The 72,089-nt window shown below is 38.1% G+C and overlaps 2 protein-coding genes across 2 annotated transcripts in view; one reads left to right on the top strand and one right to left on the bottom strand.

Annotated features, from left to right (window-relative positions):
* Window positions 1–13,436: 13,436 nt before the first annotated feature.
* On the bottom strand, window positions 13,437–56,344 carry RAB5A (RAB5A, member RAS oncogene family). The gene is made up of 6 exons (XM_044677623.1): window positions 56,086–56,344; window positions 52,513–52,768; window positions 22,736–22,887; window positions 22,041–22,163; window positions 18,663–18,756; window positions 13,437–14,971 (listed from the first exon to the last, which is right to left on the bottom strand). Exons 2-6 carry the CDS (start codon window positions 52,673–52,675, stop codon window positions 14,856–14,858), a joined length of 648 nt encoding a protein of 215 aa, XP_044533558.1. The 5' UTR covers window positions 52,676–52,768; window positions 56,086–56,344; the 3' UTR covers window positions 13,437–14,855.
* Window positions 56,345–71,715: 15,371 nt separating this feature from the next.
* Window positions 71,716–72,089, top strand: part of EFHB (EF-hand domain family member B) — a 41,381-nt gene continuing 41,007 nt past the window's right edge. The window contains exon 1 of the mRNA XM_044678888.1: window positions 71,716–72,089. This exon is cut by the window's right edge and continues 424 nt beyond it. Within this exon, the coding sequence (XP_044534823.1) occupies window positions 71,716–72,089 (374 nt within the window).

Genomic DNA, 72,089 nt, shown 5'->3' on the forward strand with positions numbered 1-72,089 from the left:
TCCGGGGCAAATATGGGAAGAAATCCAACGTGTGTTACTTTGGCATGTTTGATGGACACCATGGTTCTGTGGCAGCTGAAACCACTGCAGCAGAACTCCACAAGTTTCTTCTGGAACAACTCTCTCAACATGATGCTTCTTATAAGATGACCACCAAAGAACAAAAATTTGTCCGTTCTTTTAATACAATCTTTAAGAGGGATTATAGGACTCAAGAATACTTCTTTTCTACCCAGAAGAAAAGTAACTGTTCCTATGAGTTGATCCATAAGGCCTTTGCTAAAGCTTTCTGGAGGATGGATAGAGTTCTGAAACTTGGGAGGCAGGAAATGTCCTCTTTCTACTGGAGTGGCTGTTCAGCAGTTGCCTGTTTGCTGGAAGGTGATGAACACAGTTCTTCTACCTCTTGGGAAAGTACCAGTAGTAACTCAGAAGAATTAGATGAAACGGGAACATTACATATTGCTAATGTGGGTACGTAAGTTGCCCAGTGCTCGTCAAAAGTGGGCCTTATTTTATTCCTTAGTAACAAAGAAAATATTTAGTGAGCAAAGTAATATGTGACTAATACAATGTCCAGTTCCAATATCATTCAATACAATTCCACAAACATTTATTAAGTGACTACTTATATATTGTGCCTTGGGAGAGAAATGAAGGGGGAAAGAAAGAATGAAGTTCTGAGCAGTGACCAGAGGGAGTTGAGGAAACTCCCATTGTATCTCCTTAAATCTTCTCAGTGAAGCTTGTGAGGGAAGAGTGCTCCATTTGTGATACTGGGGAGAAAAGAATATAGCGGGAAAAGATAGGAAATCAATAAGGATGTCTGTAGCAGTGAAGGCAGTGAAAAACAAAATGTTGACTCCATGTATAATAAAATGAAGTTGAGGAAAACTTAAGGGAAAGGATAACCTCAAAAACAAGAGATCTTAACCATTTGTGTGTCATGGAATTCTTTGGAAGCCTGGTACAGGCAAATGTAAGCTTAAAATTAACATTCAAAATACTCCAACTATTATATTTAATAAGATTTATTAAATTTAACTTGAAGCAAAAGGGAAACTAAAAGGCTAGAGTCAAGAGGGAGATCACCCAAGCCACACACGGAAGAGAGAGCGAGGGAGGAGTTACAGAACTATATAAACAATAACGTAAAGATGCATGCAAACGAAAAGGGGAAAGTAATTTTGGGACGAGAAAAGAATTCTGGGAGATGAAGTCCAAGGTACAAAAGTCTCTAGTAACTACTACACAAACGACCCCTTCTCTGAGTAATGGTGTCTCTGAATAAAGCTACAAAATTCATAACAGAAGGAAAAGCTAAATTTTAGTTAGTGGTTAGATGTAATTTCCCCATTCAAGTTCACAGATACCCTGAAATCTGAAATCTGTCCATGGACCTCTGGGATGGGCCCACAGACCCATATGGAGAATCCCAGTTCAAAAATGTCTTTGGAACTTAAGATAATCAATAATTTTTTTCATTAATTAATAACACAAGGATCATTGCTACTTTTCAAGATAACTAAAACTTTATTTCTTCCTTTTAAATAGTTATGAATTTAGAAATGTTTAATGTCTTGATTTTATAAAATTTTCAGTTCCAAATATTTTCCTTTCTACTCCTCTTTCCAGAAAGCATCATTTATAAGAAGGAATTAAGAAAAAGAAAGGGGAAAAAATAGTTCAGAAAAACTAATCAATTGACCTTAATCAAATCTGCTAGTACAACAGATGGGAGGCTCTCCAACCATAGTGCCCCACTTTTGCAAAGAAAAGAAGGAAAGAGGACACTTCGCTCACATCTTCTTGAAGATCCAAACTTCCTAATTTCTTAAGGAAACTTTAAGTCCAGTGGTTTTGGCTAGCCTATTTTGATAACATACAGCTTAAGTCTACTAAGTCATGCTCACACTATTTAGGGCAAGCAACAGCAATAACTCCCAATGGAAAAAATTTCATGCAAGAGACAGTATGATGTAGTAGCTAGAAAGTTGGGGCTAGAGTAAGGAAAAAGGGGGGGGGGTCACAATCCCATTTTTTTTCACTTTTATTTTTTTAATTGAAAATTTGTATTTAATTAATTGATTTAGAATATTTTTCCATGGTTACATGATTCATGTTCTTTCCCTCCTCTCCTCCCACCTCCCTCTCGTAGCCAACAAGCAATTCCACTGGGTTTTACATATGTCACACAATCCCATTTCTAACTAGATGTTTGACCTAGGTAAAGTCATTTTACCAATAAACATTAAACACTTACTGTGCGATAGGTATTTTGATAGATACAAGGACAAAACAGTTCTTATACTCAAGGAGTTTATGTTCAAACAACATTTATAAGTATATACAAAATATAGACCAAATAAATTCAGGGAGATTTCTGGTCGGAGTGAGGAGGCACTAGCAGCTGGGGTAAGGAGGAGAGAAAGAAGAATGGGGTTCGAGTTAAATTTTCAAGTAAGCTAGAAAGATTAAAAGGTTAAGGTAAGGAGACTGTACATTCCATGATATTTTCTGCACCACTTATAGTCTTCCTGCCCCCATCTTCTTTAACAGTCATTTAAAATTTTTGAGTTCTCAATTCTCCTCCCCATTGAAAAGGCAAACATTTGATACTTATTATATGTGTGAAATAATGTAAAACCACGTTGCTGTGCCTGCCCCCCAAAGCAAGAAAATATAGAAAGAGAACAAAATATGTTTCAATCTGCCCTGAGTTCATGGGTTCTGAGGCGAATAGTATTTTTCATGGAAATACTTTGGAATGATTGTGGATCAGTGTATTATTGAGAGTAGCTAAGTCTTTTACAGTTGATCATCATATCATTTTGCTGTTACTGTAGACAATGTTCTCCCAGTTCTGCTCACTTCACTTTGTAGCAACTTTTCATCATCCCCTCACTTTTTGATTCTTTGCCCCACAAAGCTACAATATCAGCTCTTTTCGTGGTGGCAAAGAATCGGGAAACAGGGGAATACCCATTACTTGGAGAATAGCTGAACAAACTGTGGTTTGTAGTTGTGAGGGAATACTGTTATGGTATAAGAAATGATGATTAGGATCCTTTCAGAAAAACTTGGAAAGACTTACATGATGCAAAGTGAAGTGAACAGAACCAGGAGAACACTGTAAACAGTAAAAGCAATATTGTAATGATACTCAACCATGAATGACTTAGCTATTCTCAGTAATACAGTGATCAATTTTGAAGGACTGACAATGAAAAATACTATCCATCTCCGAAGACAAAACTGATGGAGTCTCAATTAAGATGGAAGCATAGTTTTAAAACCCCTTTATTGGGGGGGGGGGTAGGGTTGTGACTTTCTTTTGCAACATGGTTAATATGGACATATGTTTTGCATGACTTCACATTTATAACATATAAAGTTGATGGGGAGGGAAGGGAGGATGAAAATTTGGAACTCAGAATATTAAAAAAATTAAAATTGTTTTTACATGTCACATGGAAAAAAAATTTGAAAGGAGGAAAAAATGCTGCTCTTGTACAATTGGTCCTTTTTTGTTTTGTTTTGTTTAAGTCTCTTTGGGATATAGACCTAGTAGTATTAGTATGGGTGGGTCAAAGTAATAGTGGTGGTATTGCTAGGTCAAAGAATATGCAGTTTTATAGCCCTTATTTTCCAAAATGGTTGTTCACAATTCAACCAAAAGTTCACTAGTGTCCTAATTTTTGCACCTCACCTCCAGCATTTGTTGTTTTCCTTTTCTGTCATGTTAGTTAATCTGATAAGTCAAGTAGCACCTCAGACTTGTTTTAATTTGCATTTCTCTAGTCAATAGTGATTTAAAGCATTTTTCATATGACTACGGACAACTTTGATTTCATCTTCTGAAATCTGCCTATTCGTATCCTTTGAACATTTATCAATTGGAAAATGGCTCTTGTTTTTTATGTTTGGCTCAGTTCTCTCCATATTTGAGAAATGAAATGTTTATCAGAGAAATGTGCTATATAATTCCTCTTCCCCCCTACTTTTCAGCTTTCCTTCTAAATTTGACTGCATTGGTTTTGTTTGTGCAAAACCTTTTTCCTTTCCATGTAATCGAAATTATCCATTGTTAAGATTAAAATTCTCTGGAGATCTATTTCCTTTCTGGCCCTAAACTTATACTTTCAGTGATGTCATTTTTTTTTTTTTTTTTAACCCTTGTACTTTGGTGTATTGTCTCATAGGTGGAAGATTGGTAAGGGTGGGCAATGGGGGTCAAGTGACTTGCCCAGGGTCACACAGCTGGGAAGTGGCTGAGGCCGGCTTTGAACCTAGGACCTCCTGTCTCTAGGCCTGACTCTCACTCCACTGAGCTACCCAGCTGCCCTGTCATTTTTTTTTAATCCTTATGATTTGGCGGACTCCTCAGGCTGGATCAGAGGCTGGTTTCCCAGACACCAGGAGTCAGGTGGGACAAGAGGCAAGTGTGTTCTAGGCACCAGGGAGTCACAAGGCTTCTGGCATCACCTCAGACTGCACATGTCCCCCTTATCTTTTGTAGTTTGTTGACAGCCTTTGTTCTTAATTCAATGAAAGGATGGTATTCAGAAAATGAGCCATTTTCAAACTCAATATGAAACTTCCTTTAAAATCTAAGGCTGCTCTTCAGGTACTAAGACGAAGAAAAGGGGTGTAGCCTAGTGTTAAATTCTCATAATCCCCCCCCCCTCTGATTCATTGGGAGACATGTTAGTCTCCCCAATGAATCATTCCATATATAAAATCTATAATAGTTCAGGATTGTCTCACTAGGATACATAAGGGCCCCCCCAAAATATACATTTCATGGGGCAAGCGGGGAGGGAGAGTCTAACTACATTTGAATGTTTCTTAAAATTGATTGATAGGTATACTGATGGAGTCAGAGGCATTCCCCTTTGCTGCCACAATGGCTTTACAGTCAAAATAAAATATTGGCACATAGGGAGAACAGAAGTAGATGGGAGGGTCCAATCCCCCCAGTTCAGTTCATTATATCCTAAGGCTTACTCAAAGTCTCATGATATAGTATCTGATTTCTGGGGACATCTATTTTTTTTTTTTGCTATTAAAAAAAAGATTTTCTTTAATAATATAATTTTTTCTTTATTTTAGTAACAAATTTACATGTTTTCCAAAGTTACATGATTCATGTTGTCTCCCTCCTCTTCCCCCCCCCCCGGGGTTGACAACCACTGGGTTATACATGTATTATCACTCAAAACCTATTTCCATATTATTCATTTTTGTAAGAGATTAATCTTATAAGACCAAAACTCCAAATCATATACTCTTGGGACTTCTATTACTGTCATCTTTTTAGTCCATCTAGAATCAGAATGGTCCTCATAGCATTTTCCCTGGGAGATCTGTTCTCCTGATGCAGGTTACTGGTGATATTTTTCCCCAAAATTGCTTTAAAAAAATCTTAGTCTATTGACCTTTAGGATAACTTCACACCATTTTACCTCTCATGATTCTATCTTTTGTTTGCTCATTAAATTTTCCTTTATCTATAGATGACAGGTAAAATTTCCCATGCTCCTCTAATTTGCTTATATCACCCTTTATATCTAAATCATGTACTCAATTATCTTGTTATAGGTATGAGATGTTGGTCTGTACCTACTTTCTGCCAGGATGATTTCTAGTTTTACTGGCAATCTTTTGTAAAAAATCAGAGTTTTTGCCCCCAAAGCTTGGACCTTTGGGTTTATTGAATGCTACTATGCTTCCTATGGTCATTTAATTCTGTATATTATGTACCTAATCTAATTCACTGTATCAATCCATTTCTTATCCTGTACCAGAATGTTTTGATGATCAATGCTTTGTAATATAGTTTGAAATCTAGTCCTGGTAGACAGGATCCCTGCCCCCCCCCCCCATTGATTCCCTTGATATTTTTTACTTTTGTTCTTCCAGATAAATTTTATTTTTTTCTAAACCACTTATAATCTCAGAGAGCTGCCTAGTGCACTGGCAGTTTAAATCACTTGGGTCATACAGTATGTGTCTGTGGCAGAACTTGACCCCAGGTTTTCATGCCAGCTCTTTATTCGCATCACATATGCCATGTTGCTTCTTACAGGGTACAAGGGTACGAAAAACGTTAAGTGTGCTAATCTTAAATTCATATCGTTCTTAGGTGATATCAGTCAACTTCTGATCTAGTTCTGGGATTTGAATAAAGAATAGGCTTGGAGCAGGTAGGTGTCCTAATGGATAGAGCACCAGGCCTGGATTCAGGAGAACTTAGGTGCAAATCTGCCCTTAGACTCTGAGCTGTGCAATCCTGAGCAAGTCACTTAACCCTGCTTGCCTAGACAGAAAGTAAGATTAAAAAAAAAAAAAAAAAAAAAAAAAAAAAGGAATAGGTTTAACCTTAAGGGGGGAGCTTCAACCAAAAGTAGGCCCAGGTCCAGTTCTAGCTTGCCTAAGATCCGGACCACTTTCAAGGTCCTGTTGGAATTTAAGATTGCTTCAAGACAGAACTACTCGTTCCAAGGTCTCAATCTCAACTTGGATTTGAACAAAACTGCTAGAATTGCTCTGTAACCAATCACTAAGAGAACTGACATTGGATGACCACAATAGGAAGAGGAATTACATCCTGTTTTGGGGGAAGTCAGGGAAGACACCTGTGCCTTGTTTGAGAGGGAGACCAATTTTGGCTAAAAGATGCTGCTGCATTTAGCATCAGAAGACCTGGGTTTTTTAGTCCCAGCTCCATTGCTGGCTAGGAGACCTTCAGAAAGTCACTTAACTTGTCTTGAGTCTTAGCTTTCTCATCTATAAAATGAGAATAATATATTTACTACCTGGTTGTCATTTATCTACATAAGGTTGCTTTGATAACCATAGGAGTTCGTGAGAATGGTGTTCTATAAATCTTGTAGCACTACAAAAAAAGCCCACTCTGATGCCCCGTGTGGATTGCAGGAGAAACTAAGTTCAAAAAAATATATTAAAAACAAGACAAAAGGGGGCAGCTGGGTAGCTCAGTGGATTGAGAGCCACGCCTAGAGACTGGAGGTTCTAGGTTCAAATCTGGCCTCAGATACTTCCCAGCTGTGTGACCTTGGGCAAGTCACTTGACCCCCATTGCCTACCCTTACCACTCTTCCACCAAGGAACTAATACACAGAAGTTAAGGGTTTAAAAAAACTATTAGCAAAGACAAATATCTGGCAAGTTTGACCAAGTTGTAAAGACTTTGAGAGGAAATCATGGTGGTAGATTCTGCTTTTCGTCCAAGGACTAGTTTGCCTAGCCAAGTACAAAGAAGTTCGTCACCAATATTAGATGATAAATTAAATTGAAAAAATTGAAAAAAAATTGCATCCAAGGTATGAGCAGTAAGGTAAGGCAACTGGGGTTGTGACTTGGCCCAGGGTCACAGGAAGTATGAGTCCAAATTTGAACCCAGGACTTCCCTTCTCTAGATCTGGCTCTCAATCCATCAAGCCACCCCAAATCCATGATATCTTGATATAAAATGACTGGGTTACTGATCTGAAACATCATCAGAACCAGTTGTTTGTTTTATGTAGTCATTGACTTATTAAAACAAATGGAAAAATAAGAAAATGAGGATGAAGATGGAACATTGCAATACATGATCATAACAGTGCTGACTGACCTACTCAAAGCAGTTATACTGAAAACCAGCCAACGAGTAACTGAAAAGACAGATTTCTGTGCAAGCTGACCCAATGTAAACAAAGTCTATCAAGGAAGCCCAAAGTCTAGAATTTACTTGAGCCAGCCAAAACAGAAAGACATGGCAGCCAAAGGCAACTTGAGTTTAAAATAAAAATGTGTTCAAAATCTAACCAGTGAAGGTGGAGGAAAATTAAGAGCATTATTGACTCAAAAAAGTGATAAATGAAGGGAAAAACACATTTGCAGAAAGCCTGGCAAAAGACCCTTTGACAGTAGAGCTATCATCTTTGGATTCACATCCCAGATCCTCATGCTATACAGGGGAGTGAAAATGGCACTAATGATCGAAACGAGGAAAACAATAGTGACAGACCAGTAAATGGAATGGAGACCTGCACAGGAAGAGATAACTGAAGGCATCGTGGGATAGATATCTCAAGTTATCTGAATGAGAAGCATATGTCGAATTACAGAGGGGGAACTCACTCTCCCAAAAAGATTGAAGACATTAATGACAATTGTTCTTTTGTTGTGGAGTTGTTTTTTGCTGTTTGGCTCCTCATGACCCCAATTTGGGGTCTTCTTGGCAGAGATACTGGGCTGGTTTGCCATTTCCTTCTCCTGTTCATTTGACAGATGAGGAAACCAAGGCAAAACAGGTTAAGTGACTTGCCCAGGGTCACAGCTAGAGTCTGAGGACAATGTCTTCCTGATTCCAAGCCCAGTGTTCCATCCACTGTGGCCACTTAGCTGCCCTATGTGGCGTTCTTCCCTCCTTATGAGCATGACATATGAGGCTTCACAATGGGTATATATAGATATAAATAAAAATATAACTTCTTATAAATACATGGGACCCTGAGTTCTCAAAGACCAGCTTGTGAAACTAAAGCTTTTACCGTAGACTTATGCAAAGGGCTTTCTATAGCAGATTACAACTTAATTGCCACAAATTACTTGAAAAGTAGAAAACAGGATTTCAATATTTCCTCTTTTGATTATGAAAGTTTTTGACTTGGACCAAAATGCAGACTTTAAGGTTTTTCTCAAACAAGGCATTTCTTATATGCATTTATTAACATTATACAAGATATTTCTTGATGGATACAACACAAGGTAACTTCATTCCATGGTTGTTGACTTGTTTTCACTAATGTTAAATGTGTTGGTCACTGAGGATGTGCTGGAAGAGGGATTTCATATAGATGATAAATTCCTCCCACATACATAAACTTCCTGTTCATAGCCTGACTACAGTGAGACCACAGGGCCATAGATCTGGAGTTGAAAGGCACAAGAATCTGGTCCGGTGCCTTCATTTTACACAGGAGAGGTTGTGATTTGCCTAAGATCACACAGATAGCATCAGAAGTAGGGTCTGAACGTAGGCCTTCCAATTCGAGAGCCAATACTTCACAAATTCAGAGCTGAAAGGGACCTCAAAGGCCACATACTCCAGCCCTCATTTGATAGGTAAGTGGGTCCTAGTGCTCAGTCACAAGGTAGTGAACAACTAAGACTTTTCTTAATGAGAACCATCAACAATCAAGAATTATTCCTAATAATCCAAAGTGGGGGTGGGAGTGGGGGAGGAAAACCCAAGAAGAAAAGGAATGCTGTCAGTGCTTACCCAGTTGGATAAGAACCAGTCATCGAGCTCCTAGAACAAGTACATGTTTCTTAAGACAATGAACTGGGTTTAGAATTGAGCAGGAAGAAAAGAGGCTTGATTTCATTAAGAAAGCTGTGAGGCATACTCAATGATCCCAAGTGGGTATTTGAACAAAGACTTCCTTTTAAATGTGATCTAGATGTGAATTATGGGATACAATCCCCAAAGAGTATAAATGTGAATCACTTGCAATTTATAGTTTTAGAGTTGTTTGGTGACACTGAGGGGTTATAGGATTTGCTCATGTCCATGTAGTTAGTACCTATGCCATAATCAGGTCAAAGACCATGTTTCTATCCACTGTGGTACACTCTCGACATAGAGCAAACCATCAAAGCCCTTATTTTCTCCTAACATAAAAGAACTTTTTGCCATAGTTCTATTCCATCCAGATCTACATCCTTCAGTCTAACTTGCTACACTTACTGGGATTATTAATAGAGCCCTCAGTTTGCAAAGAATCAAGGGGAAAGGAATTATAGAAAATAGGATCTCTCTTCAAATCTTGGCTCTTTCATATACTAGCTATATTACTTTGGGTTTCAGTTTCCTTGTCAGTAAAATGATGGAATTGAAGCAGATGATCTCAAAGGCCTGTCCAAGCTTAAAATTCCAAGATCTAAGAAACGTCTGCATTAAATTTATAATATAACATACTGTTTCTACAATTTCCATGAAATTGTGGATATGACAATTTCAGGTGAGCAATGAAAAAGTATTTTCATTAATTTTACTATTAAATGTCATGTCCTAGAGCAGAGTGCCAGGCACGTGCCCCCTTCCCCTCCTCCCCCCCGCCACACACACAAGGAGAGGGAAAAAGCGTTCCCATTGGGTTGCTGGGTGGAGCAGCAGGTGAAGTAAGGAATGTCTTAAGTAGGGATAGAGAGGGGAAGAGGCACAGCTCTACCAGTCTTTTGGGGGGGGGGGGGCGGCATGTGTCCTCTGAATGCCATCTTTGGCACCTGTGCCATAGGCTCGCCATCTCTGTCCTAGGGGGGGAGGCCAAACTATTATAAAATAATTTTGGGCTAAATTTTTATATTTACTTATATAACTGACATTAAGTGCAAATACATATAGGTAGATAGAGACAGCACAATTCTTCACATTTATAGAGCTTTTTCTGGTTTTCAAAGTGCTTTCATGTACATTCATATAACAAAGGCAGTGGAGGTTAGACTTTGGGAATTCAGTTTATCACTTCCACTCCGATGATTCCTTTCATTGCAATTAAAGTAAGCTCTGCATATCACTAGTGATATTTCAGTAAGATAACAGAAATATTTAAATATTAAGATAATCCAATTTTAAAATCATTTAATGATCCTTTTGATAAGTTGACGCAAATGGAAGAAAATCTCAAAAATGAAGTGAAACATCATTGTCCTTCACTTTACAGAATTGTGAACCTGAAGTGTCAATTAAGAAATTTTAAGACAAAAATTTGAATGTATCAGATTTCAAGGCACCCTAAAAAATATTTTATTTAGTAATAGAAGTAACCATCCCGATTTTATTTTGGTGATGAATTTTCTTAAAAATACATATCTGTATAGAACATATAAATAAATAACATTTAAATGTATATGCCATAGCTGACTATGAATGACCATCAACAGGCTGTACATCTTTTAACACTTTTATTCTAGGGGCAGCCAGATGGCTCAGAGGATAGTGCCAGACCCGGACAGGGGAGGTCTTGGGTTTAAATTTGACCTCAGATACCTCCCTAGCTATGTGATCCTAGTTTGTGTTGCCAAACCTATGGCACCTGTGTCAGAGGGGGCTGATTCCTCGCCCTTCTCCAGGAGCTCCTGAGGACATTTCTAACATGATCCACCCCTCTGCCTGGCAGCCCAATGGGAGCCCTTTCTCCCTCCCCTGGCTGGGGTAAGTTGGGGGTTCACAGGTGGCAGTTTGGGCACTTGGTCTCTAAAAGGTTCGCTATCACTGTCCTAGGCAAATCATTTAACACCACTATCTAGCCCTTACTACTCTTCTGTCTTGAAACTCGATATTTAGTATTGATTCTAAGAGTTTTTTAAAAAACCAACCAAGTTTTGTTCTTAATCAAATGCTCTGTTAATTTAACCAAATATTAAATCTAGCCAAGGCATTAAAAAGTTGCCAGCCATACTAAGGAAAGGACCTCAGGAAGCTAAATTATCAACAAAAGTATAAGAAACAATCTGTTAATTGATCAATAGCAGATTCAGGTTTTAGATTTTAATCACTGATTTTTTGGTTTTGCACTGAATTAAAATGATGAAATTATTTTAGCCTTTGCTTATTAACATTTTATCTATAAAAGGATTCTATGCCAATGTATTTTCTCTTGGACCTTTATCCATATCAACATAACTGCTCAAATCAGAATTACAATACATTTAGCATTAAGTTTAGTGCTGGAAGAAACTTTGTCACCTATCTAATCTGCTGTCCTTAAAAGATGTTACAAGAGAAGTCCACTGACTTGTCTAAGATACTGCTGCTGAGTAGTAGGCAACCAGGATTTCAATCAAGATTACATAACTCAGGCTCATTGCCACAATTTACTCAAGAGGGAAAACCTCCAAACACTTTTTAAAATGACTTGTGTCACACCTTAAACTTCATAAAGTGCTTTACCTAGAATATTGTTCCATTTGATTCTGATAACTACCTTATGAAAATGAGATATTATCCCTATTTTGTATTTGAATGAAGGAAGGTTCATAAATCTAAGAGATTTGTCTAACTGTTTAGGGTTGGAGAAGGTGTGTCTAGGTTTTCCTAACTTCATTTTACTCACGTCATCATCCTACCTCTTCATGGGATGAGAATTGTATTTTAAAATGAGGATAGTTACTCTAAACACTTTTTAAAAAGTTTTTACTTCACTTTAAAATGACCTTAAAACTCAGTTTCATCAACATAAACGGATGTTTTGGTATTATTTACCTTTGAAAACATATTACAATCGTTTAACTTTTAAAACAGTATGGTTTACATAATTATTGCTGCTATAAAAATAGAATTAAAATATTTTTTTCTTTTGTAAAAACTCTAGGTAACGTACATGTAGTGTTATGCAAAAATGGGAAAGCCCATCTTCTTACAAAAGATCATACAACTCAGAGTGTAAGTGAAAGAGACCGTGTGTTAAGTGGAGGAGGAAAAATCAGCACCAATGAACCAAGTGGATTCACTGAAGAGACTGTGAAAATAACTCGTGGGCTTGGGTTTCATGGAAATCCAAAGCTGAGACAGTCTGTTATTCCAGTGCCTCAAACAATCTCTGTCCATATAGATAATTCTTGTCAATTCCTTATTGTTGCTACTACTGGACTTTGGGAGGTTTTAGATAGAAATGAAGCTACAGCTATAGCAATGTCATTGTTTAGCATCTATGCGGATGCATATAAAAGAAGGCGGGAAACGTTCAAGACATTCCATCGAAAAATGTCTTTTTTACCTAGTATATCAGCTTCAAGTATTAGTACACAAGATAGTAAAATCAAATTACTGTACCGTAATTCATCAGCATTTCGGAGAGTAGGATATTCACAGGATATCACACATTCAAGTTCAAAACAAAGCTTGATTAGCAGAAAACATTCTATAACTTCAGAAAATCTGGATAAATCTAATGGTTCAAAATCCAAGTTAAATAGTAAAATAGAAATTTCAAGTGCAAGACCTTTCTATTTGTATGGCATTGAGGAAAGTGATGAAAGTAGCACATCTGAATCATCAAATTCAGATATAACTAAAGAAATACAAAAGAGTTTCTATGATTATGCAGCAGAATATGTAAGTCATGGACTTGTAAAAGCTGCTCTGACAGCAGGATCTAGGGAGAATGTTACGGTGCTGGTGATAGTTCTCGAAGGATGTGACAATCAGCTACAAAGAAGTTAATTCCATCCTCCTTTCTCTTTTGGACTACAGAAACAAGTACCATATAAAGAAACCATATGTACTATATTTGTATAGTACTGTATAATCTTGCTTTCAATACATATTATGTGTGTGTAGGGGGGGGTGATGGGGAATGGTTTCTCACATATGTGGTACAATAAATTTGTTTTGTGATTTTAAAAAAGAATGATGAATGCAGTCCTGTTTTATACCACTTTATTAAACCTGAGCACCTCAATATAAAACTAAACACTGGTGAACTCTCATTTTCCTTGCTAAGCCCCAATTACTGCAAATTTACAACCTGCACAAGTAAGTTTCTGCTAGCAGTTCAACATTTAAATAGATTAATTTTTTCTCTGACACACTTGGTAGATTTCATATAATAAAAATAACTAAAAGAATTAGTGCAATATATGGAACAGATCAAAGTAAAATGAACTTTAGAAAACAAGGCTGCAAAGTTCGTTATTGACGGACAGCAATACTCATGTTACGGACACGGTAGCTTCATTTTATTACTGTTCTAGCCATGGAGGAATAACTCAATCCCCCTCAAATCCAAGGGGGGGAGGGGATGAAGAGGAATTAATTAGCTGTTACAGTAACTATACATTTTGCATACTTTTAAGCAACTCTTAAATATTATAGAACATATTAAACATAAATGGAGACTACAATGCAGTACTCTATTTACAGTACATTTGAAGATCCAAGTTTAAAATAATCAAGTTGAATGTACATAATTGTTAGTGCATTGACTAGATTATGTCCAAAGGGAGCAAAAAACCCCATCACAAAATAAAACAGAACCACCCCATGTAAATGGCGAGCAGTGATTAAAGAGAAATCACAGACACTTGGTTTGTTTCATTTTAGTTGAAGAGTTCTTATGTTTGAAGGAAAACACTTCTCTTTGTCAAGTTGCATTTATTAGTTTTGTCTTTATAAGAGAAAATGGGGATAAACTTGATTTTTATCACCATTTAAAAACAAGATAGGCTATAATTTAGATACCATATACCAACTAAAGTTCATTTTTTTCTCTGAAGACATGGATGGCTAAAAGTTTTTTTTTCTTTTTTGTTAATGGTTAAATTATTAAAATGTGGAATGTACAATTAAAATAGATACCGACAGAAACTATCATTTTTATGAATACTGCAGATAAAGCAGAAGTATCTTTAGGACCTGCTTCTCAAAACTATTAAAAAAAAAAAAAAGAACAATTTAAGGAGTCCCAATTCTGTGTCATAGATTATCTGCATCAACGTGGGAATTTAGAGGAACTAGCTGGTTAATTGTGGGTCCTTACAATAATTCTTCTATATTTCTAATGGCAAGAACTGATTCCCCCACCCCAACCTTCCAATGAAGCAAATATTAAGAGCTTCCACTTGTCCCTTCTATTGCTGAAACATTAGTCAAATAGTGACACATGCATGTTATTAAAAATTAAGTTCAAAACACATAAAATAATTCTGTATTAGAAACTTGACTATATTATAAGTCTCTTCTCCTTTTTGGAAGTTGTACTGGGCCAGGTTAAATGCTCCAATTCCACTGTTATTAATAATTAGGAAGCAGAAGAATATTCCAGACAGTTGAAATTGGAGGTTTAGTTACTACAACACTGACTCCTGGTTGGTTGTGTGGGTTCGGTAAGGTCTACACCTCTTCCTCTGGCAGAATTGGCTCCTGGATTCTGTGGTTCATTCTTCGGCAATTTTTTGGCTGAAAGAATAAACACCAAAGAACCATCAAAATTAAAACAACTTCAGTTTTCCTCAGCTGAAAGAAATTTGCTTTATACCTGCAACTCAATGTTTTATGGAAAAAAGCTGAGGTTTTTGTCACTTTCCCCTTCCTCTCAGGCTCAATTCCATTTGATATAGACCATAACCAATGGGCTAATGAGCAGCAGCACTGAGATGCTGATGCTGCTTTTAATACTGGGCAGGAGAGCTGTTTCTCCTGGACCAGATTCCTACTAGGAAATAGCTACCAAAACAAGAGTCAGCATGGTGTCAAAGGGAGGAGAGTCAATTTATGGGCTGGTTCTCTCTCTAAAACTTTTGAAGGATACTAACCACTAGCTGGCATAATTAAGATATAAATTACTCCTGATTTGAAGAACCTTTTTTTTTTAAATGACAACCTACAAGTGTGATATTTAGTACTTTGATGAATTATTATTATGAAGTTTCCAGTCTAATCTGAACCAACTATTTAAAAGCCCCAATTGACAAATGTGGTTATGACTTTATCATTCCAGAATTCTAACTCAATTTATTATTTCTACCATGCTGAAATGTCTTAAAAATTTAGTACAAAATATTACCTATCACTAGTAAACAATCCATGCAGCATTTACAGATTTAATGTAGAAAAAAGTGCCAATTGTGGAAATATTTAAACATTAAGAATATGCACACAAGGGAAAAAAACATGGTCATAGGAATAGTATAAAACAAGGAGAGCATAAAATCACAGATTATCATGGGGAGGGGGAAGAAGAGGTTCCTAAGAGAAAGAAAGGGCATGTTTCTCAGAAGTTGCCCACTGTAAGGCCTTATGTGACAGATAAAACAAAAGGGATTAAGAGTCACATAGTAAAGAACATATGGTGAGATATGAACTGTAGGGATACAACCCCAATCTACTTGATGCAAAAGTCCACTATGCCATGGAGAGGGAGGGGGAGAGAGGAAAGAGAAGGAAGGGGAAACACATGGATTCAGTGACTTGCCCTAAGTCTCAAGTAGTAAATGGCAAAACTAGGATTTGGACACATCTCATGAATCCAAATTTATCTCTGTTAAGTATGGTTTTTTTCCCACTATATATCATGCGCTCTTCTAATTTGGATTTATTACCAATAACTATCATCAGTACTTTGTTAGAAAAAAGGGAATGCTAAAAGAGATTCAAGATGAACCTCTTCTTTTAAATTTCATCTTTAACATCTGATTCTAAGCTCCATCACGGGGCAGAGCAGTTTAAATACTGATGCTAAGAAACTGTTCTTTTTGGTGGGGAGTCAAGTGATGGAGTAGAGGAAGCACTACCACTGAACTTTCCCAACATTCTTTTCCAAAAGACTTAAAATAACACTTCAAACTGAATTCTAGAGTAGCAGAACCAAGAAATGGTTGAGGTGAGACCTTTTTCTAGCCCAAGCCAACTTAGGAGATTGGGAGTAGCAGTCAGTGAAACTGAGGCAGAGCCTGGCTCAGAAAGCAAATGAAATAATAGGTAAACAAGGAAGCAAAATGATCGCTCTTTGCAGAGGATATGATGATACACTTAGAGAACTCTAGAGGATCAACTAAAAAACTATTTGAAACAATTAACAACTTTAACAAAATTGCAGGATATAAAGTAAATACATACATCAGAATTTCTATATATTACCAACAAACCCCAACAAAAATAGAGAAATTCCATTTAAAAGTCACTGGAGACAATATATAATACTTGGGAATTTACCTGCAAAACCAAATTCAAATATTACAGAAACATAATGACAACTACAAAACTCTTCACACAAATAATTCTACCTAACCTAAATTTGCTCATTTAGTGTTATACCAACCAAATTCTCTAAAAATTATTTTATAGAGATAGAAAAAATAAAAATGAGGGCAGCTAGATGGTTGAGTGGATTGAAAGCCAGGTATTAAGAAGGTAGGTCCAAATTCAAATCTGGCCTCATACACTTCCTAGCTGTGTGACTGGGCAAGTCACTTAACCCCAATTGCCTAGTCCTAATCACTTTCTGCCTTGGAACCAACACACTGTATTGATTCTAAGAAAAAGTAAAGGTTAAAAAAACCAACAAAAAAATTCATCTGGAAGAATAAAAGGTCAAGAATATGAAGAGAATAAATGGGAAAAAAAAGTTAAGGAAGGTGGCAGTAGCAGACCTCAAACTGTAATACAAAGTAGTAATCATTAAAACAATCTGGTATCCCCTAAGAAACAGTGGTGGATACGTGGAATAGATTAGGTACACAATACCTTTACATTTATTAGTAGTAAATAACCACAGTAATTTTGTGTTGGAGAAATTCAAAGATTCAAGTTTTGGGGGCAAGAACTTATTTCCTGACAAAAATCACCAGGAAAACTGGAAAGCTATTTGGCAGAAATTGGACACAGAACAAGAACTCACATCATATACCAAGATAAAGTCAAAATAGGTTAACATCACAAGCAAATTAGAGGATCGTGGAAAAATATACTTGTCATCCAGAGTTTGTGACCCAACAAGAGAAAGAAAACCATAGGAGTTAAATGAATTATTTTGATTACATGAAATTAAACAGGGTTTTGAATGAACAACACCAAAGCAGCCGAAATTAGAAGGAAAGCAGGAACCCGGGAGGAAAAAATTTACAGCAAGTTTCTCTGATAAAGGCCTCAATTTCTCAAATATATTGAAAATAGCCAAAATTCAGAGAAATATGAGCAATTCCTGAGTTGGATGTGAGCAGGCAGATTTCAGAAGAAACTGAAGCTACCAAAGTCATAAGAAAAATGCTCTTAATCATTACTGTTTTGAAAAATGCAAACTTAACACCTTTGGGGTACACCTATCAGATTGGCTAACATGTAAGAATAGGAAAATGACAAATGCTGAAAGGGATATAGAAAGATGGGGACACTAATAAACAGTGCAGCTGCAAACTGGTTCAACCATTCTAGAGAGCGATTTGGAACTATGCCCAAAATAGAAAATTCTATAACCTATGACTGAGCAATGCTGCTAATTGGACACAATGATCAAAGAAAAGAAAAAAGACTTGTGTACAAAATGCCAACTCTTTTTAGTGGCAAAGAAATGGAAATTGAGGGGATCAATTGGACATTCCCTAAACAATCATAAATTATTGGAAAAGTATGGTAGCTATCTATGTCTGTTTATTTCTTAAAACTCTAAGCTTCTGTCCCAATATCAATTGGCAATTGGGATTAACTGACTTGCTCGGATCATACAGCTGAGTATCTGAGGTCAAACATGAACCCAAGTACTCCCAACTTTAGGCATGGTGCTCCTATTTATTGTACTACCTAGTTGCCCCAGCCATCTTTCTTAGTTATACATTTCCATAGCAAAATTGTTTTGACCCTAAGGACAGGAACTATTACTCATTTGATAGAAGCTCACCTGAATTATATGGACTACCTAGGGAAGAAATAAAAAGTCCCTGAAATACAAACTCAAATATTTAGCAAATGTCAACAAATGGCACAATATTATTACTAAAAAAAAAATTATGTGTGAAGAAAACTGTGAAAGCAGCACAGAATAAATGGAGTCCAAGACAACAAAAAGAAAAGACAACGGTTAACATAAAGGTCAGCTTTCAGGGGGAAAAAAGAGTCCTAACTTTTGCCATTTAGAAGCAGACACTGGTCTTACCTATTGCCATGAATATTTCATTTACATTCACTGATGTTTTAGCTGATGTTTCCATGAATAATAAACTGTTGTCATCTGCATAAGACTGTGCTTCCTGTTAAAAAAGAAAATTGATTTTTCCATTATGTATAATATACATTTTCCTTTTACATCAGCCTCTATTTACCTATACCTTTTATTGGTTTAACTTGTCACAGTAGAACAGAGATTTTATTACACATTGGCAATAGTATTAGAGCTCATCTATGAAAATTAACAATATGATAAATTCTAGTATTAGTTGCAAGTATTTCCTCTAATTTTTTATTCTGAAATATATCTTACATAGTTTTGTGCCTTTAATGTCTCTTCCCTATGTCTAACTTTGGGATTTAATTTCTAATCCCAAGGAATTTGTTTTTAAAGATTAATCCATTAAAGATAAACCACTCTTATTCTATATGCTCAATTCTGCTTGAGCTATGGTGCTATAACTAGCCTATATGTGATTCTTTCTTGCATGTACAAGAGGTGGTTTTTTTTCCCTCTTGAAAACTGAATCCAGAAATCAATCCCTCAAGAGAAAGATTAAGAGGACATGAGAATGAGTCTGAAAGTTGAGAAGAAAGTAGATATAATAAGCAGGTGGGCCAAGAAAAGATGGCCAATGTTAATCAATACATCTAGAAACAGAAATCTGAGGTGAGGAAAAAGGAAGAAAGGAGTTGAAATGAAGACAAGGTAGCTGGGGGGAGGTGAGGAGAGAGAAAAATGAAGATTAGAGGAAAACACTCATAGTGGGAAGAAAATTAAGAGTCTGGAAACTCAGGAAAAGGTAACCCAACATGTTAGACCAAGTAAATCTTGGGAACACACTCTAGAAAGATGGTTGTCCAAATGTCAGTCTAGGGCAATGGAGAAGAAAAGCCAAATCATTTAAATAAAGGACTCTTTGGAGGTCATAGAAGAGAATACAGATAAGAGTCCCATCAGTCCATGGCCACAACTTTTAAGGTGAGACAGATGAGTAGGGTCTATTAGGTATAAATATCCAAATAAATACTGCCTGTGGAAGAGCAGAAGAATGGAAGCACATAAGGGGAGTTTGCAACATTTAAAACAAGATGAAGTATATTCTAAAAGCATTAAAATATCTAACCTAAACAAATGTTGATCAGCTATAAAATCTAAAATTTTCTAGAACATTTGACTCAATCAGAGTGGGCCAGCTGATTCCACAGAAAGTTGAAAGATCTGACCAACCAGACAAGAGGAACTATTAGGAACAAAGCATATTTCTTGAATATTTGCATGTAGGATCTAGAATAAATTAACATTATCTTTTACTTTTCACCATTTCATTTCTCCTTATATTTTCCTTAGTAATGATGAAGGGTTGGATAGTGTTTTCAATGAAAGAGGGACAGGCCTATATTCTTTTTGGAAGCCATGCTAGAATATATGAAACTCCTGCTGGATTTGGAAATTATAGTATCAGAGTGAAATTCTGAGGTTTGCTGGTGAAAGAAAGAGTAGGGTAAAATGAGTTAAGGCCAGATATTAATGAGCATTTTTCTTTATGGCCTTAACACCAAATACACACATAATTCTAGCTTCCCACCATTTTCCTAAATTCTAAAGTGACTACACTGCCTCTCTCCTGCCTCCCCCCCTACCCCCAAGTGTTGAGGCCTAATGCTTCATCAGTGTGGGCAACTCCCAGTATAAAAACTCTCTCTCCAGTGATACAGAACAGGAATTTAAATCTTTTGAGTTGCTGCAGAGCATGAATGGGTGGCCATGGTCACATATTGAATGTAGGAATAACGTCAGACCTGTCATATTATACACACACACAAATCACAATCTTAATTCTAGTGAGAACTTCTACTAAGTCACAAATTATATATTTGAAATCAACAAGGTGTGTTATTTAGAATTTCTGGGACTCTTTATTTTAAGAGCTATTTGGGGCTCATTTGAGCATTAAGATATATGACAAACTTCCTGTGGACATTTTAGGGGACTTTGGAAACTACATTTTCCATGATTCCTCTTGTAAAAATGGAGGCAGACAGGAAGTGTGATGATGTAAGAGAAGGGGATAAGACTCCTGGAGTCAGGAGGGGCGGTCTCTTTAGTTGCCTGAACATGCGAAGGTACGAAAGGTAAAATGGCTGAGGCGATTTTTGAATAGATTTCTTACAGGCGCATAGTTGATTTATCTCTATCAGCATGGCTTTTATTAAAATACTAATTTTCCTCATTATATCGGCCTTCATCATTTTTGTAAACAACAAAGGCATACAGATAAAAAAGTAAAATAGGCCTTCTACTCAAGAGGCTTATATTCTATTGGGACACGAGCCTATCTAAGTACATACAGGATACACTAATAAACTATCAGTGATGGAAGCAGAGGGGATCGGGTACTAACACCTTTGAGATTCCACTGAAGAAGGCAATACTGGATTGAGCCTTTAAAAAATCCTTAAGGCTGAAAGTCAAAGAAGAGAGGACAGAGGGACTTTCAAGCATGGGGGATAGTTTGTGATATGCAGCAAGTTGGTTATTTTGGCTGAAGCAAAGAGTACATAAGGAGTACTATGAAACTGCTTGTAAAGTCTACCAAACAGAGTAGTTTTGAGTTTTATCCTAAATTCAGTAGGAAGCTAACAGTTTTTTAAGCAGAGAGAATGATATGGCTGAACCAGTACCTTAGGAATATCATTTTGATAGCTTACTTGGAGACTGGGGTAGGGAGGGAGGAAGTAGATTTAGTGAAACCAATTAAGAAGCTATAAGGCAATAGTAATGGAGAAGTAGAACATAATAATGGTGACAACCTCAGAAAAAGTATGTAACAAGCAGTGTTTTCTACTTTTCAGACTATGCAAAAAAATGGCTTGCAAGGAATGTTATCATTAGCAGAACCTGGTGCTTATTATTTTTTCAAATAATAGTGTTATCCAATTCAATGAACTACAAAACCCAAACAAATTCAACAACAGAGTAACTGTCACAGCCACCCCTGCCCTCTCCTTTTCATCTTGGTGCAAGCAATATAGTTGTCATAAGAAAAGACTTTAGGAACAGATGAAGAGAGATCAGTAGCAACTGGCCCTCCGGTCTTAAGAATGAAACACAACCATAGCTTTTTATACTTTGTAATGCCTGTTTATACTAAATTAATGTTAGTAAAATTTCTTGATTAGTAAATTAAGACATGAAAATTCTGATAATATTTACCATATAAACTTTATTCATCAAGTATGTTAAAACTAAGATTTAGATATTCTATTCTATATTCATTATTCTTTAATACTAACTGAAAAGTGGGTTCAGACAAAATTATCCTTTTATATTTACTTTCAAGTTAAAAAATTAAATCCAACATACCTGGAAATCTACAGCTCTTTTACTTGCTAGATCAGCCTTGTTCCCTGCTAAAGCTATTACAATGTTAGGACTTGCTTGCCTCTGAAGTTCTTTGACCCAGTTTTTTGCTCTTGCAAAGGATTCCTTGTTAGATAAAAAAGAAAAGACCACTTTAATCTGCAACTAAAAGTCATTTAGGCTAGTTAACTTATCTCTAAAACAAGTCTTTAAAAATGATTGGGTATGACTTTTGTTAGAAATAAATTCTTAAATATCATCAATAGCATTGTTCAACAAAATTTCCCTTTTAATGGTAAAGAACTTGGTAGGAACAATACTGTTTGTCCTTCCCATGTTTTCACAGGGGTGTTTCTTTTTTTTCAATCTCTTGATTGAAGGGTTGTAGAGTCAAAACACATACTGAAAACTATCTTTTCATTGTAATAATGATGATGTTAATAAAGTTTATTATGTGCCAGGCACTGTGCTAAGTGCTTTCCAATGATTAGCTCAGTTGAACCTCACAACAGTCCTGGGAGAGGTGCTATTATTAATCCCCATTGTATAGATGAGGAAACAAGGGTGAAGTTCAGGGTCATACCTAGACTTGTCAGTGTCCAGATTCAAACTTGGGGTTTTCTTTACACCAGGCCCGGCACTCTATTTCTCATGCTCCCTGGCAGCCCCAATACATACTGTAATCAGATTATACTTACCTCATTTGTGATATCATATACAACTATTGCTGCTTGTGCTCCTCTGTAATACATTGGTGCTAAGCTATGATATCGTTCTTGTCCAGCTGTATCCCATATTTCAAATTTCACTGTTGTGTCATCAAGACACACAGTCTGGGTTAGAAAAGCCGCTGGAAAAAAAAATTAAAAAAATAGCTTGAAATATGTTAATCACTGATTTTCTTAAAGTTTCTATAATTCAATTACATTATTTCTACATTTAATATAGAACTGCATTTGAAAGGGGCAAGATGCAGGTAGTTAGATGTTTATAGAGGAATAGAACCCTCGCCTTGGAAGCCAGGAAAACCTGAGTTCAAATATGGCCTCAGATACTTCTAGTTCTGTGACTCCAGAACTATCACTTAACCTGCATGACTCAGTTTCCCCATTTGTAAAATGGATAATGATAGCATGTGTCTTCCAGTATTGTCATAAGGATCAAATGAGATACAGTTATGGAGAAGATATTTGTTTGATTCTAAAATGCACACCAAGAAAAGCATTGCAATGGTACTTAATGAAATAAAAGAAACCAATTAAAAGAAGTAATTATAATAACAATGAAACCTTGAGTAAGCTTACAATTGTTTATTTTTGTAGGCAAGGCATTAGGCACCAATGGAGACTATTTTTAATAGCATTTAGGCTCTCTTCAAGACCACACACTCCCATTAGGCTACTGTATACTGTACCTTCATGAGTGCCACAACAAGAGAGTTGGGCTTGCCCACTTATTTTCTAGGCTCACTAGAGATAGTATATACACACATAAAGAGACATATATGTAGATACGAGGCAGTGTGAACACCATCTCATCTAAGACATATAGTTATAAAATTTAAAAACTACTTACTATAAGATAATGTGTATGGCTAGGTGCTATGGATATAAAATGGAAAAAATATCTTGCCTTGAAAGATCTTACAATCTTGTAAGCTTAATAATTCACATAAGGAAAGGTACATAATCTGAAATAAGAACGCTCTAGGTACACATCAGTTAGGTGGAGGAGAAGACAGAGTGCTGAGTTTGATTTCATGGAAGACTCCAGTTCAAATCCAGTCTCAAACACTTATTAGCTGTTTGACCCAAGGCAAGTCACTGAACCCTTGTTTCCTCATGTATAAAATGAGCTGGAGAAGGAAATGGCAAAGCCCTCCAGTATCTCTGTCAAGAAAATCCCAAATGGGATCATGAAGAGTTGGACAGACTGAACAAAAGGTGTATAATAAAGGGAAGAGAAAACTGGTTAAGTGAGAATGGAAGCAACCACGAACGACTTAGCTATTCTCAGCAATACAATAATTCAAGACAATTCCAAAGGACTTATGATAAGAAATGCTATCTGCCCCAGAGAAAGAACTGATGGAGTCTGAATGCAGATCGAAGCATATTTTTTTAAACTTTCTTTTTCTCTGTGTTCTCTACTTCAAGACTGTTAATATGGAAATATGTTCTGTATGACTATGTAAGTCTATATCACAGTTCTTGTCTTCTTAGGCAGTGGGGAGAGGAGGGAGGGAACTTGGAACTCAAAAATTATTAAAAAAAATGTTAAAATTGTTTTTACAGGTAATTGAGAAAAATAAAATAAAACAAGAGAATGGAGAAAGGGATTAGGGAAATTACATAGCATTGTCAATCTAACTGAAAGTAGAGAGGTGAGAAAACAAGATCTAAGAAAGAAGTTTTTATTGCCTTTGAGCCTTTTGGATATTGCACAAGCAATTTGTCAACTCCCTCTCTGAATAAAAATGAACACAACTAAAATCATAATGACCACATTACCTTGAGCTTCATACCTGAATGATTCCAAATTCCCACACTATCGTAATTTAATATTTAAAAAAATATGAAACAGAAAATTCAACGTTAGTTTTGTTTTCAGCCATGTCAATTTGTCTTTGAAAGACTCTAGCATGGGATCAACAAATATTTTGTCACAAAGGAAGAACTATACACATATAGCTAAATGAATGGACAACCAAAAATAACAAAAAAGAAATACCATAAGGAAATGTTACAATAAGAAAAGGGGAATCCGCTTATTTCATGTTCTTAAGTGTTTAACATAGCTTAGTTACCAGAGGATATGGGATTTATTGTTATTCAAGGAGGAAAACCACAGACAAGTAACTTTATTTGTATATCACATAAATAACTTGCTTCTATAAAGACAACAAATTCCCCAAACATTTAAAATTAAATTGAACTCTTTTCTTTAATGAAAAGTAAAGTTTTATGGCTTAGTACTTAGGTGAGGGTCCATGGCATGAAAACTAGGTAGAATCTGCTTCACAAACCTTGTGAGGAGAGTTCAGTGTAACAATAAAATTTGAGCCTGTAAGCTTATATAGTGTTATTCAGTATATTTCTTATTTAAAATGTTTTATTCTTGATTTAGGAGCTGGCAAATATTAAACATTCACACAAATGCAAAATTGAACCCCCACAAAATCATCTACAATTAGCTTATAATGTAAGTATCATCTTCCATAAAACAATAGTAAAAAATCTATTTGCTTATGTCACCCCTTTGACCTTTTTCTCCTTGGTTTTATTATTTTTACTTAGTTATAATTAATATGTATAGTAATTCTGAATGTGCCTTTTTTTAAACTGCATCTTTCATATAAGTACTTCCCACATTTCTCTGTATCTTTCATATTTGTAATTTCCTATTCTGCAACATATTATATTCAAATTGCAACTTAATCATTTTTTGATGACTATACAAATGGGTTGTTTCTAAGTTTTTTTAGACAATGTTTGCTTCTATGGATTTTTGTACAGATAGTAATGAAATAATAAAAAAAAGAAAAATGTGATGTGTCCAGGAATTCATGATTCCACATTCATGACTCTCATATCTATCCCCCTTTGTCCACTCACAAAAATGCCTTCTTCAGAGCCTAATTATCTTTCCTCCAAATTCCTGCAATTTTTTCAAAAATCAAATTAATTAATAAATAATATTTCCCCACAGTTACATGATTCCTGTTCTTTCCCTCTCCTCCCCCCCAGCTGATAAGCAATTCCACTGGGTTATACATGTATTATTGTTCAAAACTCATTTCCATATTATTAATATCTGCAATAGTGATCATTTAAAGCCAACATCCCCAATCATATACTTACTGAACCATGTGATCAATCATGTTTTTCTTCTGTGTTTCTACTCCCATTGTTCTTTCTTTCTCTGGATGTGTATAGCATTTTTTTCTATCAGTCCCCCTGGATTGTCCTGGGTCAGTGAATTCCTGAAATACTCTTAATTGCACATAGTGCTTCTAATTTCCCAACTCTCTAAACCAATCCTCCTCAAACTATTGTCAAATTGTTATACCTAAAACACAGATCTGATTGTGGTAGGCCCTGCTCACATCTTTAGTGGCCTTCCTCATTGCCTTTTAATTAAACAGAAAATGTTTGTCCTGCCACTTACAAACCCTACACAATCTGGGTTCTTCCTAACTTTCCAGCATAATTTCATATTACTTCTTTTAATTTAGTCTGTTGTAACCAAATTGGTTTATTTGTTGTTTCCTGGAATGTAGCATTTCATATCCTGTTCTCTGACCTTTTGTACTGCTTGACCCTACTGTCAACTTCATCTTTGCCCTCTTGGAATCTCCAACTTTCTCAAAAGCATGGATCAGTGCCCATATCTTTGGGAGGCTTTTCCTGATCCCATCAGTTCCTAAGGCTTGCTCCTCTTGAAATGACTTCAAATAACTCTTATTTCCATGTAATGTGTTACATTCATTCAGTTCAATATAAGCTATTTGAGGGCAAGGATGTTTTCTTTTTAATTTTGTATCCCCAACTTCTAGTGGTACCCAGCACAGAAATGCTTAAAAATGTTTGTTAAAATGACTATTGTAAAAGCATCCATTTCTTCCTTATAAATCAAAAGTAAACCAAAGAGAATGTAGTAAGTTTGCCTTAATGAGCAGTTAGTCTCTGAAACCAGAGAGAAATTAAGACACCTACCTGAGAAGACATGTGCAGCTTAATTGCTCAATTGTCAATTAACCAGGGAAGACCTTGAACAAAAAAATAAGGAGTGTCTTGATGGGCAACTGACATGACTAGATTGGATTAAAAGAAGGTTCCTGCCTTGAATTTTTATATTTGAATTTTTATTACTCATGTGGGATTGATAACAAGGTTATCAGATTTTGTCACACAATACATGAAATGCTGGATCCATAAATGGAGCATGTATGAAGAATGCTTAACATTAAACACTTCTGCAATTCACTTCACTAAGGCCCACTGAAGGGGAGGCACCAAGATTAGATAAAAAAGGATTCCTGACATTCCTAAAATTTAGATCAAAATAAAAAAAAAAAATCCTAACACAAAGTAATACAAAAACCTATAAGGCCATGACAGCAAACCTATGGAAAACATGCCAAAGGCACACAGCTCACTCTGTGAGGGACTGGTGGAGCTGGTCCCTTCCCCCTCTTCACACATAACTGAGGGCATTCCTCACTTCACCTGCTTCTTTTGCCCAGTAGCTCAAATGTTAACACTTCCTCTCTCTTGTCTGGGGCAAAGGGGGATGGGGGAGTGAGGGAGCTATGTGTGACACACGCTTGGGGGTGGGGGTGGGGTGCATGGCACACCATCTGTAAAAGGTTTGGCATCATGGGGATGGCTGGGTAGCTCAGTGGATTGAGAGCCAGGCCTAGAGACAGGAGCCCCTGGGTTCAAATCTGGCCTCAAACACTCCCTAGCTGTGTGACCCTGGGCAAGGCACTTGACCCCCATTGCCTAGTCCTTACCACTCTTCTGTCTTGGAACCAATATACAGTATTGATTCTAAGATGGAAGGTAAGGATTTTTTAAAAATAAAATAAAGGTTTGGCATCACTGCTATAAGCAGTGGGAAGGAAAGCCTGGTGTGATGCAGAATGAACAAGGTGCCTGGAAGTGATCCAGGTTACCTAGGGTCAGTGAGTGGCACCTAAGATGCAGCTTATGTTGAGCTTGCAGAAGAACATACTTGTGTTCATCAACAGTGACGAAGTTAATGTTTTAGGAGGGAAAAAATTACTATATAGCCTCTTAGATTTCTTTCAAGTATCTCAAGCTGAGATTCAGAATCCATTTATGTCATAAAGACATACTATAGCTGGCACTGACTTGACATGTTTTGCATGGCCTGTGAGCTATAAGAATGGTTTTCTTATTTATTTTTTTAAACCCTTAAATTCTGTGTATTGACTTATAGGTGGAATGTAAGAATGGTTTTTATATTTCCAAGGTGGGCTGTAGTCTACCAATCCCTGTAATAATGGGCAGTTAGGTTCCATAATATATAACAGGAGCATTGCACTTTAGGTACTTCTGAAGGCTAGCCCAGAGAGCTAATTAATCTAAACCAAGCAATGGTGAACCTTTTAGAGGAGTGTTGAGTCCCATCCCCACTAATGAGTGGTGTGCCCCTCCTCCCCACCATATGCTGGGTTCACTCTGCCCCCCTAACTGGGATGTGATGGGCGGATGACATGAGGAATGTCCTCAGCAGGAGTGCAGAGGGGGAGGGGAATGGCCCTAGCGCTCCGTTCCCCTCCAGCTCTGTTGCCTGTGACTTTACCCACTGTGCACTCCCATTGGGCTGCTGGGCAGAGGAGTGGGGGATGTGAAAAAATAATCTCAGGCTTGGTGAGGATTAGCTCCGCCTGCATCCTTTACCTTTCTAGTAACAAACTGGGGGGAGGACAGAGAGTGCTCTGTGTGCCATCTTTGGCACCCACGCCATAGGTTTGCCATCATTGATCTATACTATTATTTTCATGGAAAAATGTATTCCTAATCACAAACAACCAAAAATTTATAATTTTGGCTGTTAAAATTGAAAACTAAAAGTTGTAAGATTTTTTTAAGATTATACAGGAATTATAGGTAATACATAACAACAATGCAAAATAACCAAGGAAGTTTAAGAGCTCATAATAGACTGGATCTTGAAGGACAAATAGAACTTAGACATGTAGACAGAAGAGAGCAGAGAATTCTAGGAGAAGTGGAACAAAAGTCAACAGATGTGTTTTGTAAGATAGAGCTAAGACTAGAAATGCTGGTACCAGGAAGACTGTGACTTCACTGCTGAGATGTCTGAATTTTATTCTGTAGAGAATCAGGAACCACTGAAACTTTTAGATTAGGTGATTAATCTGGGTCAAAAAATATAATTACTCTAGAGAAGAGGAAAAAGACTGGAGACAAAGAGATGAGTAAGTAGAGTATAGTAGTACAGGAAGGCAGCAATAAAGAACATAGAAACAGGTCAGGTGTGAAGATAGATTAACTTTCCCCTTGCCTATTTTTAAATTAATCAACAAAAACTGAAAACACTCCTACTTAACAGTAAGTAGGGGAGGTCTGCAAGTCACTTACTAAAGTGGATGACAACACCAGAAGTGACTGGCCACCCTCTGGGCAGTGCTAAGCAAATTTAAAGACTGCAATTGGCTCCCTTAAAGTGGAGGAAGGGGACAGGAAGTGACTTGGAAAAAGGACAGCAAAAGTCCTGAACTTCCTGTCCAAGGAAGTCTTCGGCCTGAATCTTGTATTGGGACTATGGCTTGGAGCTACAACTTGGGACTTCGACCAGGGACTCTGGCTCTTAGACTGCTTCTGGTAAGACTGCTCCTGGATCTTCTCCTTTGGAGGTTTGCTTGGGTAAGAAGCTGACTCTCCTTTCCTAGCTTCTGGAGAGGCCTTCCCCTCTTGGAGATCTTGTGGGTAGAACCCCTGTTTAATTCACAACCCGGGGTTAACAAGCTCTCCCGAAACTGACCCAGGGATGGAGCAACATTAAGGATGATAGGCTAGGTATCTTCTCTACCCTCTTTTTTTTTTTTTTTTTTAAACCCTTAACTTCGGTGTATTGTCTCATAGGTGGAAGAGTGGTAAGGGTGGGCAATGGGGGTCAAGTGACTTGCCCAGGGTCACACAGCTGGGAAGTGGCTGAGGCCGGGTTTGAACCTAGGACCTCCTGTCTCTAGGCCTGACTCTCACTCCACTGAGCTACCCAGCTGCCCTCTACCCTCTTTTATATTTCTCTACTTTCACCTTTTTGTATTTTTGTAAATAAAACTACTAAAAAGTCATTTTGGCTTGAGTTATAATTTTTAAATCAGCGACCACAGTATTACCTTAAAATACTCATATATTTAGTCAAACCCTTAATTTTAATTCTTACACAGGGAAAGGGCTAAGGCAAAAATGAGTAGGGTACGTGGCACAGCAAGAATGGGTTTGAAAGTAACATGGTGATAAATCTGCTTTAATCATTACTGGGTGCTGAGGGAAAAGGTAGCTGGTTGTTAAGAAGAACTATAAGTCTGCACCTTAGGGAAAATAAACTCTAGCTGCTGAGTGAGCACAATTCCATCTGAATGTTCACTAGGCCCTTCTCTTCCATTTCTCCTTCAAATTCTCTTTATTATTAAATGATCATTATCTGTCACAGATTACAGGAGGAATAAGATGTCTTTAAGACTTAGACAAAGGCAGCTAGAAGTTCAGTGGATAAAGAGCCAGGCCTAGAATTGGGAGGATGTCCACCCACTGAAGAATAGTGGAACAAATTGTGGTAGATGACTGTGATGGAATACTATTGCACTTGAAATGTGGTTAACTAAAAAAAAACAAACTTGGAAAGATTTACATGAAATAATGAAGTGAAATGAGTGGAAGACATTATACACAGCTACAGAATATAAATACTAACTTGTGAATATATATATACATATATATATGAATAATCCAAGTGGATATTATATAGATTGTGTCTTTCAAGTTGCTGTTTTTCAGTTCATTCTCTAGAGATGGATTATTCTTTTGTAGACAGTTGCCTACAGCCTACTCACTGGTCTCCCTGCCTCAGTCACTTCTCTCTCTTCCATCCAAGTGCCAGATAGTTCATCCCATAGTACACATCTGACAATGACATTTAAACCTCTGGTAGTGCCCTATTTTTCCAGGACAAAAACACAATTCAGCTGGCCATTTAAACATCTTTTCTTTCAAAATCTAGCTATTCCTAGGCTGGTTGCACATGGCACTTCTTCATGTCCTCTGCATCCTGACCAAACTGGCCTCCTGGCAGTTCTCAAACTCAGCATTCTATTTACTGCTTTATTCCCTTTGAATGTGCTTGGGCCTAGAATCTTCTCCTTCCTCACCTGAACTTCAGCTTATGCTCCGCTTCCTGCTGGGAACCCTTTCCTGATTCCCCTAGTTGAGTGTTCTCTCAGATGTATAAACTTAATCTCTTTGCAGGTTGCATTCAAGAAGAATCTTACAGTCCTCCTTGAAGACAGGATTGTTTTTCACCTTGTTCACCAAGAGAATTCAGTGAGCTAGTGGGTACTTAATAAATATTTTTTAGATTAGATTTTTGTCTGTCTTTCCTCCCCTAGGGAGAGGAGGAAGGGGTAGCAACACCTGAGAATAAATTATATTAAATTAATAAAAATTGGAGGGAAAAGACGTAGAACACCCTGAATTATTGAAACTCTCCATTACTCTTGACTACCAACAGCAAAGAAAAGTGAGTTATGGTTATGTTTGGTTTGCTACCTTCATTTAGCCACTCATCAAACCTCTGTAATCTGGTTTCAACTGTATCACTTTGGTGACAGTGGCCCAAGGTCAACTATGAGTTATATATTGATAAATTAAATGGTCTTTTCTTAGTCTCCATCCTCCCTGATTATTCCGCAACTTGTGATTCTGCTGTTCCATCTTTGAAATTCTTTTTTATCCTGGTTTACCTGGCACTTCTTACTTACTCTCAGTCATTTCTGATCTGCCTGACTTGTTTTTTACCCCCATCTTATAGGTGTAGATATCTCCCAGGGTTCTGTCTCAACATCTTGCCATTCTCTCTTTGAGCAGTCTCATATACTATCACTTCATCATCTCTATGCAGGTAACTTAAATCTATAAATTCACCCCCACTAGCTCCCTTGAAGTCTGATTCTACATTTACATCAATCTGTTGGATATTTCCATTAAAGGAGGGCAGGTAGATGGATAGAGAGCAAGTCCTAGAGAGAGAAGTCCTGGGTTCAAATCTGACCTCAAGACACTTCCTGGCTGTGAGATCCTGGGCAAGTCACTTAACCCCCATTGCTCAGCCCTTACTGTTCTTTGGCCTTGGAACCAATATACAGGACAGAAGGTAAGGATTTAAATGAAAAACAAAAACCTGAACTCATCTCTCACCTCTAATTCACTATTCATTACAATTTCCTCATTTCTATTAAAGAGCCTCCTAGTCACCCAGACTGGAAATCTTAAGTTTTTACTTTTTCCTCTTCAGCCCCTCTCTCCAATAGGTTATGAAACTTAGTTGATTCTGCCTCTGCATTATTTCTTGCACCTGCTCTTAGCACTCCTGGACCAGTCTAGTCATCATTTTTTTTCATCTTTTCAACTTTTCAACCAGATTAAGTTTATACATCTGAGAGAGCACTCAACTAGAGGGAAATTTTTTAGTCATCATCTTTGTCCTTGTTCTCCAAAATGCAATCATTACATTACATGGAAGCAAAATCATATTACTAAAATAATTTAAGTGATTCCTCTGTACTTACAGGATATAATATAATATAATTATAATATTATAATATTATATAATATAATTATAATATAATTCCTTAGCCTGACATGAAAAAAATTTTCATAACTTGATACCAAAACTTTCCACTCAAGCCTTTCTTCATATATCCTATGTTTTAGTTTTAGTATACCTCCTCTAGCTGTACTGAAGGTTCATCTTGACCATTCCTATCCTGCTTGGATTTGCACAGATCATTCACACAGCATTAGGATTAAATGTATTCCTTGAACTTTTCTTCCTGTTTCAAATGTTCTCTCCTTTTAAGATCCTGTTTCATGCACAAAATTCTCCATGATCTTAGCTCTTCAAATGACTTCCTCCTCAGATTTTGGTTACCACTTTGGATGTCTTCTTTTGCTCAAATTATATTTCGTAAAATTCAACAAGTACCACAAGAGTGGTTTTTATCAAGGAATCTGTGTATCCTAGACTTTCCTAGAACAAGGATAGAGTTGCTTATTTATACAAAGCACAAGGAAGGAAATTTACTCTGTAGAAAGTATTGCAAAACTGATCAGAGTAAGCAGGTTAAAGTAGTGTTCTTTTAGAAAACAATGTAACAAAAGATAAAGAGGAAGCCTGAGAATACATATTTAGAGCAGTTGGGCCAAAGTCAAAGACCAAATCTGGCCTCAGACACCTATACACTATACAATTCTGGGCAAGTCACATAACCCTCTGTTTGCCTCAGTTTCTTCATCTGCAAAACAGGGATGATAACTGCTCCCAATTCCATGAGGTTTGTGAGGATCAAATGAAAGAATATTTGTAAAGTGCTTAGCACAGTGCCTGATATGGTAAGCACTATTTGTGTTAGCTATTATTACCACCACACTGAAATGAAACTTTCATGATTAGATAAAAATAGTATGTTACTTCATTAATGAAAATGAGGTGGGACTAAATTCCTTTTTATTCTAAAATAAGGTTTCGCTATTCCGTCATTTTTCCCTTTGTCCGTACTACTTGTCTGTGCTAATCTGTGGCTGTTGCATGAAGTTTTCCTTGATCTCCACAACTTTCCCCAAGCTGTCAAGAAGCCTTCCCCTCTATTCTAATATAGTACTTGGGGACAAAGGATTCAAAGGACTGAAGGAGCTGGACTGGATCAAGTCAATGATTCTCATTTAGAAGTTTGCAGTGATGATCTTAAGAGGTTCATACTAACAATTCTTTAATAGTATCTTAAGCAGTAAATAACTGCTCAGTTATGTTACAATTATATTTTCCCTCTGGGCATGCATGTGCAGGTTGAAATTATTAAGAGGTTTGTTTCTGTAGTGACTTGAAATGATCAATCACACTCACACTGAATTTAGTATTCATGCAGCAATTATATTAAACTGCTTCTGACCAAGTACAATGGGTTCTTGTAGTTTTTCAAACTGTCATCAAATTATTTCCAAACTGCCACAAAGGTTTGCCACAAGAGTGGACAGCAATTTCTAATCCAAAACTGATCATTTGTCAATGGATGATCAGGCATAGATGCATTTCCTCATTTGCATTCTGTTCTGAGCACCAGAATAGCTCCCGTGTCAACACACAACAAAAGCAACTGCATGAACAAGATGCTATGGAAAAATTTGTGTTCTTACAGTGTAAATTTAAGGCTGCTTGAAAACCATGACTGTGGGGCATGTGCTTTATCAGCCACACTGAAACCATAAAAACATGCTTCAGAAACAAACCTTATACTGCCTCCCATTGATTTATCCTTCACTTATGTTACTAGTCATTTGTCTGGTAGATTTCAAAATCACCTAGATGGCAATATCTCTTATTTGGTGGAATTAGGAAGAGTATAAATAGTATGCCTGTAGCAGAAGAGAAGAAAACTACATCTGAAGAGATTCTTTCTTACAAACATTAGTTCATATACAAATATTATTAAAAAACAATGTAACAGGGGCAGTTGGGTAGCTCAGTGGATTGAGAGCCAGGCCTAGAGACGGGAGGTCCTAGGTTCAAATTTGACCTCAGAAACTTCCCAGCTGTGTGACCCTGGGCAAGTCACTTGACCCCCATTGCCTACCCTTACCACTCTTCTGCCCTGGAGCCAATACACAGTACTGACTCCAAGATGGAAGGTAAGGGTTTAAAAAAAACAAAAAACAATGTAACATACATAATGAATGATGACGATTGCTAACATTTATTTAGTGCTTACTATATACCAGGTGCTATACTTTTCAATAGTTACCTCATTTGTTTGACAACAGCAAGGTACGCACTACTACATTCCTATATAGATGAAGAAACTATGACAAAAAGGTTAAGTGACTTGCCCAGGGTCAAACAGTTAAAGAGTCTGAGGCCAAATTTGATCATACTTTAGTTTTCTATCTACTGTACTGAACTTTAAATTTGTCACTTAAAACAGCTACTTGACATTAGCCAGTATAAAAATAAATATTTTAAATTGTAATTAGCTATTCATTTTCATTGACTGGCCAGGTGACTAAAAACAAATTTCCATATCATCAAGAAAGCTTATAAAATGTTTCCTACCATTCCCACCACATATTTGTGTGAATGAACATGTTCATTTTATTGCTTTAAATCAAAACACAGAAATAAACAAGGGACTAGACTTAAGACTATATCTGATATTACAAGTTCAACATCAAAATTAAGCTCATATGATTACTCTATGATATTAGATATCTTTCAAGCTGTAACTTCTTTTAAAACCCTTACCTTCTGTCTTAAAATCAATACTATATATTGGTTATAGGCAATGGGGGTTAAAGTGACTTGCCTAGGATCATCCAGCTAGGAAGTGTTTGAGGCCAGATTTGAACCTTAAAGACCTCCTGTCTTTAGGGCAGGCTCTCGATCTACTGAGCCACCCAGCTACCCCCTTGTAATCTATGTCAATGAAGCCTTGCTGGATTAATTCCTTTAGTTCTTACAGCATGTCCCACATTAAAGATTGTTAATTTATTTTGTAAGTAGTTATCATTGTAATTGTTATAAAGGGGCAGGTAAGTGATGCAGTAGACAGAGCACTAGGCCTGGAGTCAGAAAGATCTGAGTTCAAATTTGGCCTTAAGACATTAGCTGTGTAACCCTGGATAAGTCACTTACCTGTGTGTGTCAGTTTTCTTATCTGAAAATGGAGTATAGTAATAGCATCTACCTCCCAGGGCTGTAATGAGGATCAAATGTAATAATAACATTAAAGCACTCAGGATAGTGCTTTGACACTATTGTCTACTAATATTTAAATAACTGTTATCACTTGATGGATACATCTGAAAGAATATTATGAGTAGTAAATTAAATTTACCCTGGAGATCTGCAACATTTTTTTCCTACTGATGTTGGAAAAAAAAAAAAAGTTGAGAACTGATCTTGTCTAACCCCTTTATTTTGGAGATGAGGAAACTCAGACCTAGAAAGGTTAAATGATTTGCCCGATTCTAAATCCATTGTCCTTTTCACTGTACCACACACAACATCTCTAGAATATCACAACATGGTTTCTATAACCTAGTAGAAAGAGAGGCAGGAATCCTGAATGGCTACTACTAGTAGAAAAAATTAGTGTTTTTTGTTTTTTGTTATCCCTTTTAGGAGCTGAGACAGAATCATGGAGTAAGATGTTCCAAAAGGACATATATTCAAATGAAGATTAAACACACTACATACACACCCTAAAACCATTATTCACATTACTATTTTTCTCTTTACAAATATGTGAAACCTAACTACTAAGCAGTAAAACTTACTGTGCTGAACTTTAGCTCAGTTACCTCTTGATTACCACATGTCACCTTGATTTAATACTGTTTTCTAGCTTTTTTACAGCTATAATGCACTAACTGCCCCAGTTGTACTTTAGCATGACCTCATAATTTTTCAAACACAACATATTGTCATCGTCATACCCCCAGTCAATTTGCTCCCCCTTCATCCCCATTGACTTAACTTCCTTACGGCAGTAGCATAATATAATATTGTTGTCATCTAATAAATGAAGAGGTTGCTTCATGGTGTGATAAGATCTCACTCTTAGTAATTCCTAATTTGCCATGACACTGAAAAGTAGGGCTTGCAACTAATACTGATGAAGATGTTTAAGTCAAATATGAGATTTATGGTAGGTCAAGCCTCAAAATCATCAACTAAATATTTTGTGATTTACTTGTTCTGCACACAGGAGGCCCTTCAACATTGCTTACAAAAGCACTGGACTAGGCTGTAAAAAAGAGACATGAAAGACAGATGCTTGATCACCACCTCCAAAGAATTTTACTTCAGCTATGGCAAAAATTCCCTCTCCTTCCCACAGGAACCCTGGACTCTAACCCCAGAACTACTTTGGGCTCTGACAGATGAGCTCTCTGCCTTATTTTGTTTGGAACCAGGCCCCCACCTTACTTCTGGGCCACAAACTCCAAGCCATGCTGCCCTGAGTTTATTCTCCTAGTGATGTCAAGAGACTTCTGTACTTCCTATGCTTGTATCCCTTGTGCTTGACACATGGTAATCACTTAATATCTACTCTATCTCAACATAGAAGCTGAAGCTCTACTTAGGACTTACTTGATACTACAAAAAGTCTAACTGAAATAGTGTTTCTACTAGGGAATCCAGCAATCCAACTCAATCTAATAAGTACTAAGTACCCACTAACTCAATGAATTATATTGGTGCTAGATACAAAAACAAGGTGAAAAACAATCCTGTCTTCAAGGTCTGTAAGATTCTTCTTGAAGGATGCAATCTACAAAGAGATTAAGTTTATACATCTGAGAGAACACACAACTAGGGGAATCAGGAAAGAGTTCCCAGTAGGAAGTGGAACTTAAGCTGAAGTTCAGGTGAGGAAGGAGAAGATTCTAGGCCAAGCACATACAAAGGGAGTAAAGCAGGAAATAGAATGCTGAGTTTGAGAACTGCCAGGAGGCCAGTCTGGTCAGGATTCAGAGGACATGAAGAGATGCCATGTGCAACCAAGCTAGGAATAGTTAGATTTTGAAAGAAAGATGTTTAAATGGCCAGCTGAATTGTGTTTTTGTCCTGGAAACAATAGGGCATTACCAGAGGTTTAAATGTCATCTGTCAGATGTGTACTATAGGATGAACTATCTGGCACTTGGATGGAAGAGAGAGAAGTGACTGAGGCAGGGAGACCAGTGAGTAGGCTGTAGGCAACTGGGTATAAGAGAGATGATAAAGGTGGTGGTCATGACTGGTGAGATGATGAGAGAAGACAACTGAGAATAGGAATCTAGAACTGAAAGTATCTAGTTCAAGGGAGAGATAGCCAAACATCACAATGATATAAATTTACAAGAATGAAAAGCAGTTGTGAGTTAGAACCTTTGCATTTGCACATGGGTATTAGAAGCTACCCTGTATCTCAGGACTTAGCCACTTTTTCTCTATTCTTTTTTCAAAAGTCACTTATGTTGTGCCACACAATGACTAATTCTCCCCCTTACTTTTGTTAAAAGTTATTTGCATTAGTAACATTATGTTGCACTCAAAAAGGGAAACATAATGGATCATTTGTCAGGGCAAGTCACTAAAGAAATTAAGATGACTAATTTATGGCTTTCAGGGCAACAGGCAGAGATCCAGGGATCCATCTGTAAACAGTTGAACTAGGAAAAGAATCCACTGAATGGAAAGAAGTAAGCTAAAAGTAAGTCAGAAGAGATAACTGAGCAAGGGAAGAGGAAAGAGTTATATAGTAAATACAAAAACACCAGCCCAAATTATATTGGTTAGAGACAATGAGCATTCAGAGGATTCAAATCCTTCAACTTGTGCTTTGTGTTGGATCTGGTGAACCGCTCTGGCAATCATCTCTGTTTTATGCCTTGCCTGAAAGGAAGAGAAGGTCAAACAAAAAGGGTTATCATTGTTGTATCTACCAAACAATCTTGGATAATTCTGATGTGTGCAAAGGGCCATTATTATTGGAAGAAAATTCTTTTAGATGGCGTTTTGCTCTATCTGATCAAATTGCTTTTTAAAAGTTTTATTATCTTGTATGTTCTAAATTTTAGTTAATTATGCAATGGGTAGATGTTTTCAACTATAGAATACTGATAGTAAAAGTCTGCTTATTTCCTATTAATACTCTCATGGCCTATTCATGCATAAATAATTTTCAAAAAAATTTTACATAGATAAGAATAGGCAGCTGTCAATAGCAACTAATATCTCAATCTTTTAGTCTTTGATAAGTCTCCATTTTTCTTCCCACACCTTTGGCATCTTCTGCTCCTTCAAATAACTTCTGAATCAATCCTTTAACACCCTCATAATTGATTATGTTGCACAGATTTCCTCTAGGTACACTTGCTACATTTTGCTGCTCTTCTCAGTTTCCTATCTTCTCTATAAGTATACATGGGACCCAATGTTAAATGTGGTAGCTCATGTGCTATTGTTGGTTTAAAAAAAGTAGTTTATTAAAATCTTCACAGATCTTTTTCCTTATGTAGTCTCTGCCATTCTTGACATCCTTGAAATGCCTGCTTAATGTCTCTCGCCAAGGTGAGTTTAAGAATCCATTGCTTCTCTATGAGGTAATATTTTTCTTCAATTTCTATAATCCTTCTCTGTAACTTTTACAAATTAATTTCTATTCTAAACTAGTATGGCCCTTTGTGTTTCTTGACAAAAGTGCTCCATATGGTGTTTATCTTTACTTTTAATTCTGAACATAAAATGTGGGGAAAAAGAATTTTCTACATGCAGAAGAAGACAAAAAGAGGGTTCTCTATGAAATCACAAATCACTATTTCTTATATGCTTGCTTTAAAAAAATAGTATGCAATAAATTCTAAATATCACTCTCAAAAACTATCCTGTTTGCATGCTTCCTTATGTTTTCTTCTAAACATTAAAAAATGTTTCAGGATCCTTCTTTTTGGTATCACTATTACCATACTCGCCTCCTTTAATAAAAACTAAGAACAAGAGGGAAAAAAATCCTTGAAATACAGCCAAGCAAAACGAATCCACAAGGTAGCCATATTCAACAATATATATGGTTTTTTGGGTACATGGTATATCAATCAGGAGGTAGGTAATATGCTTTATTTTTAGTTTCTGGAGACACTGATCAGAGGTCATAATTTTTTCAAAGTTGTTTTGTCTTACAACAATGTTGTTCTTGTATAAATTATTCTCTTGGTTCTGTTTACTCCATCCAGAATTGCTTTTCTATCATTTCTTATGAAACAATATTATTCTATTACATTTATATACCACAATTTGTTCAGCCATTTCTCCAAATATCTAAGAACCAACTAAAAACTTTTCCCCCCACTCCCAATCTTCCTTTCAGAATCAAACATCTAGCTTTCTTTTCAATTATTCTCTTCTTGGCATTATTTATACTCTTTTAACTTCTTTTCCTATCCCATATGTCTATTCTTTGGTCACTTGACAACTCTCATTTCAAATCAACAGTAGCTAAGTTATAGACTAAAAGTTATAGACTGTCTAAAAGCGAATGAATCTTAGCACTTGCCCTTTTGCTACTTGGCCATTGTCACTACAGAATGATAGGGAGCTGCGTAGGACTGAAGACCATTTTATTTTTATTTCACAAGCAGCTATATAGTCAAAGAATTCATCTACAAAGTAGCCAGCCTATGTGCATGACTTTATGAAGGTACCACTATTTAGGGGAACAATAAATCATTTTAGCTTACATAGAGCATTTAGATAACTCAATAGATTTGCCCCTCAGACAAAACAAATTTTTAGGGACTGGTCAAAGTACTGTTTTTGCCTTTCTTTTGAATAGTAAATTGGTTATGATACTGGGTAGGTGAGGGAGGAGATAAACATGTATATAGCACCTACTATGTGCCAAGCACTTTAAAAATCTTATTTTTCACTTGATACCTTGGAAGGTAGATGCTGTCATTATATCCATTTTACAGTTGATGAAACTGAGGTAAAAGGGTAAGTGATTTGCCCAAGGTCAAACAACTAATAAGTGTCTTTGAGGCCAGACTTGAATTTAGATCTTCCTGACTCCAGGACTATCTGCTGTGCCATTTTGTTATTTCATAAACTACAGTGGAAAAGTGGCAGGGAGATAGATTAGGAGAATACTAGTTCAAGTAATAGTGTGATATAGTAAATTGGGGGCAGTGGGAATGGGAAGGAAGGGATATTTAGAGATACTAAGCTAAAATCCAGACTAATGTACTATATCACCACACAAGAGAATATCATAGGATCTGTTACATGAGGAATTAAAATATTTTATTTAGGCAGCAAAGTTTATTTTAGCAACTGGGCAGTACAGTATATAGAGTCCTGGACCTGGAATCAGAAAGCCCCAAATTCAAATCTGTTCTCAGATATTACCAGCTGCATGACTCTGAGCATATCACACTCTGCCAGTTGCCTCATCTTAAAAGTGGGGGTAATAATAGCAGCTATCCTCTAGGGTATTTTGTCTAGAAACAAAATGAAATAACTGTAAAGGACTTTGTAAACCTAGAAGTACTATATAAAACTAGTCATTGGATGTTTTATACTCTTATCTGAAGAGAAGGATTTCCTACATGAAATCTTCCATACACTGGTGTGGGAAAAAATGAATAAGAATTAGTCTGTCCCTACTTGATTTTACATATTCTGAGTGTATATCATTTTATTCTTATGGTAAAGTTTAAATTAAATCAAGATAGCTCTTTAGAATAACATTTTAGATTAATGCATCTTTGAAAGTTCTTTGGGTTTGCACCAGCTACTTTTATAGACAAAGTTCATCATAAAAATTAGTTTATCACTTCTTTGTTGGCATGAATCCAGGCATTTTTACTGTTGACTTAATAATTGATTTTTAATCACAGAATTATAAAAGGAAATAGTGGGCTATGAAAATGGATTCTTACATTGCCTCTTAACATGTATAGGGATAATAAAACCAACCGAAATTAGTGGCACAGTACAAAAAGGATAGGCTCTACAGTTTAAAAAACTCCATTTGTATCCTGCCTTAATAACACTAACTACCTGCTATTTCCTCTCTGGGCCTCAGTTTCCTTAAATGGTCTCATCTCCTTTAGCTCTAAATCTACCTCATGAAGTCAGTATTTAAATATAGTCTGTAGATTGGTAGAAGATATCAAATTAGTTCCTGAAAGCATCTTAATAATTGTAATAAAATCTCATTATTGAGATCACCAATTTCATCAGCCACTAGAATTAAATATACATTCCTCAGCCTGGCATTTAAAAAGGACTCTGCCACCTGACTCCAACTTGTTTCTAGTGTTATCTCATTTATTCTCTTGCAAATATACTACATTCTAATCAAATTGATGTTCACTTTCCAGACCCCACATATTTCTACAAGCTATATTCAAGGCTTATAATGTACTTCCTTAGTTACTCAGAATCCTTATTTTCCTTTTAGAATTAGTTTGACTATATCCTACTAGTTGAAGCCTCCCATACTGTCCCTATGTGCAGATTAACTTGAAATTACTTATTTATGCTATACTATTTCATTACATGAGAAGAGGAGGGCTGGGGTAGAGGCACACTGGAAGGAAAGCCCTGATTTCTGATTTTTTTTCAGCACATACATAGAAAACATTTAATAAATTATTGAACTGGATCATCCTTGTTGTTCCATCCTTTTGGTCACATCTGACTCTTCATGATTCCTTTTAGGGTTTTCTTGGTGAAGATACTGGATGTCATTTCCTTTTCCAGTTCATTTTACAGATGAGAAACAAAGGCAAATAGAGTAAAGTAGCTTGCTCAGGGTCACACAACTAGTAAGTATCTGAAGTCAGATTTGAAATCACAGAAGTCTTCCTGATTCTCTCTCTCTCTCTCTCTCTCTCTCTCTCTCTCTCTCTCTCTCTCTTTAAACGCTTAACTTCTGTGTATTGGCTCCTAGGTGGAAGAGTGGTAAGGGTGGGCAAAGGGGGTCAAGTGATTTGCTCAGTGTCACACAGCTGGGAAGTGTCTTAGGCCAGATTTGAACCTAGGACCTCCAGTCTCTAGGCCTAGCTCTCAATCCACTGAACTACCCAGCTGCCCCACTTCCTGATTCTAAACCCACAGTTCTATCTACTTTATTACCAAAAACTGGATCATTAGATTACAATAAAAACCCATTAATATGGGAGTGCCACTAATTCCCACCTACTTTAGGAAGTGGATACTCCACAGGGAAAATAAATACATGGCAAGTATACTAAGCTAATTTCAGTGCATTCTTCTCCACTAAAGAATTATTTGATGTTTCAGAGATCCCTTTCCATAACATATAATGGTAACTTGATGTCGTCATCTGCCTCTTAAGAATAGGTCAGACTTTTGGACCAGAAATGAATTTAGACTCTAACAATAAACAAGTAATTATTTAAGGACCAACTATTTGTCAGGTACTGTCAGATGCTGAGGACAAATGTATAAACAATGAAAAAAAAATCCTAAATGTAAGGTGCTTATGGGGTACTGGAGGTAGTAGAAGATAACTAATATATATATATATATATATATATATATAAACATAGACTGAACAGAGTTCATAAATACAAATAGGTATGAAGTAGTTAAAATATAAAAGTATGGGACAATCAATAGCTTCATACAGATGGTGCTTGAGAATTACATTTTAAAGATGGAGATTACTCCACAAAAGGTGAGGAATTACATTCTAGGAACAGAGAAAAATCAGTACAAGGCAGAAGACAGGTCACAAGATGAAGTATAGAAGGGAGAGCAAAGTTTAATGAAGCTACAAGGATAGGATGAGGGCCAAGTTTTGATGGGCTTTAAAAGCTCAACAGAGTCTATACTTATACTAGAGGAAATAGGAAATCACTAGAGTTGACAGACTAAGGGATTCACATAGTCAGATTTGTCCTTAAACNTGTGTATAAGTATCTGTATATATATATATATAAATAAACATAGACTGAACAGAGTTCATAAATACAAATAGGTATGAAGTAGTTAAAATATAAAAGTATGGGACAATCAATAGCTTCATACAGATGGTGCTTGAGAATTACATTTTAAAGATAGAGATTACTCCACAAAAGGTGAGGAATTACATTCTAGGAACAGAGAAAAATCAGTACAAGGCAGAAGACAGGTCACAAGATGAAGTATAGAAGGGAGAGCAAAGTTTAATGAAGCTACAAGGATAGGATGAGGGCCAAGTTTTGATGGGCTTTAAAAGCTCAACAGAGTCTATACTTATACTAGAGGAAATAGGAAATCACTAGAGTTGACAGACTAAGGGATTCACATAGTCAGATTTGTCCTTAAACTATCCTGGCAGTTGCAGGCAGGATATACTAGAGGTTAGAGATCAATTAGGAGTCTGCTGCAATAATTAGACCCTAAACTAAGGTTGTAGTTATGTAAGTAGAAAGGGGTTGGATGGGAGAGATACTGAGAATAGACACTGTAAGATCTGGCAAATTACTTAATTTCAGGTTGTCCAAGGAGTCTAGAATAATGCCAAAATTATGAACCTGAAATACTAGGAAGGATGGTAGTGCTTTTTGACAAAAATGGGTGATTCTGGAAAAGGAGAGGGGTTAAGAAGGCAATGAGTTAAATTTTAGGCATGCTAACTTTAAGATATTTCTAGAAGATCTAGTTTGAAATGTCCAACAGGAATAGGTGCCAGGTATGTTTCATAATAAGAGTTCTGTTTATAAGTTATGTATTATGCTTTACATTTTGGACCATAAATAAAGGTTTTAGAATAATTACTGGCTTTAAAGTTGTCAATGGGGGGCAGAGGGTAGCTCAGTGGATTGAGAGCCAGGCCTAGAGATGGAAGATCCTAGGTTCAAATCTGACCTCAGACATTTCCTAACTGTGTGATCCCCAGGCAAGTCACTTAACCCCCATTTGCCTAGCCTTTACCATGCTTCTTGTCTTAGAACCAGTACAGCATATTGATTCTAAGATAGAAGGTAAGGGTTTAAAAAAAAATAAAAGCACTAAGTATAATCATACTCAAAATCTAAATTGGGAGGGCAGGATTAATGAGAATTCTGTCTAAGGAATCTTCATCTATAAGAAGAATATTAAAGAGAACTCCTTCTTGCACCTTAAGACAGCTAGTGCCTAGACTTAGAATTATATACACCTGCTACTTTTCCTATATTCTCAAGAAGTATGTTAAAAGTATAAGATTGTTCCAAGATACGTTTATAATTACAATCTAAACTAAAATGCTTGATGGCAAAGTTTGTGTTAAGACCAAGAAAAAGGAAAAGGTTATCTTTTTTCAAGAATGAGTTCCCAAAGTCTCGGCTTCTAATATTTACAAATCATCCTATTTGTTTTAGGCTTAAAAGCACAAACTTTTTTCTGTTATAATAACATCTATTATACAGAAGACATTTATTCAACAACCTCAACTATATGGAATAGCCAAAAGCAGAACCAAAAAAAAAGGCCTCTAACCTACTATAATTATTGTTGAAAAGTCCACATACTTTTCCTGTGGAAGATCTCCCAAAGTCTTCACTCAACAACTAATGATTCTTAAGAAAAAAAAAAAAAAAAGCTTATCCAAGTAGTATACAGTAGAGTTAGCAATAAATTAGAAGGGGGGCAAGGGATGGAAGGTAAATTGTTAGAAGCAGGCACACTTGACATAACAAAACTGTAACAAACAAACTGAATTATTAAAGCATGCCTTTTGCTACTGTAATGAAGCCATTTAGCATAGGAGCAAATAGACCATTATGCATCAAAGACCTGACAGGGCCATTACTATTCCATCAGATGGTAACATACTAACCGGCATTTTTTATTCCTAAATAATAAACAAATGGCTAAATTTTAATTCTTGCCTACTCCTTTATGAATAAAGCTAGTTGGTGCAGTGGATATTGCTGGGCCCGGGATAAGGAAGATTTCAGTTTAAATCTTGTCTTAGTCAATTCCTAGCTGTGTGACCCTGGCAAGTCACTTCATTACTGTTTGTGTCTCAGTTTACTCATCTGTAAAATGGGGATAACATCACCTAGCTCTCAGGGTTGTTGTGAGGATGAAATGAAAGAACATGTAAAGTGCTTTGAAAACAAAGTACTTTATAAAATGCTAGTCATTAGACTGATGGAATGAAGGAAATGGACATGCTTAATCTGAAAAGGAGACCCTTCAGAGGGTAAATAATAGCAGCCTAAGTATCTGACAGGTTGTCAAGCAGAAGACAAACTGCTACTACTTGGCCAGAGGCAGAAAGATGGACAATGGTGTGAAGAGTAAATCTAACTTTTTTTTATCACTCAGCAATCTTTAAATTAGTCAACCAAAAACTTAAACAACCCTAAGTAACACTAAGTAAGGGAGTTCTCAAGTCACTTACTAAAGTGAGTGACAACTCCAGAGGCCAGAAACCACCCCCTGGGCAGTGCTAAGCAAATTGAAAGACTGCAATTGGTTCCTGTAAAGTGGATGAAGAGACAGGAAGTGACATGGAAAAAGGACTATAAGAAGTCCTGAACTTCCTGTCCAGGGGTCTTTGGCTGGAGTCTTCGGCTTGGAGCTTCGACTGGTGACTTGCTTCTTGGAGGTGGCTTTGGACTTGGACCTCAGTTCTTGGACTGCTTCTGGATCTTCTTTCTTCTTTGGACTTTGTCTTGGGTGAGTGAGTAGCTGGCCTTCCCTTCCTGGCTTCTGGAGAGATTAAGTTACAGAGAGGCTTCCTCCTCCTGGAGAAGGCTACCTTGCTGGAACCTTTAAATAAGACACTACCGGGTCCTCTGGCTGAGGGTTAATGAGCCCTGGCGGGGCTGAGTTGGACACCAGAGCAACATTTAGTGTGATAGGCTAGACATTTTCTCTACTCTCTTCTTACATTTCTCTATTTTCACTCTTTCCACCTCTTTGTAAATAAAAGCTACTAAAAGTCACTTGACTTGAGCTATAATATTCTTTAATCGGTGACCACAATATTACTTTAGAATTTCTCATATTTTAGTCAAACCCTTAAATTTAATTCCTACAATGGGAAATCGCTGACAGGCAACCTTAGGCTTGGTGTAAGAAAAAACATCTTAAAGAATGAGAGCTATCCAAGTGGAAATGGGCGGCCTCAGGAGGTAGTGTATTGTTAGAAAGGATTCTTCATAAGTTATAGGCTAGACCAGTGATGGGCAAACTATTCCCCCACAGGCCAGATTCAGGCCATATTTTGCCCATCTCTGCCTTAAGCAATTCCCTAAACATTGCCCCCACATCCAGATGTAGTGATTAGGGAATTGCTTAAGGCAGTGATGGGCAAACTATGGCCTGGATCTGGCCTGCCGGGAATAGTTTGCCCATCACTTGGCTACACTAAAAGGCCTTTCAAATCTCTCCAACACTTAAGATTTAGTGAACTCAGGCTTCTGATAGCACTGTAAATTTCCCTTCTTCCTAGGCCACTCTACCATTTGGAGGGGGGGCAGGGACCTGGGTCTACCAAGGTTGAACTTCTAGAGATATTCCAGAAGCTGGGACAGATAGAGGAAGGGCAGCAATTGTAGGATCTGACCTGGGAGGTAGGGAGGGCTCCAAGGTGTGGGCAGTTATAGGGATAGGACTTCAGGAACACTGAAGTGCCAAGTCTCGTTTTGGCCTTAGTCTTCATGATACCCATGTTTACTCTTCTTTCTGATCTTAAATTCTTTGACTTAGACATCCCTATGAAGATATTCCTTCATAGATGAGTTTCTGCCCAGATACTGAGGAAGATAGCATGATACTTCTTTGCTGTAACCTTCTTTAGCCTCCATGCCCAGGTCCTACGTGACAGCAACCAATAAAGGAGAGGAAGGACAAGTGGTGGTAGTGTCAAATGTCTGTAGGTTTCTATGTTAGATGTAGCTCTCATTGTTGAGATCTTATCAGCTTGAACTATATCCTAATCCCAGTCTTCTTAAAAAGAATGCTGTCAGATTTTTAGCAAGATTTCCATGGGGGGGGGGGGGGAGGGGGGGGCTTAAAAGAGGAAAATAAACTGATTTTTAAAGCAGTAAATGTTGGTCCCTAGCAAACAAATGTTTGTGAAATGTCCCATTTTTGGATTGTTGGACATAGGGTCACACAAGGAGGAAAAACTCATCTTATTATATATTAAAGTAAGGCTCATGGATAGAGTGTTGGGCCTGGAGTCAAGAAGACCTATGTTCAAATCTGGCCTCAAACATTTATTAGCTGCATGACTCTAGCCAAGTCACTTAACTTGTTTGCATTAATCCACTGGAGAAAGAAATGGCAAGCCATTCCAGTATCTTTGCCAAGAAATTCCCAGAGGCAGTAGCCTAAAGACTAAGACATACTGAACAATAAACTAAGGCAAAGAGAATCAGATTTGGTCAGTGCATTAGGTAGTTTTGGTTCCTCCCCCCTTTGATTCTTTGTTATAAGGGATGGTTCTCTGGGAAAGTGATGCGGAAGTATTTAGAAATGAAGGTGAAGTAAAAAACAAAAATAGCAATAAAATAAAAAAAGAAAAGTCAATTACTCAGATTCTTAAGTTAAAAAAAAAATGGAAACTATCCGTTCCAATAATTTGAACAAGAATACAGCTCAACAAGTGGTCATCCAGTCAGTTTTTCCCTCACCACCTCCAATGAAGGGGACTCCGGTACTTTCTAAGGCAGACCACTTCACTTTTGGATACATTTATTAGGAAGCTTTTCTTTACTTGAAGCTCTACCTGCTTCTCAGTTTTGAAGTAGTTTATTTTTATTTAGTATTTAAAGGATATATAAGGTACTTTATTTTTCCTTTATAGGTCTGAACAGAATGATGCAAAATGAAAACAAATTATATTTGCATCAATCCTCCCCATCCTCAAATATGTTACATATTAACCTATATTCTCCTAGAGATGACATGCCGTCTAAAGGTGACAATGAATTTAATAGTATATTTCTTCTGTTTAAAACTAAAGCCTCTAAAATTTTAAAGTATGACTGCTTCAGAAGATATTTCTCTCGCTGAGAAAGGAAGCATGTTTTCTATAATTTTTCTAAAAAAAAACCACATGGAGATTGAACATACACAATGCTCAATAGAAAAAAAATTGGAGTATTTATTCTAAAGCTATTGTTTCAAAATGCATTTCTTCTCCTTTGCCTTTAGCTTCAAGTTAAAGGGCCACAATGCTACAAATGGCAACATATTCTAGCATGAAGAACACCTGATACTATTCCATTCGCTTGCTTTGGCAAAATTTCTAACCTAGTTTTTATTACGTAGACTACACTTTTCTTCAGTTTGTAAGTCACTTTAGTGTTCATATGTACAGTCATGAACTGGAGTCCATTTTCTGCACCTCTTTTATAAGAAAACTTCTACAAATAAATTTCAAAGAAGACTTTTATTTTTGTCTCTGCATCCTTAATTTCAAGAATAGTGTCTCTGACAGTTGGGCAAGGATCAGGAAGGGCCTTGTGATTTCATTGTTAAAGAGAAGTCCTCCATTTTGAGCCTTCTTTTGCCACAGTAGGTGTGAGCACCTTCTCTGCAATTTCATTTTAGAGTTACCTGGAGTTTAGAAATTATAAGTGACTTTCTGGGGTCACATAGCCAGTTTAAATCCAAGGCAAGACTTGAACCCAGGTCTTCTCAACTTAGAACTATGCTGTCTTTTGTCTGATGCACAGCAAATATTAAATGTTTGATATGTGAAATGAATGGGGACGAATTAATGTATTTCTGAAGGATGTGTAATAATTTATTAGAATTTGTTTTATTAACAATTCTATTGAAAATAAAAGTCCTAGGAACAGATAGGTGGCCAGTGGATAGCAAGCCAGGACATAAATCTGGCCTTAAGATACTTCCTAGTTGTGTTATCCTGGACAAGTCACTTAACCCCAACTGCCTGGCCCTTACTGCTCTTCAGCCTTAGAACCAATTGATTCTAAGACAGAAGAGAAGGGTTTTAAGAAAAATTCTTAGGGTTTTAAAATAGTCCATAATAAAATATAGTATAGTACAGTCCTTAACTTGGAGTCAGAAGACCTAGATTTGTTACTTAACTGCTACTTACTGTGAGACCTTCAGTAGGTCTATCTTCCCTGGCCTTTGGAATAAAAATTCTTTCAATCCCTTTCTAGCTCGAAATCCTATAAATGAATCCAATAAACATTATTCCCAAAATAATGAAAACTTTGGACCTGAACAAAATGCATTTATTCAGGGATGACCACCTTTTAGAGCTCTAAATGTCGAAAAACTAAGTAGTGGTTTATCCTATGAATAAACTAGGAATAAAAGTCATCACACTAGATGGACACCATGGAATGTGCCAAATAAAAATGCTGCAATTAGACAAAGTAAATATGTAGCAGCCTGTGAAGGAGCTGACCAGACAATGATAATAATTTACTCTTATCTACAGCTTTTAACCCCAATTCCCCATTTTTCCCTATATGCCAATACTAAAAAGGTGAAAGAAACTTTTTTAAGTACTTTAAACTGGATGCTGAATTAAACCTAAGAACTAGCCCACAGCCATATCCTGATTTAAGTTCTCTGTGGGTACACGGGAGAGTCTGGAGGGAATCACAGTCTGGGTATGCCTGGACACAGGCAGGGTAGCAATTCTAAAGTTGCTTCATCAGGCAGTGACTTAGTGTGAACAACCCTTGTAGATATTACTTAATAGTCAGTTAAAATGAATGTGAATGTTTTTGTGCCTTCAGGATATTCTAGGGGCTATGGAGACAGATGAAATTACCTTACATAGGGAAGAGTCAGATCTTCAAGGGCTCATTAAATAGCTACTGTGCACCCAGACACAAAGGAGCAGAGCCTAATCTAAAGATTCGGAGACAGAAATTGGATTCAAATAGTTCTTCTAATACTTGCTATATCTGTGACCACCAATATCACCTGGCCTCTCTGAGGCTCACTCTCCCCAGGGGAGGTCTTTTGAAGAGCTGAATGTTGAATGTAAAGCACTGGTGAAGACAGCTTGGCTTAAGTACCTCTTTTAAAACTCTTCTTTCTATGAGGCTTGGAAGACAAGATGCATATATTCTAATGACCACTTGCCTTCTCCCTCTGTAACCTGAAGATGTGCCCTCGTGTCCAGAAAGATGTTGGTAAGCTATTGAAACTGGTCTAATCTAAGGGACCTACAAGTTAATGTTAGCTATTTTCATTCTTACAGAAACAGTCACCTTATAGAAATTGTTCAGACAGGTTACCCTGAAGAGTAAAGATAACAAATAATCCTAAATGTTAGAAAAGATGGTAAACAGCATGGGAGAAAGATGATACAAGTTAGAAATGTCTTGAAGAGAGACTACATGCCAGGAACTGTGATAAGTACTTTACAGGTACTATCTCATTTGATTGATATAAAACCACCCAAGGACATAGGTAGCTATTATTGATCCCCATTTTACAGCTAAGGTAACCAAGGCAGACAGAGGCTAAGTGACTTGCTCAGGGTCACAAAGCTAGTAAACACTAAAGTTCAATTTGAACTCAGATCTTCCAGATTCTAGGTCCAGGGCTCTATTCATTTCACTGCGTGGCCATTTCATAGTAATCTCATAACTACCAGTAGAGAAAGAAAATGTCTAGCAACCACTGTCAGAAGAATTTAAATGACAGGTTGTTTCAGCTGTAATTTGAATTGAACAATATGAAAGATATTAAGGAAACTATAAATCTTTATACAGCAAGTATTCATCACCGAAAGTTAGCTAGCATGAAAGAATGCTAAAATGGGAATTTAAACAATACTTAGCAGCATTAAACAATTCAGAATAGTTAGTAATGGTTGCTATATTCCAATTAAAATACAGGAGTTTATATTACATTACTTGAAATTACTGCCACCAGAAATTTTGGGGGGTAGAACCCTACCAGAAAGCTTTAAAACCTTTAATACTCAGTCCTATTTTTATTTAGATAGAACCTTCAAAAACAGTGACATCTTAAATCAAATTCAGATCTTTTATTCGGTTTTTTTTTTTTCGGTTTTTTTTTTTTTAAACCCTTGTACTTCGGTGTATTGTCTCATAGGTGGAAGAGTGGTAAAGGTGGGCAATGGGGGTCAAGTGACTTGCCCAGGGTCACACAGCTGGGAAGTGGCTGAGGCCGGGTTTGAACCTAGGACCTTCTGTCTCTAGGCCTGACTCTCACTCCACTGAGCTACCCAGCTGCCCCCTTTATTCGTTTTTTTTTAAAAACTGTTCTCAAAGAATAATATAAACTTGTCTACTAAGAAAAATGTAGGTCAGGGGATCATAATTGCAATTAGAAAATGTACAAGTATAGGGCAAAAAAAAAGTTATTTTCTTTCCAAAGCATCTTTAAAAAAACAGACTATTATTGAAAAGTAAAATTTCAGAAAATAGTTGGATTATACCTCACCACATTGGGTCATTTTTCCAGGTGACCCTTGGTGTAACCATACTATTTGCATCAATCTAAGTGGGAAGTATCCAGCTACTATTAGAAATTGTCTCTAATGGTATCACATACATTTATCCACCTTGCTTTCTGCATCAACCCACTTGTGCTTTTGAAGTGATTTTTCATGAATAAATTGAAGTATCTAAAAGCATTTAAAAGATGAGAAGAATTTCAGAAAGATTAAATAAATTTCCGAGCAATCAGGTTAGCTACAAAAAAAAAAAAATCAGGCCTTCAGCATGTGCTCTTCCTAATGTTACACTACTAGGCCAAAATATAATGAAAATCTGTTATTTCTGGGATGAGTCTGAGGACCTCAACTCAAAATCTTCCCTGACACTTCTGACCTGGAACCTCAGTGAGGGGGTTACATACAATGGCCTGCCTGTGATGCTTTTTCTAGATCTAAATCTACAATCTTGCATATTATAGCATCATATCCCCCTTCAAGGTGGTAAATCTAATGGAATCAAAGAAAGAATATATTTATATCATTAGTTAAGTAGCTATTTATTACTGAATCACTTGCAGGACACTGGTCACAAATGTTCATCTTAATCACCATTCTTAAGTGAAAGTACTATTATTTCATCCTTAGGAAAGATATTAAAACATTCTAAAGATTCTAAATAACAAAGATCATATAAACATGATTCAAGTCAGTGTGGGAATAAATTCAGTAGAGTAAAAAAAGTGTTCTCACCCCCAATGGTACTCTCTTGAAATTCATGAAATTGGCCCTTCACAAATCGAAGCACAAGACTTGATTTTCCAACTGCAGATTCGCCCAGAAGTACTAGTTTGAACTGGCAAATTTTATTCCCAGTATTTGGCCCATTGGGTCTTGTTGCTCCTCGATTAGCCATGTCCAAATTAGAATAAAGTCCCTAATTTCAGGTTCTTAAATGGTAGACTTCCAGGATGCAAGCGTCAATATTTTTCTTTCTATTGGCAATAATCTGTTAAAAACACAATGAATATCAAGTTATTAATTGTAGAAAACAGATCAAAACCAATATGAATTACTTTAATAAGTTTTGACTACTGTTTAATATTTCATGACAGTTACTTGATTTTCTGTGAAATAAACTCATTTATTTTTGTAAAGTTTGCTAATTTTTAATTTTGCAATTGAAAATGTTAAAGATTATAATCTTTGAAAATTATTCCTGTGCTACCATGGGGACATTTTATTTTGTCACTATGGAAATGTTTTCTTTTTCGTTAATGATTGCACAGCTATTTCCTATATACATTTTTTCAGTAATATCTTGCATAACATGATATCCATATGCATATCTTATACATGTTTTAAACCATCCAAGAATATAGGCAATATAGTAGTTAAAAACTACTCTATCCTGCTTCTTTTCACCTTTAACTTTCTTAAACTTAAGAGAACTAGTGACTGTTAAAGATAATAGCCAAAATTTTTCTTTGAATTTCAACCCTTGTTACCTACATACCTATACTTTTTCTCTATACACTTCTTAAAACGTCACTGAACTTACAGATACTTCCAATATTATTTCTGACCTACTCTTTTAAGAGGCCTTGAATTCAATTATTATTTAACTTCTATTATAATGTAGTTTTCATAATTAACCATCAATAAATAAATATTATTCATTGTTCTTAGAAAGCAGTCAGGTGACTCAGTGGATAGAGCCCTGGGCCTGGAATCAGGAATACTTGAGTTCAAATCCAACCTTAGATACTCACTAGCTGTGTGATCCTGGGCAAGTCACTTAACCTCTGCTTCAGTTAATCCACTGGAGAAGGAAATAGCAAATCGCTCCAGTATCTTTGCTAAGAAAACTCCATATGCCATCAAGAAGAGCTGGACTGACTGAATGACTAAACAAATTGTTCTTAGGCCATAAAACACATGTGGAAACATCTGCCTACAAGAATCATTCTTAACTAATGGGAAAATAGGTTACTAAGTGTGCACATCATGGGGACAATGATTAAATGCTAATGAAATATCTGGTAGACTTAAAATGCATCAACACACCTATCTAGGATATGACCTGGCAACAGAAACACTCCCTAGTTGTGTGATGTGGTATGATTTCTAAAAGTGCCTATTAGATTACTGAGCAAAGGACTTTATGTTTAGACTTCTTAGTTATCTAACAGTAAGCTCTTTGAGGAGAGGAACTTTTTTTGACTATGTACATACAATGCAAAGCAAATATAAGGCACTTGTCAAGTGCTTCAAGTCAACTCAACAAGCATTTATTAACTATCTACTACTATGTGTATAGTCTAGATATTTAATAAATGTTTACTGGCTGACTGCCAGGTACTATGCTAACCTGGAATTAAAGGGAAGACAAAAAACAGTCTCAGTTCTCAAGCTCAGATTGAATGAACTGCTGTACTAATTCCAAAATTTAAATCAAAAGGCTGGAAATTGTATAAAATTAGTATAAGTCTGTTAGGTTGGTAGTAATAGCAATGAGAAATAGAAATTCATAATAACAATAGCTAACATTTCTATTGTACTTTAAAAGTTTGCAAAGCACTTTACAAATATCAGTTTAAACTAAAAATCTGGAGATTTATTTAGTCATTTCAGTCTTGTCTAACTTCCTAACCACTTTTGGGGTTTTCTTGGCAAAGACACTGGTTGTTTGCCATTTCCTTTTCCACCTCAATTTACAGATGAGGAAACTGAGGCAAACATGGTTAAATGACTTGCTCAGGGTCACCCAGCTAGTGTCTGAAGCTATATTTAAACTCAGGTCTTCCTGATTTCAGGCTCTACACTCCAACATGCCACCTAGCTGCTCTAGGTGCACCAATCACCCTCATTTTACAGATAAGTAAAGGGAGGCTAGAGAGATTTCCCTAGTTTCACATTGTTAATATCTGCAGTAGGATTTGAAACTCATGTCTTCTTTACTCCAAGTGCCATACTCCATCTACTACTTCAATGCTTTAAGAGACCAAACCAAAATGCTTTAAGATTAAATTAAACTCTGTACCTTCTGTCTTGGCAAGGTGTCAAGGCTGTGATAAGGGCTAGGCAAAGTGGGTTAAGTCATTAGTCCAGGATCACAAAGCTAAATAGTATCTGAAGTCACATTTGAATCCTGGACCTCCCCTCTCTAGGCCTACCTCTCAATCCAATGAGCTGGCCCTCCCAAGACAGACAACTTTAAAAGCATTTATTTACTAAAATTGTTAAGTTTACCTTTCATTCAGGACTACTGACTTTCAGTGACTATTTTGATATTTAAAGTTTGGTATATGCTTTCTAATTAACTAAAAAGATTATCAGAAAGGTTTAATTCAGTTTAGTTGGATGGACAAAATTAAGTAAAAATAATAAAAACAGGCTTTCAAGTCTTCATATTTACAAAAGAAGATAAGGCTTTCATATCACACCACTCATTTCTAATAGAATATTTAAATTATTTATCACAATATTTTAATAATTTGAAAGACAGTTAAGTGAATGATATCAAAGGTATTTCCTCCCACCCCACATTACTGCGGGCTTTAAAAAGAATTCCGAAATATTAAAAATATAGACAAAGTAAAAGTTACTTACTTTTGGGCTCAGAATAACACTAGTTAATGATGATATAGTACTTTAAGGTTATCAATGCCCTTTACAGATAGTGCATTTTATCCTCAAAACAGGACTAGGATATCTTACCTTTGAATTTTTAAATTACCGCAAAAAAGTTTTTTGTTTTTAATCTTTTTGGGAGGAGTGTAGGGCAAGGATTTCAACTGGGTAACCTGGACATTTACTCCCAACCCAGGCAGAGAGGCAACTCAGCCACCAAGGGCCCCGGAAGAATACAGAGTTAGAATTACAATGTTTTTAAAAACAGCGATCTCGACATAAAAATGATTTTACCTACGAGACAACACCCAGTTTTTACTAAGTGCCAGCGGCTCCTAAAAGGACCTTGAGATGATCATTTCGTCCAATCCCCTCACTTAGCCGAGAAGGAAACTGAGGCCCGGAGAGTTCGGGAGAGCAGTTCGAAACCCTCGGGGGCATCCCAAATGCCTGCGGCCCTGGGAGCCCCACCACATCCCAAATACCCAAGTAAGGATCTGCGGCCCCCAGACTCCGCATTAGCTCAAAGGGAACCCCAACAGGTGGACGGCGATGCTCAGGGCCCGGAGCGGTTCGGTCAGCTAGGGGAGGCCCCAGGCCGCCATCTTGGGCCGGGAATAGGGACACCGACCGGGCCGGGCCTGGGGCCCGCGGCCCGTTCGGAGTTCGGCGCAGCGCGGCTTGGTTCGTTACCTGGTGCGGCGGGACCAGCGTCTCCTCAAGGACGAGGCCTGGGGCCGGCGTCTTGTCCGTGGCTTGCCTTCGCCTCCTCGAGCTGCTCCCCTCCCTCAGACTGGCCGGTGTGGGGCTCGCGCCGCTGGGGCCGCCCCCGTCGGGCTCCGTCCCCGCCTCCCGCCGCTCCTCCCTCTCGGCCGTAGCCGGGCGCCCACGGCCCTAGCCGCTGCCGCTGCTGTTTCCTTCTCCGCCCCTTCCTCCTCCGGCTCCCCCGAACTCAGCAGCCGGGCGCCTTCCGAAACCAAAACACAAACACCAACCCAAGCACGGCCACCACTTCCGCCCCCCGGCGCTGACCCCGCCGCCGCCGCCACGTCCGCGCACGTACCGCGAGGCGTGTGACGTCACTTCCTATCGCGGACCGGCCCAACGCCTCTTGCCCCTCCCTTTGGCCGGTCTAGGCCCCGCCCCTCCCTCGGCTCCTCCTTGCTCTCCCTCACTTTCCGCCCTCTCCCCTTCCTCCCCTCCCCCACTTCCCGGCTCTGCTCTGCCACCTCGAAAGCCGAAACTTAGTCCCTCAAGTGTTGTGGCCTGCCGGGGTTACCCCGTGCGGCGCACCTCTTGGATACCATAGTCTCAGGTGCAGTCTCAGTACTGCCCTACAGGGCAAGAGCAACCCTTGAGAACCCCGACTGCAGGCTTGTATGTAGCACTTTTCAGCCTTTCAAAGCGCTTCCCTTTGTAGGAGCCCAATCGTTGGCCATTCTGGCAGGCCCCGTTCTTGGCACCTTTTCACAGATTAGGGAAACTGAGGCAGGGAACTATGACGCGACCTGGTCAACGCCGTCCCCTAGGTTGGGCGTGCCCGATTTGAACTCTCCTCTGGCTCCTGGGCCGATGCTGCCCATTGGGCTGCCCAGCTGCCTCCTAAAGTACAGAGCTTTTTTTTTTCCTTGGAAGATGGCCACTGATGGAGCGGAGGCAGAGCTCCTCATCATTTGCTGGGAAGTAGCCTTGGGAGAAGCTAAGAGGTCTGGCCTGGTGAACCATCAGTCAATAACTATGAACTTAACCCCCTTGCTATGTGCTGGGCACCGCGCACTAAGCATGTCCCAGCTATCCTGCAGTCCAGTTGGCTAGTACATAATGTGTATCTTGTCTTTGCCCTTAGATTGCGAGCTCCTCCAGGGCAGTGGCTGCCATTAGCCTGGCCCCGAGGAGGGATATATTTAGTGATTGATTGTTGATATGTGGAAATGTGAAGAAGTCTCTGGCCTGGAGGTGCTTAGTTCAGAGAATTATAGAATTTGAGAGTTGGAAGGAGCTTCCTGGCTAACCTCAAAGTCAGAACTAGCATCAAAGTTCTGATGCTAGACCCATATTAGTGAATCATAAGGGGCTGCTGTCCTCCCCCTCTCCATGATCCTGAGGACATTTCTCACATGACCTGTCCCTCTGCCCAATGGGAGCCTTCCTCCCTCCCCTGTCTGGGGTAAGGTAGGCAGCTCACATGGCTTGTGAGAGTGCAGTTTGGGCACTCAGTCTCTGAAAGGTTTGCCATCACTGGGATAGGCCGGCACTACTCTCTCATCTCCCATTCAGTCACTCAGGCCAGCAACCTTTTCTGCCTTTGTCTTTTATACACTGTCAATGTGGAATCTAAAAGCCCCCAAATTTGTAGCCTAGAAAGATTTAATGAACCTCGGTTTACTTAGCTTAAAGGCAAAAGCCCCAGGTTTGACACTCACATGAGAGTTCCTCCCTGAGGGAAAGTCCAACTTCACTAGACTCAGACTAACAAAAGACCTTATTTTGAGTTTGAGTGGGCAGCTTGTCAGTCTCCTAAGTTGAAGGTCTTGGGTTCAATCCTCTGAAGGAGGGTGTGATACAGTGGGAGAGACTTCTGGAGAGAATAGTCACTTCTTATCAGGACCTAGTCAGATGTTAAGTACCCTTTTTTCTTGGTAGTTTCTCCCATATCAAAGTCCTTTCCCAAGTAAGCCCAGCCTTTGGCTGGATCTTTCCCTTTTGTATCCTTAGTAAAGTTTCAGCCTCTCCCTGATAATCCTGTCCTGTACTTCTCATTTCTTTGTGACCATTATAAAGCCAATCAACCATACTTCCCCAAGAGGTTTCCCCAAATTCTGTGGTGCTTTGGAGCTATCATCTAATGCAGTGATATTCCCAGGGATTTGGTAGCCAGAGTACCAGGGCCTTTGGCTCTGTGTGGTTTGGGATGCTTGACTCTGTGTGGAGGCCTAAATATCAAACACTATCCCTCTCCTGATTAAAGACTTGGTTTTTCTATTTAATAATGCTGTGTTTTTACAAATTAACAACATGTGTGAGTATATTTGATGTATGCAGCTAGGTGGTACAGTGGATAGAGTACTGGACTTGGAGTCAGGAAGACCCATCTTCCTGATTTCAAATTTGGCCTCAAACACTGTATGAATCTGAGTAAGTCACTTAATCCTCATCTGTAAAATGAGTTGGAAAAGGAAATGTCAAACCATTCCAGAATCTTTGTCAAGAAAACGCTAAAAGGATCAGGAAGAGTTGGACATGACTAAAAACAGTGACAGCATAACACATTCATACATAAACACACAAAAGCAATATAAGGTACTTTTAGGAGGGAAGACACAACCAACAAAGGGAATTGGGGATGAGTGGGATATAATCTGTGTCTTTCTCATAAGAAATGTTTCACCCCAATGTTTTCAGGAACCTAGAAAGAAGTTAGTGTTTTCTCTCTCTTTTAGAACATCCCCCCTCCTCTAAAAACAAAACCCTGGGCTAGTCCATTTCAAATCTCAAAGGCCTTGAGGGGCCCAGTAGTTAACTCACTTATCTTTTAAAGATGTCAGAGATGATTCCTGTTATGACAGGCTCTAGCCTTTTTTTTTTTTTTTTTTTTTTTTTGGTGGGGAGTATTCTTTGGCTGGAAGTGGGAGGGGGCTGGCTGGCTGGCCAGGAAGCTCCCTCCCACAGAGCATTGAAAGGGGCCACCCTCAGCCAGGCCAGAGTCTGGCCCAAGGGAAGCCTGAGCTGCAGGAGAGTCCTGTGTCCACTCAACCCCCATAGAGCCACAAGTCACCAAAAAAGGGGGCCAGACCAGGCCTGGGAGGTCATCAGTGAGTTCAGCTGTAAAATTTAAATTAATATCCAATAACATCAAGTATAATATTTTACAAAGTGTATTAATAATCACTTGAAGTAGGAGAAATAAAAAACAACAACAAAAGTAAAACTTGAGTAAAAAACACCTGAGCAAAATTTTCCTGCCTCTCACCTCACCCCACCTCCATAGCTGGGAGAAGAGAGCAAGGGCAGAGCTACACTTACAACTTTATCTCCAAAATGTAAGGACCTAACAAAGATGGGAAGCAGGGAAAGAGAGTTTGGGGGAGCAAATCCTAATTACACATAACTAATTTGTCTCTAGTGGAAAGTTAACTCTGTAACCAATTGTCTGAAGCACAAGGACAGTGTGGCTTGTCTTGCTCTCCTGGCCCTTTTTGGACCCATAGCCTTGTCAGGGCATCCTGGGCACCCATGTAGGAGCCAGGGGCATGGGAAGGAGAAAGAGGCACTTCATTTTGGGTGGCTGGTGTTCTCTGGGAGGCTTCCCAGGGACAAGTTTGGGCAGGCAGGGGCAGAAACTGGATTCCGGACTCCAGGTGGTGATGATGGTGATGGCAATGAGTGTCACAGAGAACCATAGCAGACAGGCATTTGTACTTGGCAGCATCACCAACCCAGATGCTTCTATGATTAAAAAACCCTGTAATAGGGTCTTTGAACTAAAAACTTTGACATTCCTCAAGCATTCAATGTGGGAAATGTCCCTTTCACAAAGTAATAAAGTGTTGTCTTGTACAATGGCCTCTCAAATCTGTGTTTGTGAACTTATTGCAGTGGTAGAGTTCACTGGTTGTGCTCCTATCCCATTCAGAAATGCAGGGGATGGGAGTAGATGGAGGTCAGGAAAGAGTCCATGATGATTGAACTAATTTTGAAAATCAGGGATTCCAAGAGGAAGAAAATTCTGTTTGGGTGTGAAATGGCAGGAAAACTGTAGCTGGAGTGTTGTATGAGCAACAGAAAGTAGCACAGTATGGCTGGAATGTATGGAATAGACTGGTGATGGCAAACCTATGACACGCATAGCCATTTTCGATAACATGTGGCTACATGCCACCACAGAGAAGTATGGGGCCGCATGCCGAGGATGAAACATTTGCTATAGTGTAGCGTAGACACTGTGCACTGTAGATGACAATTTTATCTATATTAATTTATCTATTTTAGTTTATTAAATATAGTTATATATTACAAATTATACATTTTTATTTAAACTTTAAATATCACAAATTATGGATTTTTTTCAAAGTGAAACACTACCCAAGTTATGCTCGTTTTTGGGGCAAATTTTGACACACCAAGCTCAAAAGGTTGCCCATCACTGACAAATGTGCAAGAAGACAGAAAAGGTAGAAAGAGTGGGTATGGAGGGGTAGTATGAAATAAGCCAGGAATACTTGGGTTTGAATTCCTCAGCCACTGTGTGACTCAGTAAAAGTGTGACACAGGACCTTTTGGTACTCCAAGCCACTCTTTTAAAAAGTTATCAAGAAAATCCTAACCTATGTTGATAAAGGGAGTTCCCTCAGCCAAAGTTCTCTTTATCAATGAAATCATACATTCAACTCCCTATCCTTATATAAAGTAATAGGTGAGGAGGAACACCAACACACCAAGAGCAACAAGGGCAAACAAGGTTCTTAGCCTATCACAGAATCACAAAATTTGTCCACCCCATAGCTGTAAGGAACCCCAACTCTAACAAGCAGCTATCCAGCCTCTGCCTGAACACTCTCAGAAAAAGGGGAACCCATGACCTATCAAAAAAAGCCCCATTATCTTGTTAGGCAGTTCTTCCTGACATTGAATCTAAATTTTATTTCTTTGCAAAGGAGATCCATTGCTTCTAGATTTAACCTCTAGGGCAATCTCTGTGATTGTTCATAGTTCAACAAACTCTTGATTAAAGAATGGTTCAGTTTCCCAAATACATAAGGATTTGTTGCTGAGTTTCACTCACCTAGCTAACCTGCCAAGTTGAGCCCTAACTGGAACTCAGTGGATTCCTGAAGGTACCACACATTGGGAGTTGTTTTAGCAAGTGGCGACAACAACTTCAAATCTCCCTGAGGTCTCCAAATGTGTCAATATGAAAAACACAGAACCACTAAAGCAATTACAGGGAATACCTCTTTAATCAGGACAAGGGAGACAATGCTTTTATGGCCACTACACAAAGTCACACACACAGAGTCACATACAACACCATAAATAGCCAAGTTCTCAGATTCTGGGAACAATGTCTTTGGGGAAAAAATCATCCAAAATGGGAATTTTCCAACAAACCGATGAACTTGTGGTCTAAAATAGTGATCCCTCATTAATGCATAGCTGGTGGAGTTGTGAATTGATCCAACCATTCTGGATGGCAATTTGGAACTATGCCCAAAGGGCTTCAAAAGACTATCTGCCTTTTGATCCAGCCATACAACTGCTGGGTTTATACCCCAAAGATATAATAAGGAAAAAGACTTGTACAAAAATATTTATAGCCTCGCTCTTTGTGGTTGCAAAAAATTGGAAAATGAGAGAATGCCCTTCAATTGGGGAATGGTTGAACAAGTTGTGGTATCTGTTGGTGATGGAATACTATTGTGCTCAAAGGAATAAAGAACTGGAGGAATTTCATGTGAACTGGAATGACCTCCAGGAATTGATGCAGAATGAAAGGAGCAGAACCAGGAGAACATTGTACACAGAGACTGATACAATGTGGTACAATCAAGCATAATGGACTTCTCTACTATCAACAATGCAAGAATCCAAAGCAAGGCTAAGGGACTTATGAGAAAGAAAAGTAGCCATATTCAGAGGAAGAACTGTGGGAGGAGAAACACAGAAAAAAAACAACTGCTTGAACACATGGGCTGATGGGGATATGATTGGGGATAAAGACACTAAACAATAATTCTAGTCCAACTATCAATAATATAGAATGAGGTCTTAATCAATGATACATGTAAAACCTAGTGGAATTGTGCTTTTGCTAAGGGGGGCTAGAGGGTTTTGGGGAGAGGGAAAGAACATGAAACATGTAACTATGGGAAAATATTCAAAATAAAATAGTGATCCCTCACCTATCGTGGGAGTTACGTTCCAGAGACACGCCCCCCCCCCATGATAGGTGAAAATCCAAGAAGAACAATGATCAATGAGCCAATGATCACCCAGAATACAGAACAGAACTCTGTGGTTGATTGTCTTTCATTCTATCAGCCCGTAGTGTGCAGTGTACAATTTCACGTTGGCAAACTTGTGCAAGCAGTAGTGGTGTACTGCATTTCCATTGTGCACAGTATAGTACTGATCTGCAAAATCCTGAGATATAGCAAAAACTCCACAATACAGAATTAATTATATATTTTTTAAAAACCCATGATATAGTGAAGCTGTGATAAGGGAATTGCGATATAGTAAGGGACAACTGTATATTGTTTAGGGAAGTATAGGAAAAGAAGGACAATTGATTGGCTTACATGGAAACTATGGAAAGAGAATTCTAGGTAGAGGCTAGAATACCTGAAAGAGACCTAGACACAAAAAGAGAAATTTAGAAGACAAAAAGGCACTTAAGACTTTACTATATCCATCTCTTCTAGCCAAGGTACTTGATGGCTTATTGTTCAGTCTAAAACAGGGGTCGGCACCATATGACTCTCGAGCCATATCTGGCTCTTTTGAGGGCCAGATGTGGCTCTTTCTGCAGGAGCCATAAAGTTGATTTTTCTTTTCAGGCACTGTGAGCACTGTACAGCTCTCACAAAATTACTTTTTAAAAAATGTGGCATTTATGGCTCTCACAGCCAAAAAGGTTTCCGACCCCTGGTCTAGAATAAGGATCAGTCTTGAAGGAGATTCTTGAAGGCAAGTTCCCATGGGACAAGGGTAAATTTGGGGTTTCATAAAACAAAGTTGTCACCTCTAATGAAAGCCAAGCATGAGATTAAGTGCAGTGGATCCAGAGATAAAGCATGGAACAGTCCCTACCCTTAAAGAGTTTACATTCTAATGGGGTGAGACAATATAAACATATATGTGGCAACTTTGTTTTATGAAACTCTCATACATCCCTGAATCACCCTAGATAGGATTAGTAGGTTTGTCCTAGACTGAACAATAAACTTTCAAGTACCCAATGATCTCAGCATAAATAGGATAGTAGATATAATCTAATTTTAATATCCTTTTTTCTTAGAAGTATAAAGATTAAAATTAATATACAATATTCTAAGTATTATATTTAATAAGATTTATTAATAATAACTAACATAAAAAGCAAGAGTAAAAAGCCACCTTTCTCAGCCCACACTCAGGGAAAAAAAGAGGAAGAGGAAGTACTTACAGCAAACTGTATACAAAATTTGAAAAAAACACAAATGTGAGGATGCAGGGAAAGGGATACTAGGAGATGAAAGGAATTCAGGAGAACGTAAAGGCACAAATTTTTCTACTTATACAGAAATTTCTCCCATTGTATCTAGGCCTTTCCCAGGCAATTCCTTCTCTTGTCTCCATGTAAGCCAATCAGTTGGCCTTCCTTTCTTTTTTCCCCAAAGTGTATATAAGACCCCGAGTTCTTTAGTGTCATGGAAATTCCCATGGCGGACATTCCCATACTTCGTGCATTTTCCTGAACACATTGTTCCCAGAGTCTGAGAGCCTAGCTCAGTGTGGCAGTATTGTGTATGCCCATGATTCTGTGTGGTGGCCATAAGAACTTTGTTTTCCTTGTCCTGACTAAAGACTTATTCTTTTTAACTACTTTAGTGGTTCTGTGTTTTTCCAGGTTGACATATGTGTACATATAGAATAAAGATGAATAGAAAGTTGGAAAAGTGGATACTGGCCTGTAGATTCTGGAAACCAGATGCTTCTTTTAGAAAATGGTACTTGAACTGAGTCTGGAAGGAAGTGAGGGTTTCTACAAAGTAGACATGAGGAGGAAGGCCATTCTAGTCATGGAGGTCAGCCAGTACAAAGACATGGAGATCAGAGAGAATTACAGTTTGGATTAGGGAACAGTTTATATCTTTAAATACTTACATCAATAAAACAGAGAAAGAGAGCAGATCAATGAATTGGGTATGCAACTAAAAAACTAGAAAAAGATTAAATTAAAACACTCCAACTAAACACCAAATTAGAAATCCTGAAAATTAAAGGAGAGATTAATAAAATTAAAAGTAAGAAAACATTGGACTCATAAATAAGATAAAGAATTGGTTTTATGAAAAAATCAATTAAATAGATAAACTATTGATTAATTTGATCAAAAAGAAAAAAGAAACCAAATTGCCAATATAAAAATGAAAAGGGTAAGATTAAAACCAATGAAGAGAAATTAAAGCAGTCATTAGGAGTTATTTTGCCCAATTATATGCCAATAAATCTGATAATCTAAGTAAAATAGATGACTATTTAAGGAAATATAAATTGCTCAGATTAACAGAAAAGGAAATCAAGTACTTAAATGATCTCATCTCAGAAAAAGATATTGAACAAACCTCAATGAACTCCCTAAGAAAAAAGCCCCAAGTTCAGATGGATTTACAAGTGAATTCTACTAAACATTTAAAGAACAATTCCAATATTACATAAACTATTCAGAAAAATAGCTGAAGAAGGAACTTTACCAAATTCCTTTTATAATACAAATGTGGTGTTGATATCTAAACCAGGAAGAACAAAAATAAGGAAAGAAAACTCTAGGCCAATATCCCTAATACATATTGAGAATTGTAATTTGGCTGGACTCTAGATTGAGGGAATGAGGTTAGAAAGAGGTTGAAACCTAGTTTTAAATTGCTTTAAAAGCCAATTTATATTCTGTCCTAGGAAACAACACTGGTAATTTATAGACCCATGTTGATGAACCTATGGCACATGTGTCAGAAGGGGCTGCTTCCTTCTCCTTTACCACTGCTTCTGAAGACTTTTCTCACATCACCTGGCCCTTTGCCTAGCAGTCCAATGGGTGCACTTCCTCCTTCCCGTCTGGGGTAAGATGGGGGGGGGGGCTCACATGTGGCTGGAGGGTTGCAGTTGGGTCACTTGGTCTCTAAAAGGTTTGCCATCACTGGTATAGACTATCAGTGGGGATGAGAGAGATTTGTGGCAGTTAGTAAGCCATTGTAATAGTGTAGGGGAGAGAGAAGGACCTGAGCTAAAATATATCTTTGTGAGTAGGGAGTAGAAGTATGCCTACTAGTTATCTCTACCAGCAACACATATTGGATATATCTCTAATGCCACAATGGTGGATGTTCAGGTTATGACAAAATTTTTTTGGATTCTAAAGTTCTCTTATTCTCAGATGTTTTCCCTGTCATAGGTAAACTAAACCTTGTGACTTCTTTTGAATGGTTCTAATATGACATGTATTAGTCATGGTAATACATTTTGAACTCCACCAAGAATCAGGAAGTTGGGTGTGTCGGGTCAGTTTTGTCAAGGCAAACACTGTCAGCAATTTCTTAAAAGTAAATGTGAGGATGTTTGGGGAAAAGAAAACTCACAAGTAACACAATGGATATTTAAATTTATGAACTAGTAATATTGGAGCCCTTTTTATTATAAATATGCTTAACATGAATGTAACAAATGAATGTGATATATTTGCAAAAATATATATATACTAACTCTCAAAATTCAGTGAGCAAGCCTAAGACAACTGAAAAAATTAAAGAAGTAAAATCTTTCCATTTAGAATGTTATCACTGCTACTGTTTTTATTTCTATCTACCCAGATAGCCCTTCCTTATTCATTTGGGACCATTAACTTCCTTTCTAAGGCAATCTCTTCTCCATAGACACATTTCATAATGTAATTCAGTAAAGTCATGCAAATGACTTGCCTGGGATGAGTACTGCCCATTCACAAGCACCTTTAGTATTCAGTGTGCATTTTCAGACAAGTGGAAATAATCACAATGATTCTACTTATATATGGTTTTCACATGGGTCCTTTGATTTCTACTTCCTTTCTATAGATAGTTTAGTAAATTTGACACCTTTCCCTCTTCCCAAAGTTATCCCCATGGATATATTTCAGGGAGAGTATGAACTCGAATGGGGGAAAATTATATTTTTATTTATATTAACCTCTAGATCAAATTTAAAAATTTAATTTCCTTAAATTACTTAAAAATATTAGATATTTGAAGATCCATAGGCTTCACTGGTCTGACAAAGGGATCCATGACTCAAAAAGGCTTAGACCTCATGATTTGGAAATTATTGTGATTTTCCAGGCTTCTTGCAATGAACATGAGAGTGGACAGAAATGCTGGCAAAAATGTCTTCTTAAGATGAATAATGTGGAGTCAGATAGGTAGCTCAGTGCCTAGAGAACCAGGGCTAGAGATGGGAGGTCCTGGGTTTAAATCTGGCCGCAGACACTTAATTCCCAGCTATACAACCCTGGACAAGTCACCTATCCCCCACTGCCTATCCCTCACCCATAATTCTTCTACCTTGGAACCAATACACAGTATTGATTCTAAGACAAAAGGTAGGGTTTTTAAAAAAATATTAATGATGTGGCTCCACAGATGTTATTCGATCAGTAGTGTGTGGGACTTGAGACCAACGAGTCAAAATGAAAAAACAAGACTCTGGGATTAAAAAGCAGCAAGCAGGTTTTATTTCTCTTCTGGAAGAGGGCGTCAGCAACAGAGATGCAATTCAGTTGGGAGGTACCTGCTGAATTTAAGGCAGGTGTTTAAGTATAGTTTCAAGGGGGAGATTTTCCTTGTGCACCTGAGGGGCTCAAAATCTAACAATTCTGTCCTTCTCCTAGTGTGTGATTATTCTCCTAAACCCAGTCCCCACTTTCTTCTATCCTCATGGACATCTGGTTCTATTGCAGAGCAGGTTTGGCTTCTGTGGAGGGGGGCGGGGCATGAGGGAGATTGTAGTTAGGGACTTTCTGCCCTGGTACTTTCTGAAAAAGAAAAGAAGGAAAGAAAAAGAACTGAGGAGGATTGTGGTTAGAGACTTAATGGCCTCTTCTATCTGGCACACCCAGCAAAAGTCCCCTTCAGTCCTCTCTTTTTTTCTTGTTGGAATTCTTTCCAACTATTATGTGCTGGATAGTCTCCTATTCAGATGTTGTTTTGAGGATCATTATTCGATTCCCACTCCCGATCCAGCCAGAAGTGGCCACTAGTTGCATTTGTCCCAGTACCCATTGTATGAGCTTGACTAGGACTTGGAAGATGCTGTCGAAGTGGAATCCAGAGACCCCAAACTTGTAGCTTAGTGAGATCTGACGAACCCCAAGTTTTAGAAATAGCCTGTAGGTTGGAGACCCCCAAAGCTTGTGCTTCCCAGTTCCCGAGAGAATCCACCCTGAAGGGAATCCCAGGCTAGCAGTTGCAGACTGAGTAATGGACCCCAGGGTAAATGCTAAATACCCTTTTGTCTTAGGTAGTCTTCCCCATTGTATCAAAGACCCTTCCCTGGAAGACACACCTGGGCAGGGACCATCCTTTAGGATCCATTGTGTAAGCAATCCCTTCCCATACACCCTAGCCTCTAGCTATGATTCCTTTCCCTAGCTTGATTGTAAATCCTATCCTTACCAGTACAATGTCAATCATCTTTCCCAGCCCCTGGATCTTCCCAAAAGGTATATAAGTTCCCCAATTTCCTTTGTTCCTGGGAGTCATCATCTAGCGCGGTGGCACTCCCAGGGGGATCAGGGAGCAGAGCGAAGCAGTGTTCAATTCTTGGATTCTGCACAAGGCACAGCTCTGCCCAAGAGGCCAGGTAGCCCCACCCTTTCCCTCTATTAAAGAGTGGTTTTGTGATTATTTAATAGTTCTGTGTTTTTTCTAAATTAACAATGCAAAGACCCAGAAGGATAAGGACCAGGATTATACAAAGAGGTCCCGCCAGAGCCGGGATCCAAGACAGAAATGAGGAAAGGGAGAGAATCAGCTAGGATAACATCCTTGGTCCATTCCTAGATTTCCTTCACCTTCTGTTCAACTATGCCTGACCTGAGGACATACTAACCGCAGTCTTCTTGTAGGAAGGTGCAAGTGCCCCCTCAGTCAGCCCTGAGAAGGTCCACTGTGATTCTGGAGAATGACTTGGGCCAATGAAATTCAAATGATCCTGTAAAACTGAAAGGGAGGCTTGGGAGTGTATAATAGGTATGGGTAGATAGTGCAGTTCCTATAACCCCCACCCATTGAAATGGCTGCAGGGAAACTAAACCCTACTATTGCAGCCAAGATTGCTCCTTTCTGTTGTGGGTGGACTCCTGGTTGGAATACCAATCCTTCAAGTCTCCAGCAATAGCCTAAAAGGCTGGGTCTATGTAGATAGTGAAAGTGACTGGGGATCAAAAGAACACAACAGATCAATCACCTCTGGGGGTGGGAAGCACCTAGGGGCAAATGAATTTAGAAGGGCATTCACAACCAAAAAAGAGAGGTTTCCTATCTTTTCAATACCTGAGAGGGTATTGAAAAGGTGTCTTAGGTAGTCTTGGTCTTTGTATCAGAGACCCTTCCCAGGAAGACACACCTGGGCAGGGACCATCCTTTAGTATCCATTGTGTAAGCAGTCCCTTCCCTTACACCCTAGCCTCTAGCTATGATTCCTTTCTCTAGCTTGATCGTATCCTGTCAATCATCTCTCCCAGCCCCTGGATCTTCCCAAATGGTATATAAGTTCCCCAATTTCCTTTGTTCCTTGGAGTTGTCTTCTAGCTTGGTGTCACTCCCGGGGGGGGGGGGGGGGGGGGGGTCAGGGACCAGAGCAAAGCAGTGTTCAATCCTGGACTCTGCACAAGGCGCAGCTCTGCCAAAGAGGCCAAGTAGCCCTCATCCCCCTTTCCCTTGATTAAAGAGTGGTTTTATGACTATTTAATAGTTCTGCGTTTTTTTCTAAGTTAACACTAATAATTAGAGAAATGTAAATCAAAACAACTCTGAGGTATCACCTCACACCTAGCAGATTGGCTAAAATGAAAGAAGGGAAGAGTATTGAATGCTGGAGGGGATGTGGCAAAACTGGGACATTAATGCATTGCTGGTGGAGTTGTGAACTGATCCAAACATTCTGGCTGGCAATTTGGAACTATGCTCAAAGGGCTATAAAAGACTACCTGCCCTTTGATCCAGCCATACCATTGTTGGGTTTGTACCCCAAAGAGATCATAGATAAACAGACTTGTAGGAAAATATTTATAGCTGCTCTTTTTGTGGTGGCAAAAAACTGGAAAATTAGGGTATGTGCTTCAATTGGGGAATGGCTGAACAAATTGTGGTATATGCTGGTGATGAAATACTATTGTGCTCAAAGGAATAATGAACTGTAGGAATTCCATGTGAACTGGAAAGACCTCCAGAAATTGATGCAGAGCGAAAGGAGCAGAGCCAGAAGAACATTGTACACAGAGACTGATACACTGTGGTAAAATAGAATGTAATGGACTTCTGTACTAGCAGCAATGCAATGACCCAGGACAATTCTGAGGGATTTATGGAAAAGAACACTACCCACATTCAGAGGAAGAATTACAGGAGTGGAAACACAGAAGAAAAACAACTGTTTGAACACATGGGTTGAGGCGGACATGATTGGGGATGTAGACTCGAAGCAACCACACCAATGCAACTATCAACAATTTGGAAATAGGTCTTGATCAATGACACATGTTAAAACCAGTGAAAATATGCATCAGCCATGGGGGGGAGTAACTGGGGGGATGAAGGGGAAAGTAAGAGCATGAATTATGTAACCATGTTAACTTTTCTAAAAAATAAATATTAATAAATGTAAAAAAAAGAGATGTGTCTGCATGGAGACTTAAATTTAAAGACATTTATAGAAGATGGAAGCAAGAGAAGGTAACAGAATGAATACCAAAGAATTATGGTGTATGTCCATCTTGTAAAAATAGTATTAGACATGTTAGAACCTAGAGTAGGCTGACTCTGTCAAAGAAGACAACAAAAAAGTTTGCCTTTTTTTTTTTTTAAGCCCTTGCTTTTTTGTCTTAGAATCAATACTAAAAGCATTGATCCGGAGGCCCAAGGACAAAGGCTAGGCAATCAGAGTTAAGTGACTTGTCCAGAGTCACAAAGCTAGGAAGTATCTGAGGCCATATTTGAACCCAGGTCCTCCTAACTCCAGGTCTAAATCTCTAATCTGTTCTATGCCTTTAGTTTTTGAAGCTATATGAATGGGGAACTTGTTATAAGGAAGAGAGGGTTAGAACCTATGTTTTCTTTGGTAAGTCTTAGGTGAGGAAATTCCTTATATTAGTGTGGGTCAATACTCATGCAATTTATAGTCTAAGAGAGTTTCCTAGAATACTGACTAATTAAATGACTTGACCACAATCATTTAGCTAATAGGTGTTAAAAATCTCTCCTAGTTTTAAATCTAGAATGGGATGAGCTCTCATAATCAGGGGATTTTTAGAAAAGGAAACAGTGAACATTTCACCAAGAACATCCTTACCTTCTTTTTTTTTTTTTTTAAAGTAGAATTCTTTGATAGCTCTGAGGATAATTTACTCTGATTTTGAGAAAATAATCTGACAGTATCTTATACTACTCTTACGGATGAGATGAGAGATGTGGGTTAGATGACTGCATATTTAGATGGATTTGAAACTGGTTGAACTACAGGTGGGAAAGAGGAGGGAGTGTCAATTGTTTGATGTCTATTTGGAAGAGAGTTTTCAGGGGAGTGCCTCAGGGGTCTCATTTTAGTTCTATATTGTTTAACATTCTTATCTGTGACATATAAAAGAATTATACCTTTTACCTTAGGGATTCTAGACCTTAAAGGTCTACTGTCCCTGGAAAGAGTACTACATTTGGAATAAGAAGAGTTAGTTAAAAATTCTGACTGTCCCCTCACTGCCTATGTGGCCTTGGGCAAATCAGTTACCTTCCCTGGATCTGTTTCCTCATCAGTAAAATAAGGTTGTTGGACTACATGAGCTTTACAGTCCCTTCCAACTCTAAACCTAGAATCACAAGGGCAGTCTTTACACCCTCTCACCCGTAGAATTGAGACATTTATCCCATAACTACTATGGGATAAAGCACTGCCCTCGAAGTCAGAAAAACCTGGTTTTAAATTTAGTGTAAGATGCTTATTATTAGCCCTAGGATCTTGGGCAAGTCACTTCGTGCCTCCTTGTCTCATCTGTAAAATAAAGGGGTTGGGCTTGATCTCCTTTAAAGCTCAGTTCTAAAACCGTGATTCTATGAACTTTCCAATGAGCCCATACTTCCCAGGAGCTGACCCTTTCAGAGGAGAGAAACAGCAGCTCGGACATCCTGTTCCCAGCAGCCTCTTTCCACCTCAAAAGCAGCAAGCAGAGAAAGTGGAAGCGGCTCGTGGGGGCACACCAAGCTCCTCCCCCGTTCCCTCGGCAACCAGTTTAAACAGTGCCACTCCCTTATTCCCTGGGCAGTTCTGTGTGCCCCAGGATTGGAGCGAGTCTAACTCCTCGGGCGGGAGACGGTGGTCATGGACTCCGAAGTGGCCTCGGGGCCCTCGCCGGGGGTGGGGACTTCCAGGACTGCGGAGTTCTCGGAGGTCTCGGAGCTCCTGAAAACCCTCCCAGGTATCAGGACACGTCCTTGCTTAGAGAAATACTCGGTCCTGGGCGTGAGAAGTCCCCCGCGGAGGAGGCCAGTGAACATCATGCCTCCTTTTGGCTCGGAGCCCCGGCTTGAGCCATCTCTGAGGAGCAGCTCGGGGAGCGACAGCCACTTGGTGTGTATGGAGAATGAAGGGATACCGGGCATGGTGATGCGCCCTGCCGAGATGCGTGCCCCGGAGGGCACGAGCCTTCTTAAGGACATGTCGCCCACGGAGACAAACCCTGATTTGGGCATGAA

The sequence above is a fragment of the Gracilinanus agilis genome, chromosome 5, assembly GCF_016433145.1.
Source record: "Gracilinanus agilis isolate LMUSP501 chromosome 5, AgileGrace, whole genome shotgun sequence".
Taxonomy (NCBI): domain Eukaryota; kingdom Metazoa; phylum Chordata; class Mammalia; order Didelphimorphia; family Didelphidae; genus Gracilinanus; species Gracilinanus agilis.

Excerpts from the sequence above, each read along its gene's own strand:
- RAB5A (XM_044677623.1), bottom strand. The coding sequence starts at position 52,675 with ATGGCTAATCGAGGAGCAACAAGACCCAATGGGCCAAATACTGGGAAT. Across the intron at positions 22,888-52,512 it reads TCAAGAGAGTACCATTGGGG|CGGCTTTTCTAACCCAGACT; the intron begins GTGAGAACACTT and ends TTTTTTTTCCAG. Across the intron at positions 14,972-18,662 it reads TGAAATATTCATGGCAATAG|CCAAAAAATTGCCGAAGAAT; the intron begins GTAAGACCAGTG and ends TTATTCTTTCAG.